This window comes from Urtica dioica, chromosome 3, assembly GCF_054948205.1.
Source record: "Urtica dioica subsp. dioica isolate 48M chromosome 3, U.dioica_male_clone48M_v1_H2, whole genome shotgun sequence".
NCBI classification, from domain to species: Eukaryota; Viridiplantae; Streptophyta; class Magnoliopsida; order Rosales; family Urticaceae; genus Urtica; species Urtica dioica.
The window spans coordinates 47,296,465-47,368,012 of record NC_142758.1 but is presented as its reverse complement, the minus strand read 5'-3'; the positions used below and the strand labels follow the sequence as shown (position 1 = coordinate 47,368,012).

Here is a 71,548-nt window from a genome sequence, read left to right as displayed (position 1 = left end):
CTGGTTAATTACTATAAATAAAGATCGTGTCACATTAGTGGTTTTTCTTTTACGTTTACTTTTACATTTTGTGTGAGAAAAAAAAAAAAAAAAAAAAAAAGATCGTGTCACATTAGTGGTTTTTCTTTTACGTTTACTTTTACATTTTGTGTGAGAAAAAAAAAAATCGCTACGTGAGTTTGTGCATTCATCTATGTCTTTTTATTCTCATTTATTTGTGACTGACAAAGATCGGATTTGTATATCGTGATTGTGTATTCACGGATCATTATTACAAGTGAAAAACATTTGGGTGAGTGTCTGATGTCTCAGTTGAAGTGTTTTTTTTTTTTTTTACAAACTTAATTAGCCAAACTTTTTCTATATAATTTCCGTTGGCAAATGTGTTTTTTTTTTTTTTTTGTCAGCTTGTTTTTGTTTTTTTTTTTCAAACTTTCTATAAAATTTTTGGGCATTTTGATAGATAAGAATTCCTAGCAATCGAATAATTGGCTAATATTACCATCTAAATTGGCGGAGCCAGGTGGAGAACAGGGGGCATATGCCCCCGAACTTTAAAGATTGTGTTTTTTATCCATATTTTATTTTTATTTTTAGCCTAAAGATTTTTTTCGTAGATGTCCCCTAAAAAGTTTTGTACATACCCTTGAATTTTTTAAAAAATTTATCCTGTGAGTTCAAATTCTGGCTCCGTCACTATCATCAGTGATCCAAATTTTAATACGATATTGATGACATGTTCGAGGATTAGACATGAACCGGAAGAGTTGAATATTTGAAAAAGAAAAAAGTTTTTTTTTTTAAACGGTCAAATGCTTCATGGCTTCTCTTATCAATATTATTCTAATGGTGTTAAATCCATCTATCTTTTGGTTTCCTATATAGCTATATGTATAGCCTATAGCTTGAAGTTTTGGAGACTAATCAATGGTCATATTCACTTTAGGGCAACAAAGAAATAATCGTACCCTAGCTCTTTACTTTTTCCTTAAAATGATAAGGATCCACCCAAGGAAAAATTGAGAGTAATAAAGATGACCCAGTTGGTGTGATGTGACAACGTTTGCTTTCTTAAACTTTATACAAAAATCAAATTAATAATGGATTTATTAGGAAAATAATTTATTTAAACGTTTGACATTATTAAATAGCCAACACGTTTAATAAATCTTAAGTAAATAGTTGCTTTCAGACGTAAATTTTATATAGATAATCACTTTCATATATCAAACGTTGACTATTTATTTAAGATTTACGTCTGAATACGGTTATATTTACCTAAGATTTACTAAACGTTTATTATTTAGCAATGTCAAACATTTAAGTGGACTATAATTGAGTTTCACGTTAATTTTTTCATATTACATGATGTGAGAGCCTATTTTGTAACATTAACACAACACATACCCGTGTGATTACTAAACGATAATTAGAGAAAGTTAATTAGAATCACATTTTGAACTGTTCTCAAGATTATTCCCCAACATATATAACACTGTGATGATAGTAATAATGAGTGTGAAACGAGAAACATGCTTGTGGTTTGAGCTTTAAATAGCACATAATTAATAAAAGGGTTAATGATGGCATAAATACTTAATGTTTGAACAAAACCTACTTATGTACCTAATCTTTTTTTTTACGGCAATAATACCGAACGTTAAGGTTTTGTGATTCAGTCACTACCTCCACCGTTAACTTTCAAAATGAACGGCCACGATTTGATTTTTGATATATTAACGTGGATTTTTATTATTTTTGTTATGATTTGTTTGTATTATTAATTCCAAATAAAAGGAAATACAAAATGTATTAACAATAACCTTAAACCTCAAACAAAATACCCAAAAAAATCGTATATTCTCTCAAAACCAGGTTTGAAGAGAAATCTTCAATACCCAAAATGTATTCATCCAACCAACAGAATCCATAAACAAAAAATAAATAAACGAAATTACGAAACCCCGGTTGGTTAAACTAACTACCGAGTGGAATCCGCGGCAATCACATGAGCTGGGTATAGCCCTTTAGAAGCGCCGAGTCGGCCACGACCGATCCCAGACTCTCTCTTCTTCGCTCCGGCGCCGCACAGCCTGTCGTCCTCTCTCGATCTCGACGTCCAACAATTCGTGGAATAAGCGGAGTTGGGCTCCCACGAGGAAGGCGAGAGACCCCAGTTCCCGCCGTTGAGCTGTCCGTTGCTCCCGCCAGCGACAAAGCTGTTGCTGCCGGACGATTCTTGGTCCTCTCCGACGGCATCCACAGTCGTTCCTCCTCCCCTTCTGACGGTGACGTACTCGTGGAAGCTCGGCTTGGTTAGGTCATCGCAGCCGATCTCCGACACCAAGAACGGGTCTTTGGGTCCTCCCAAGTTGTTGTAGGTCTTGCTGTACTGTTCCTCCGAGAAAGTAAAGGAAGAACCGTTGTTGTTGTTGTTGTTAAGGTCCGCCACGGCCTCGAGGATCGAGCAGGCTTTCAGATGAAATTGGGCATTTTACTTCTTTTCTTTTGCTTTTACAAAATTATAACGTATTTTTTTTCTAAAGTTATATACATTTTATTCTCTTTTTTTAATGCAAAATATGCAAACTAAACATAATGATGCCACGTGGACATCATTTTGAAAGTTAACAGTGGAGGTAGTGACGGAATCACAAAACCTTAACGTTCGGTATTATTGCCGTCGAAAAAAAAAATTAGGTACATAAGTATGGTTATGTTCAAACATTAAGTATTTATGCCACCATTAACTCTTAATAAAAATGCCAAAGGTACTACTAATCCATTGATCACAGCCATTTCTTTTTCCCCCGAGCTAGAGTTGAACTTAAGGATATATCAAATTGCCTCACTGTGACTGTGACCCACTTCATCAACTTATAGAAGATAATAATAAATAAGTTGATTTTTTAGCTGGACCGTCATTTTTTCATGCAATATCAGTTAATGTGAAAACATGCATATATCCTATTTTTTTTTTCAAGAGTATAGTACGTAGCACCACTCTTTAATAATTTGTTTTTGTTTCTGTTTTTGTCTTTGTTTTTTACACGCCTAGCTAATATTACCAAGGGATGAAATTAAATTATAAATTTAAAAGTTTTTCTGTAAGTTAGTGTGTATATATATATAATCGACCTTGGTCTCATCTCATCACAACGTTAAGGATATCAACCAAGTTTATCTTAGCCAATCGACCACTATACATACATACATATATATATATATATATATATATTGACTTTTCCCAACTTTATAAAAGGTACTATAAGATATGAACATAATCTGAAGAGAGAAAAGGTATCATACATATATAGTGGTCTGTTGGCTAAGATAAATTTGGTCGATATCTTTAACGCGTTGTGATGATATGAGATGAGACCAAGGTCGATTGATATATATATATATATATATCTATAACATAGATAATAAAGAGGAGGGGATTCTCAACTTTTACCCACACGCCGCCACGTGGCGTCGCCAGGCGGCGACACGTGGCGGCTTTTTTTTTTTTTTTTTTTTTTTTTTTACTGCCTTTTAGCTTTTATTTTTTTTTTTTTTTTTTTTTTTTTTCTTTTCTTTGCCTTTTCCGGTGGGTTTTTTTTTTTTTTTTCCTTTTTTTTTTTTTTTTTTCTTTTTTACCCTGCCAGCCTCCTCTTTTTTTTTCTTTTTTTTTTTCTTTTTTCTATTTTCTTTGCCTTTTCCGGTTTTTTTTTTTTTTTCCTTTTTGCCTTTGCCTTTTTGGGGTTTTTTTTTTTTTTTTCAATCTATTTTGTAAAAAAATTTTTATGTATATTGTTTTTTTCCTTCCTCTCTCATCAATATATTTTGTATAATTTTTTTAATTTTATAATCATAATTACTGATGCTATATTATACTATATCAATAACATACATTATTTTGAGTGTATATTAGTATATTGTTTTTTTTCTCCCTCTCTCATCAATATATTTTGTATAATTTTTCTTTATTTTATAATCATAATTACTGATGCTATATTATACTATATCAATAACATACATTATTTTGAGTGTATATTAATTTTATATTTTCTTTATTAGATTATCTTTCTTTTTCTCTTTGATATTTATTTCCCTTCACCTTATATGTGTCTCCATATTTCATTAGTTCGTTTTTTTTCGTTTTTTTTTGTTTTTTTCCAATCTATTTTGTTATTTTTTTATATATATTGTTTTTTTCCTCCCTCTCTCATCAATATATTTTGTGTAATTCTTTTTATGTATTTTATAATCATAATGTATGTTATATTATACTATATCAATAACATACATTATTTTGAGTGTATATAAGTTTTATATTTTCTTTATTAGATTATCTTTCTTTTTCTCTTTGATATTTATTTCCCTTCACCTTATATGTGTCTACATATTTCATTGGTTCGTTTTTTTTTTTTTTTTACCCAATCTATTTTGTATTTTTTTTATATATATTTTTTTTTTCCTCTCTCTCATCAATATATTTTGTGTACTTTTTTTATGTTATTTTATAATCATAATCAAGTCATAATTACTAATGCTATATTATAATATGGCCCCGTTTAACGTAGCTTTGTTTTTAAAAAAATTGATTTTATAAAAAACTTTTTTTTTTTAAATGACAAAGTGTTTGGTAAACTGTTTATAAAACAGTTGTTTCTGGTAACAAAAACTGATTTAGCGTTTGGTAAAATAAATATATTACAGTAAAAAAACTAAAATAGTAATGTTCTTGATAATAAATAATAATTATCGATATGCTTATTTATATACATATATATATATAAATAATATTTTTTACGATGATATTACAGTAATTTACATAGCAAACTTAAAAACACTTTTTTTAAAAGTTAAGAATCCTAGCTTTTCTTTTTTCAAAAAAAAAAAAAAAAAAGAATCCTAGCTTTTCTATCTCATGTACAAAATCTAAAAACGTTTTTGAAATTTTTTGTAAAAACAGTTTTGCCAATCACCGGATAAACAGTTTTGTTTTTCCTAAAAACAAAAACAAAGCTTTTTAATCCCAAACAAACGTAGCCTATATCAATAACATACATTCTTTTGAGTGTATGTTAGTTTTTGTTGTCAGTCCATTCCGGGTCGACGGCGCCCACGGGCGCCCGCGGGGTCCCATGGTCGAGGGGCCAAAGACCGGTCTCATGAGCTCGACCTCGGCCTTAGCTCGACCTCGACCTCATGAGTTCGGCCTCAGCCTCAGCTCGACCTCTGCCTCAGCTCGACCTCGGCCTCATGAGCTCGGCATCGGCCTCAGCTCGACCTCGGCCTCATGAGCTCGACCTCGGCCTCACGAGCTCGACTTCGGCCTCAGCTCGACCTCGGCCTCACGAGCTCGACATCGGCCTCACGAGCTCGACCTCGGCCTCAGCTCGACCTCGGCCTCTTGAGTTCCGCCTTGGCCTCATGAGCTCGACTTCGGTCTCATTAGCTCGGCCTCGGCCTCAGCTCGACCTCGGCCTCATGAGCTCGACCTCGGCCTTAGCTCGATCTCGGCCTCACGAGCTCGACCTCAGCCTCACGAGCTCGGCCTCATGAGCTCGACCTCGGCCTCAGCTCGACCTCGGCCTCATGAGTTCGGCCTCGGCCTCATGAGCTCGACTTCGGTCTCATGAGCTTGGCATCGGCCTCAGCTCGACCTCGGCCTCGGCCTCAGCTCGACCTCGGCCTTAGCTCGACCTCGGCCTCACGAGCTCGACATCGGCCTCACGAGCTCGACCTCAGCCATCCTATGCTATCCTCGGCCAAGCCTATGTTATCCTCGGCCACCCTATGCTATCCTCGGCCGAGCCTAGGCTATCCTCGGCCAATGGCCGAGCCTATGTTATCCTCGGCCAAGGGGCCCACCAATGACCCCTTGGTCGCCTATAAATACAAGAAGCTCACCCTCTTCAAAAGGTAACCCATTTTTGAGTCCCGAAGCACTGTAGAACTCATACTTCTCTCGTTTCACTCATCTTTGGCCTCTCACCCTCTAAATCCTCTATACTCCACCTCAATCCCACTAATGTTGAGCGTCGGAGAGGTAAACAGAGGCACCCCATCTGTTTTCCCTTCTTAGCTCACGGTTCTCTCATCTTTTCCAAGTGGGCCGACGAGCTCAAACACCACTGACAACTAAGGGAAGACTCGGGACACCGAGTCCGACACGCTCGAGTCGAGGCGAGACCACTTGGTCCGGCCTCGGGTCTAACCGCCTGCGACTCCTAAATCGTTGTCCGAAAAACAGCGACAACAGTTTTATATTTTCTTTATTAGTTTCTCTTTGATATTTATTTTCCTTCGCCTTATATGTGTCTCAATATTTCATTGGAAAGCGAACGCAAGTCTTATTTACCCATGAAAGTCTAATCAATGTACAAAATAAATTTTTTTCATTTTATTATTCGTTTATTATTTTTAAGAATTTTTTCTTAATTACCGGTTTCTTTGGTGTCCATTGTTTACAAATCTTGATAACACAAATTAACCTCTACAAATTTTACTTGTTATTATCATTATAATATGCTAAAATCATTCGCGCGTAGCGCGATGTTAAAAAACTAGTATATCTTAGACAACCGACCATATATATACACGTGGCATTCAAGTTTACCATTGCTTTTGATTATGTGGAAGCTGTAATCATTACATTAATCAAAGCAATTAATTTTCATGGTCCAGAACGAGATAATATAGGGGTGTGTATACATGTATTTAAATGCAACGTTGAATAATCGGTAAGTAGCTCTTTATATTTATCAGGCTTTGCCTTTCTTTCCAAACCTTTTGACTAAAATTTTGATGGCATATTTTTATAGATATAGAAGCTGACCAATATAACTCTCTCTCTCTCTCTCTCTCTGACCAATATATATAGTTAACGTTTCGTAAATCTTAAATAAATAACCACGTCTATATATTTACACGGGCAAATTGACGTAAAAATCTTACTATTTTATTTCAATTAAAGGGCAAACCACTAATGCCACATCATCTTTATAACTATTTAATTAAAATTTACAAAATGTTGGTTATATAGCAATTTCAAATATTTTAATTGGCTGATTATCTAATTTTTGTTATATATATATATATATAAATATATAGAGAGTTACATAGATATATAACTACAATGTACATTTTCTTTTCTTTTTTTTTCCAAAATAATTATGTAGCAAAAAATATTTCAGTTGAAAGTTGAGGTGGCCATATTTCTTTTGAATTTTTGGGCTTCATTGGCTTTTTATACTTATATCCAGCTGGACTTCTTCTATATATTAATTTCCATCTCTATGACTGAATAACTACCATGTAATATACATACATACATATATATACATACATACATATATATACATACATATATATATATATATAATCAGGGAATGTAAGAAATATTATTAACAAAAAGGGAAATGTAAGCAATAAAGAAAGGGTATAAAATTGTAATCATTATACCATCGATCGTTACAGCTATTGGTATCCAATTCCATTGATCAATTTCTATAATCTATAAAATATAATAAATCATAATCACAAAATCACTATTCATAGACTATTCATTCTATTTTTAACCTATTAGATCACGGCACGTCATAATCAATTATATTTTTGCTCATGCATTTCATTTCCTTCTATTTCGCTTTTCACCCCGACGGTCCAACCAAACCAATTCATATTTCAAACTCAAATATTTTCTATCAGGCGTTTTTTCATTTTCACTACCAAACCTCTTCCTCCTCCGCCAATTCCGCTTCTGCCAAGCCGCTTCCGCCGCGTCATTGACCTCTGTTCTGTCCTCGCTGGCGACGACGCTTCCTAAGAATCACGGCCGCCCGATTCCGCTCTCTTCGTCGTCGGCCTCCAGATTCGCTCATCCTCGCTGTGACCAAGGTCGATTTCATTTGCTTATAAGAACCTCCTCCGCCGAGTCTGCCTCTTCCAAGCCGTTTTCGCCCCGTCGCCGACCTCTGCTCTGTCCTCGCTGGCGACAACGCTTCAGAATAATCTCGGCCGCCCGATTCCGCCCTCTTCGTCGTCGGCCTCCAGATTCGCTTCTCCTTGCTTTGACCAGGTTCGATTTCATTTGCTTATAAGAAGGATTTAAGGATGATTCTTCTTCTAGATTTTAATTTCTTGCTCAAATGATGTTTGGTCTGATTTAGGTTTGTAAATTAGGGATTTTTTTTTATTGTTATTCCTAAGGTCTTAAATTGGAATCTGATTTGGGGATTTCGAAATTGTGCTTGTTTGGATTGATTTCGTTGGTGATTCATGATATATATATATATATATATATATATATATATATATAATATATATATATATATAATTGGATAATGGGGCATATGATATTCCTAATCCGTTGCTTTCGGAGTTGATTTTAGGTTTAGGCTTTTGAGTAAAGTTATCTCAATATCATAATTGTTAATAATGAACTTTATAGCCGAAATTTGCATAGTTTGTTATTGATATGGTCATCTGAATACCGCTTGTTGAAGTCCTTGGACCGCGCACGTATTTAGTACACACGACTATAATGAGTGTTCCATGTGGGAGAACAACTACTAGGGTATTATATATATATATATAACATTGTTTACATGCAAATTCTAAAGTCTTTATTTTAATATTAGTTGTAGCGAATAGAATAATAATTCACTTAATTAACATTGTGTTAGGAACTATAAGTTATTGTATTTAATTACGATAATACATTTGGATTATTAAAATAGAAACTTTTTCTATTTTCTTTTGTTTTAGTTTGTTTTTAGGTGGACTCAAATTGATTATATGATCACCAAAAACAACAAAATATTTTTCGCTGATAATTACACGTGACTATGTATGATCAGGTTGCCAACAATCATCGGAACGATTTCTTTTGGTTGCTAATAATTCAAAATATTGCCGCCTTAGAGCAATCGTTTAAATTATGGTGAGAGAGAGCTTTATATTGTATTTGTACCTGAAAATTATCAAAGATTAATTATTGTATAGGAAAAAAAAGGACTCATAAGTCATAATGTTCCCCTAGGTGCAAAACACAAAAATAAATATAGAAAATAAAAAACAATGTAGACCCTTAAATAATTAAAATTCATGCATCGTAACCAAACATACTCCATCACTTCTAAAATCGTTAAAATCAAACTCATTCAAAGAATATGGCAGAATTTGGGGTCCATTTGCTAGCGAGCAAAAAATTGTACTTGCTCTGAAAAATAGGCGACGCTAACGTGTTAAAATAATGCAAATAGATACATCCGATAAATAATAATACACATAGTTGTAATTAAAAATATTTGGCCTACCACTCTAATATCAACTTTTACCATTTCTGTGCCCACAAAGATACACCATATATATGATATATATGGCAAAGAGCAACATGTGAAGATTGTCCGGAGAAAATAGCCAGTGAATGGCTTTTTGGTCTCTCTTCGCTTTGATAATCCACTTGAAGAAGAACCCAAATGGCCAGTTGGTAAGGGAACACGTTGACAAAGCCATTGCAGCAGAAAAACAAAAGAAAAAGAAAAAAACAATAAACAATTAAACAAAAAAAAAAATGACCCCTTGATTGCCACCTGCCACACGTGTGGTATGGTCGTTTTTTTTTTTTTTTTTGATCGAAGTGGTATGGTCGTTCAATTGTACAAAATCATCTTGTCCAAAAATTTTGGGGGGGAGATTGACCAATATATAACCCATTTCTCATTCTTAAAAAAAAAATAATGATTTGGACATCTCTATTAGTAAATCTAATGTACAAATACATCTTTATCATCGGCTTTATATTTTCTAACATTCAGCCATATTTCTTTATTTTACACGCTAAAAACTCGTAACTTTCTCAATCAAGCTCATTTTTTTTCCCTCTCTCTATCTCTCTCTCTCTTTTTTCCTTTTTTTTTATTCCTCAAATGAGGTCTAGGTCTCTATTTATTGGCTTTAACTCATTCCTACAAACTCTGATATTGACTGTTAAATTAGTGGTAATTGCTGCAGTAGCCGTTATTTTTATTTTATGGCAAGAATAGCGTGTTTAAAATCTTTACTACAAAATAGTGTTTTTAAAGTTGCAAATAGTCATTTTTATTTATGTTTGCAGTTTTTTTTAATTTATTTATTGTTTTGGGCTATATTTAACTTTATATGTAAAATTAATGTTTAACATTTGAAGAAACTCTATTTTTGAAATATTTAGAATAGCTGCTATTTTATAAATATTGCACACAAAATTGGTATTTGCGTAATTGTCCATGAAACTGTTCATACCGTAATCCTGAGAGTTAAGATGAGACTAGTCCACTACTAAATTTGGGCTTTTATAGACCCAAATGCCATCAAACATCCCAATTATAACTCTCTCTCTCTCTCTCTCTCTCTCTCTCTCTCTCTCTCAGTGATCGCTCATGAGCTTACTCTTTCTTGTTCGATTTACACTTTTTTTTTCTTGTTGGGCAGCTGTGTAACGTACGAGATCATTTTTTTTTTTGGGCCAAAGTGATCTTAAAACATCTAATAAATAAGGAAAAAAATTCCTAAAATATCATTTTTTTTCTTTCTATTCCGATCAATATACACGTCCGCAAATTTAAAACCTACAGAATACAGTTCTACAGTTCATAACATTTTCTCACTTTCCACAAAAACACTAATTTGTCCGAAAATGCCACCGAGATGTCAACATTATTGACATCTATGTCAACAATGTTGACATCTCATAGTGAAGGAAAAAAATAGATGTCAACATTGTTGACATAGATGGTGGCATTTTGGGACAAATTAATGTTTTGGTGGAAAGTGGGAAAATGTTATGAAATTGATGGCAAATTGGGCAATTTCTCTAAATTTTAAGGATTAATTACATTTTTGCTCCATGAGTTATGGAACCTTTGACAAGTGGCGCTCGAAACTTTTAAAACTGCTTTTTCAACCTTTCATATCAAACTTAAATTGTTTTTTAGTCCTTCTGTAAAGTTTCCATAAAAAACTCCGTTAAATAGTCATGTGACTGTCACATGATAATTAAAACAAGGGAAATTTTAATAATACCCTCCCTCCATTATATATATATTTTTTAATAATTTTTATTTGTTTATTGGTTTTAATATGATAAAAAAACAAAAAAAAAATGTTGAAAAACAAGTTCTCTCTCCGTAAATATATACGTATATGTGCACACATACACATGTAAATACACACAAACATCTCTTCCGTTTTCCTTCTTCGTTCATGGACGCAGTGAAAGATTATCTATTTCACATGATTTAGTGAAAGATGATCTATTCTCATGTGAAGTGATTAAGTCTTGCTATCTATCAAGTTTGCATTTTTGGTACGAAGCTTCTCTTCATGGACGCAGAGAAGATGTTCGTTGGAATGCCTGATAGAACAATTTTTAATTGGACGCTGCGATTTGGTGCTTGTGTTTTGAACCATCAGATTTCTACTCGTCAAAGCTTTGGACTTCCAATGCAGAGATCAAGCCATTTCGCATAAACACCACGAACAAGGTTATCAGCAAATGCGCAAACTCATATAGATGATCTCTCTGACCTTGCCTTGCTCCTCCGCCAAAATCCCTCTCTTTACTCTCAAATCGTCTTTATCATCTCCACCGTCGATGTGTGAGGACCTCGAAAATCTTCCTCGCTTCGGCCACAGAGCCACATTTGGTCATTTTCGTCTATTTTCACGCCATTGACGGAAGGATTAAAAATGAAATATGATCTCACATAAAGGGACAATAATGCAGTTTTTAAAGTTTCAAGAGTCTTACTTCAGGGGACAAAAATGTAATTAATCCATATTTTAAAAAATAATTTGAGTTTGACAGATGATTTATTTTTCAAAGTAATAATTATATTGTATGTTACAAAAATAATTACTCTTGAAAGTTTTTTTCTACAAACGTAAAAATTTCTAAATAGACTGTTGATCTTTCTTATATCCCCTGTAGAAATAGAACTTATATAAAGTCATATCCAAGGTTTGACTAGTTTATTAAAAAAAAAAAAAAAGAGTACATCCACCCCGTTTAAAACTCCATTTCTTGCTTTTTCTTAAAGCATATGTTCCTTGCTCTGCCACATTTTTTCTTGGCAAGTAATAGTATTACTATTTTATATATATATAATGGAAAAAGATAGCATATAGAAAACCACACCTCACATGAGATGTTCTTGTAAAGGGGAGCAATATTATGGTCTTTAATTTAAATTTTTTATTTTAAAATATATAAAGCTTACACATCTTTTACGAGCTGTTTTAGCAAAAAAAAAAAAAAAAAAAACAAAAACAGTTTTAGCACTTTATTTTAGGGTTTGGTAAAGAGGAACCTAGATGCAATATTCCAATTATTCAATTACTTCTTATTGGTTTAACTTTTATTTATATGAAGAAAAAAGAATCATGCATAATAAATAAGCAAAACCTTGAAAAAAATAGCTATGTCAATGAGATATATTCGAACAAGAAATTTATTATAGGTGCATTTTTTTTATTAAGACAGATGGTTTTGCCATGTGCGACAGACTTACCAAACCCCAAAGAAATCCCAAAGAAATTTCAAATGTTATCATGAGTATTTTTTATTCGTATTCTTGTAGCTCGAGATAATTGAAATGTTATCATGAGTATTTTTTATTCGTATTCTTGTAGCTCGAGATAATTGAACTTAGATATTTTTGGTTCTATGTGTATCTAATCATTTAATGGCTCTTAATTAGATTATTAAACTTTCTTCCATTTATCTCCCATCTAAAAAGAAATTCATTAAGAGCTCTTATTTCTAATAAAAACCCATTTCCTCAGCAATTATCACTTAGTGATTTATAACACATATCATGATCAAGGGCGGAAGCACCTTAAACCTGGTCAATGCCCTCTTTGAACTTTTACAAATTATTTTTTTACTAATTTTAAAAATAAATAATTTTTTACTTTAATATTTTATATTTTAACCTAAAATTATATAATTTTTTCATATTTTTCTCTCTTGAATATTTTTTTTTACACACCCCTTATAAATTTATAACTTTTATCTTAAATTTTTTCATTTTTAGTTCAAAATTGTATAATTTTTTCATATTTACCTTTCTTAAATAATTTTTTTTTCTTACACATCATTTGAAAAATTTAGACAAAAATTTTTAATCAAATTTGCCCCCTTCTGGTTACATATTCTAGCTCCGTCACCGATAGTGATATGTAATCGAAAGCATTAGCGACAACTATATACATAAGCGATTATATCGGATTTGTGGGCCGGTTTCATAATTTAATTTTCATGGTTTATATTCCAAAGAAAAAAAAAACTTGAAAATTCAATTCCTAGTGTCTTTTTTTTAACAAATTTAACAGCTAGTTTAGTCATGATAATTGATATCTTCTTTTTATATCATTTTCGTGATTGATCAATTTATAGAAATGGATCGAAACTTATAGAGATAAAGTGGGTAAGCGATCTATGAAGAAAAAAAATTTGTTCTTCCATTTGCTTAACAATGAGATAGGTTTAACAAAAACAGCTATAATTAACTTTAAGTGAATACTTCTCACTTTTCCTTCTAAAAAAACCTTAGCCGCTCTCTTTCATTCCCAAAAAATTTACTACGATTTAAAATTTGATTGATATATTCTCGTTTGGAGCTTGAGACTCCAGTTTTTCTGTGTCTTCGTCGATTTCGTCAAGTTTTTCGTCATTCCCGCCACTACTAACCTATCTCCGTCGTGTACACCAGCATCAATCGAGCGTCTCTAATGAAAGGTGTTTTTATTGTTTTTAATTTTCTCTAGTTTTTATATTTCAATGATCTAGACATGAATCTAGCTTTTGTATCACCGGATCCTTGATCATAGTGGTTTTAATTTCAATTCTTTATTTGAACCTTAGATATGAGATATGGATCTGACAAGGTCCTACAGAACGCAATCGACAACATGTAGTAGTTCGTATTACCTGAAAGGACTGGTAATCCACTATTCAGGTTGTATTATTGTGATTGTGATTGTGTTTGTGATTCAGTTTTCACATTCTTTTTCACGAAGTTTTATATTTTTCGCTAAGATTAATTTTTTATTCAAAACCTTTTTAGCTTTTACCAATATATTTATCTGAGGAGCCTTTTTTTTAGTAAAAAGAAAAAATAGGTCAAAAACTAGAGACAAATGGATTATAATTTTAAAGATTTTTTTTTTATTTTATTATAAAAGATACTAAAAAAATCTAGAATGTATGATCCTACTAGGAATAAACAAAGATTCATGATGTTTTTCTTTCGCGTAAATGCTTAAACAAAAGATTAACGTATGGTGCAGGATTGGGATCTCCCAAGTGATATTCGCTTATCATATATTTGCGAGAGTGGGTTTAATATCTCGTGCGATATGACTCAAAAATTGCATTATTTCTATAAATATACTTCAAATACGGAAAAAAAAATCATCTTTAAACATTATTTTGCAAAGTAATTATTTTTGTTTTTATTTTATTAATGAATCCTTTGTATATGAATCCTAATTACAATTTTTTTTCTTAGTAATATATTAAATATGATTAGCTAATGATATATATATATATATATATATATATATATATATAATATTAGATGTTATTCATATTAATTTATTTGTTGGTAAAATACTTTGTGATTTACTTTTTTGCAGTTTATTCAGTAACACTTTACAACGGTACAAACTACTGGTAAAGTTAGTCACATACCACAATATACCAGCAAAAGCGGAGGTATAGTATAGTGCGATTATCCATATTTTAATGTTTAATTAACACTTAAATGTATGTCCATTGAAGTCAAGTCAATAAACCTTTACAAAAATGACGTTCTTTTATAAGTGGTAATGCGAGGGGCTTTAGCTCGTCTAATTTGGAGATATTAAATGTTGTCGGTCGTTTTCGAAAACATTAAATTTTGTGTGACTTATAAGAAATTGCATGTCAACGCGCAAATCAGGCCCACAAAAAAGCCAGATTCGAGCCCACAAAGGTAAAAGAATCCATCTAGATGAGCCCACAAAGAAAGGCAATAAAAAACAAAGAAAATGGCATAAATGCCCCTGGCACGCCGCGCCACGGCCTGGTGCGTCGCGCCCCGCGCCAACGAGAAAATAGGCGTGCACGGCTTTCTGCGCGCGCCTTGTCTTCGCCCAATCTGACTTTGAAGGCCTTTTTCAACCCTACAACCACTATAAATAGACCATTCACCCAGATGAAAAAGGTACACAATTCTCTCTCAGCACAATCACTCGATTCTAGAGTCGTAAAACGTTGCCGAAAACCCTTAGCATTTGTTTTCACTTTGATCGAGCTCGATTCTCTCAAATATTCTCAAAGAATAATGGTGCCCCCACCTCACTCATAGTAATCAGACTAATGTTGAGCGTCGGAGCGCGCGCTAGAGGCACCACATATGCGCCCCTCTGAGCTTATTTTATTTTTCTTCTTATTCTCAGATCTCCGCGATGAACAAAAAATGTTCTTGAGCTAGAGGAGCGACACTCGAGACCTTCGAGTTCCGCATACCTGGCTCGGGCGCGGCCACTTGGTCTGACCTTGGGTCGACCCGCCTGAAGTATTCAACGTTGTTCAATTTTCAGCGATAACATTAAAATATAACTAAGTCACCTAAACATACCAATTTTACTTCAACTAACTTTTGAAAAAATAATCTTTAAGCCGACGCGACAAGTAAGGTCAACTATTTTATACTTAATATATCTTTATTCATTGGAAAACTTGGGATGATTGTAGTGAGGATGATTTTCTCACTCTCTTCTATGTTTTAACTCTACCAAACTACAGTTTCTAAATACTTACGGAAAAATTTATCGTTTTGCTCTTATTTCGTTTACTTGTGCTTATGTTTTACCACTTTCCACCTCGCCTCTACGTTGTGGACTCGAGTCCACCATGTCATTCTCGTCGGTCTCTCCACCGCAGAGCTCTTGCCCAATTATGTTGCTCATTCCTTCAATGCCAGTAGTCATATTCGTTACTAGTTTCACTCATTTAGTTGGACGCCCGTCTCTATATTTTCCTTCATTCTCGGGCTCATTTGATGGATTAAAATGATGAACAGGGATGGAATTCTTGTGTTGCGGTTAAGCCCTTTCTCACTTTCCTTGTTCTTAAATATAACTGGTGTCGACTCCAACCCCCTTAGCATCTTGTGGGCATGTAATCGTAATTGCTTACATACTGTAGGTAGTTCTTCGTGCGTCATTCGAGCCACCCGTCCTTTGGAGCGTGGTTTCGTCGCTCTTCGTTGGCAAGTACATTTTTTTAGTTTATTTTTGGTATTTTAAAGTGTGTGTGTGTGTATATATATATATATATATATATATATATATATATATATATATATATATTGTTTATCATCATTTTAGTTTCTCATTTTGTGGTGTTGATTTGTTTTGTATCGGACGGATTAATTGCTTTCAATTATTTCGGTTTGGGTATTCTGTTAGGTTTTAGTCTATACGAATTAAAAGAATTATTTTTCATGATTATCGAATACGCTTGTCTGAATTCTTTTGAAAAATATTTTGAGTATAGTATTTTGAAAGAGTTTTATGTACGTTCAATTATTGACTCTTGATTATTAATGTGTACAATATGATTCTCTTTGTGTTAGTTAAGAAAAAAAATCACTTCCCTCAAAGTTAGATAAGAAGAAGTTTTGTTTGTTTTTTTATTTATAAAAAAACACGTATTTGAGGCTGCAATAGACGATTTCTTTTTTCCTTAATTAGTCGGTACGTGCCGAAGAAAATTTAAGTTTGGAATTAGTCGGTACATGCTATCACTGATTGGGTCATATTTTGACTTTTCTGTCAATCCTATTATTTGATATTTCCACCTTTGCACAAATTGCAACTATGTATGACCTAATCAATTCCACGCCATTAAAAAGAGTTTTGACGCGGAGTTGATTGATAATTTCTCCGACTTATGCCCCAAATTTAATAAAAGTGATACTTTGATCAGAAAAATATTATGTGCGTAGAATAGGAGTATTTTTATTCTTAAAAAAACAACATAGTAGCTAAATCTGTTTATAAGAGATCGACAATTATATATTTTATATTTGTATATATCTTAATAAAATTTGTTATATTTATTGTGTACATGACATACGCATTGTAAAATTAATTTGCTCACGATGTTTTATCCCTCCAAAACATGGAGCACATTACGTGTCTCTCAATAATTAGCCTTTTTGTGTCACTTTCCAACTTAAACACGTGTCTCTCAATAAAATATGATGAAATAGCATTTTAGAGAGAAAGAAAAATACAATAAATGACATTAGTAAATAGGAAGATAGAAGAACGACAATTGACAATCTGAATCAACGGTGTTTAGATAAATAAAAAAAACTGAAGGTTCGGAAGATTTTGAGGAGCCATGTGACAGGGTTTCTTGATAGATGGCGTGACATGGGTTGTACACGTCACTCGCGGACCCATCAAGTGGGACCCATTTTTCTTTTCTTCGTGATTAAATAATAAAACTCCACTTTGAGGTTGTTATTATTATGTCTCTTAGCTTACCTACGCGCTTTATTAACGGCAAAATATCATCTCTGATTATCGATTTAAACACGCATTTCATAGTGTCCACATAATTCGAAAGTCGGCTTATGGATGTGTCTTTTTCTTCAAATGTAAACACGAAAAGAAAATATAATTCATTTTGGACTAAGATAAGATAGAATATTTTAAATTACATATAAAACCAAATTACATTAGGCTAGAAAATTTTGACTTAAAATTTGTGAATTCATAAAAAAAAAATTAATAACTAATGTTACTTAGATTTATAAATTAAAAAACTGTTTAGATTATTTTTGATCAATGAAACTTTGATCATGAAATACATTTTGTTAAATCGAGAATTTACCTCAAAACAGTCTCTATAATTTGTGATGAAAAGGTCGATTTAAATTTGTAAATGGGCTTCAAACATCCATCACGAGATTGATTTTTTCTTTGATATATTATTAGAATAACTATGGCTAATTATGGAACAATATGATGGCTCTGGTCCTTATTATTAAATATTAAATAAGGATTTACAATAAAATTACATCATGAAGAACATAGGAGAAATGAGTAGAGAGCTTAAGGAAAATGGCAAGTGGAGTTCTCTTCTCTCTCCTCAAATTCTTCAAATGGAGGTCTCTATTTATAGACCTCAAGCGGAGTGGGTGAGCTTCGCTGATTTTGGGGGCACGTCGTTGTTGAATAGGTTATCTCATCTCAGCTTGTGACATGTATGTGACACGTTTCAAAATTGACGAAGCGGTTGAGAGTAGTGGTTGAATAGTCATCGATCTCCGACATTCCAATTGGAGCTTGTTGAAATAGTCTTTGGTGATGAGCTAAGTCGGAGAACTAAGCCAAAAATGGCTTATATCGTGGGTTGGGCCTCGAGATCATTCTTTGGGGAGGACGAAGTCCAACACCAACACATTTAATGAGCCAAATTTTCCCAAGCTAACTAATTTTTAGCACTATATCCAATTGTATACAAAGTACTACATACTTTTCAATAAAATTCAAATGCATAGAAGGGTTATTTTGTGACTGTGTGCTTTATGTTGTGGAAGTCACGGAATGGACAAGCTAATGACGACAAGAGTCTCTCTTCAGAGAGGATCTCTAACACAGAGTAAAATTGGCTCACATAGTTCCAAAGAGAAAAACGCAAAAAAAACAAAAAAAAATCAACGGATCGATATTTATAGGGTAATAAGGTGTGCTTTGCCGTCTCTGAACACGCTAAAACTCAATGTAGATACCTCAATCCTTACAAGTAGAGCTGGTAATGAGTATCAAAGTGGTTGTTCGGGACTCTCATGGAGAGCTGATTGGGGCTTTTTTTGTAGCACGGTGCATAATTGCTACGAATCATTCACGACTGAGTATATGTCACTTTGAGAAATGACTATCGTTTGCAAAGACCCATGAGTTTGAGGATAGCGATGGTGGAAAGCCATTGTCTTCTCACGGTCAAGGCGATAGCCACATCACCACCAGTAGCAATTCATTCGGTCATCCTAGATAGTTAATGACTGTTTGAGGAGATCGACGGTGAACTTTATTAATTCATTTTTTGCGAAGCAAACAATGTAGCCCACACATTAACCTAGGAAACTTTTCCAAAGTAATTGTCAATTTTTCGAGTATCCGTCTTGTACTCAACTTAAACATATTATTTTTTTTTTCTTCAAACAATATTGTTTTTATCATTTTTGATACGACAATATTGACTTTATTGACTTTATTTAAGTAAGAGTTCCATCAATTTGCATATCGGCATAACCAAAGGTGTGACACGTGTCACATAGATATAAACTAACAAGTAACAATCGTAAATTCGGCTGCACAAAGATATTTCCCAAGAATCAGCATCTTCTCTCCTCTCTCCGAAACGAGCACGCCCAGTTGTCTCGAGCCCAGTCAATGGGCCGCGTGGGACCCACGCCAGAACTAAGTCCCGCTTAACGACCACGCAAACTACCAAACTACCCCCAGCAACGCACCGTTTACGCGTCGAATAAACCGAAGGGCATTATCGTAAAATCCGCTCTAGGGGAAACTTAATCTGAGACGACACAGTCTCATAATAAGGAGGTTAAAAACGGCTCTTTCCTTTTTCTTTTATTTGCTGTCCTCTGTTTCTATAATAAAAATTATTATTTTTTTATTTCTCACTTCTCAAACGCAAAACAAACAAACAAAAAAAAGGAAAGGAAAAAAAAAACTTTCTCAGAGCAATCGATCGAGAAACTGAACCAACCAAACTGGTTTTTTTTTTTTATGCCCTACCTAAGATTGATTTTTATGTTCTAAATATAATATAATTGGCTTCGCTTTTCGAGGCTGAATAGTAGGGAGTGAATCTAGTGGCCGTTGATCGGACGGAGATTTCGGTGCTGAGGAACAACAAGACGTAGGAAGAACGGAGAATTAAAAAAAAAAAAAACTGATCTGAGAAATTCGATCTAGAGAGAGAGAGAGAGAGAATGTGGTGGATGATGGGCGATAATGGCGGGCATTATTGCTCCAAGAAGTCAGACGATATATGCGCTGATGTTTGTGGCCAGGTTTGAACTTTAGTCCTTTTTTTTTTTTTTGTTCTTCCGAAGTTTATTCTGTGATTACCGAAATCCATTGGCGATTTGATTTCGTGAGTTTTCACGGTTCAATTAAATGTTTCGTATTACGAGATCTAATTTCGATGGTGCTTGGCTGCAAAGATAATGCCGCTCGTTTTTTTTTAAACAAAACTTGGATCTCTGATTTTTTTTTTTTTTTTTGTATTTGTAAATCAGAATTAGGTTAGCTGTTAATCGAAGTTAGGTTTCTCTGTTCAAATTAGCGAGTGCTCTTTTGCAGGACTTCTCTTTTCATTTTGGATCGTAATATTCTGGATTGAATCGCTCTGTTTTCTTTTTCCCACCCTAATTCCATGTCTTACAGATTCATCATCATCATCATAATCATCTTCTTGCTCTGTGTATGTGTGTGTCTGTGTTATAAAGCAGGAATCGAAAGTGCTAAGCATGTCGAGAATCCGGTGCATTCTCCGCGGCATGGACGTGAAAGCCTACATCTTTCTCTTCGCTCTGATCCCGAGCTGCGTGTTCTTCATCTTCGTCCACGGCCAGAAGATCTCGTACTTTCTCAGACCCCTCTGGGAATCTCCCCCGAAGCCGTTCCACGACATCCCTCACTACTACCACGAGAACGTCTCGATGGAACACCTCTGCGGGCTCCACGGCTGGGGCGTCAGAGAGTACCCGAGAAGAGTCTACGACGCCGTGCTCTTCAGCAACGAGCTCGACATCTTGAACCTCCGGTGGAAAGAGCTTTACCCGTACGTGACACAGTTCGTCCTCCTCGAGTCGAACTCGACGTTCACCGGAATCCCCAAACCCCTCGTCTTCGCCGGCCACCGCGACCGGTTCAAGTTCGCCGAGCCGCGGCTCACCTACGGGACGGTCGGAGGACGGTTCAGGAAAAAAGAAAACCCCTTCGTCGAGGAAGCTTACCAGAGAGTCGCGCTGGACCAGCTCCTCCGGATCGCCGGAATCTCCGACGACGATCTCCTGATCATGTCCGACGTGGACGAGATTCCGAGCCGGCACACGATAAACCTCCTGAGGTGGTGCGACGACACGCCGGAGATTCTCCACCTCCGGCTGAAAAACTACCTGTACTCGTTCGAGTTCTTGCTCGACAATAACAGCTGGCGAGCCTCGGTGCATCGGTACAGGGAAGGGAAGACGAGGTACGCGCATTACAGGCAGACCGACGAGATCTTGGCCGACGCGGGTTGGCATTGCAGCTTCTGTTTTCGGCGGATCAGCGAGTTCGTGTTCAAGATGAAAGCTTACAGCCACTTCGACAGGGTGCGATTCTCGCACTACCTGAACCCGAAGCGGGTCCAGAAAGTGATCTGCAAAGGCGCGGACCTTTTCGATATGCTTCCCGAAGAGTACACGTTTAGAGAGATTATCGGGAAGATGGGTCCGATCCCGCATTCTTTCTCGGCCGTTCATCTTCCGGCGTTTCTGTTGGAGAACGCCGACGAGTACAAGTTCCTCTTGCCCGGGAACTGTATGAGAGAGAGCGAGTGACTCGAGTTTTTTTTCCTGTAAATGACTCTCTGTCTCTCTCTCTCTCTCGGTGTCGATGGTGATGACCGGTACGTCGCTGACACACACAGGCTGTACTTTTTTACGTTCAGCTAGAGAGGAAAATTCATTATCATTCTTTGGAAAAAAAAAAAAAAAAAAAAAACACTGGAGGTTTGTATGTACATAAAGAAAACTTTCGCTTTTTTTAACTTAAAATGTTTTGTGGAGATTGATTGTTCTTTGTTTAGGTGGGTAAAAATGTGGTTTCTTCTTCATATGCTTTGTGTTTGCGGTTCGTAGTCGCACTTACAACACCAACCACAAGAGAAACATCAATTATTACCCTTTTGCCTGGAAATTTTGTATTGATATTGAGACAAATTTCAGTCATATTTATGCATATGCACTTGGTTATTTGTTGAGGGTAGTTATTTGATTAATATACAGTGTCTTGGGAAGAAAATACTCGGCAGCGTCTCTCAAAACTCATTTTGAAATATATATAATAAAAAAAAACAAAAAAAAAACACTCTGATAATGTTTATGAAATTCTTTCCTTGGCTCAAAACATTGACCTTTTTCAAAATTAATCCATGGAATTTTTAAAAGATAGCCTGTGAGAGCAACACTGCCAATATTATATTCTCTAGAAATTTGTTTGGTGCCCACAACTGGCCGGCGTGCATGTTCTTTTGTCTGTCTACTCTGTAGTTTAAATGATGTAATTTGCGTTTCAATTTATTTTATTTTATTTTATAATTCTTATATAAAATATGAACTTGAAAAGATATATGTGTGTGTGGATGTTGGTAGAATGAATTTCAGTTCGGATTATGATACATTACTTTATATAGCTCATAAAAAAGTAATTGGGATTTTAAATTCAAAACCTTCCAAACAGGTGGGATTAATATATTTATTTCGGTGGGGCTAGACCATGTGTAAGAACGTGAAGAGAACTATATTTATGATAAGAGAACTACTTGTTTGTTGGTGGTTGAAAATTGATGCTTCTTTGGACAGCAAATTTTGATGCGTATATTCGCCAGTTTTTAGTTACTATCTTTTTTTTGGTCTTTTGGAATTGAAAGAGGAAAAAAGTAATGCCAACATTTTTCTTTTTGCTGGGAAGTAATGCAAACATTGAGTTTAAAGTAGTAATGGTATTGGATTTTAGATACTTTTGGAGAACGGTGAAAAGGAATTTTGATCAGTAAACGTTTTAATGAAACTCGTTCTTATATTGAAGAAAGTATAACACAAAGAAAAGATTACCTAAATCTTTTTTCTTTTCTGTCGTCTGAATTCACATGCATCTTGTTCTTCATTTAATTTCAGGAAACTGAGTTGATCACAGATTATCACCAGATTCACCACCAGGCAGCTTATAGATATAAATAAAATAAATTTATGGAGCAAGGAATGACAAATTAGTAATTTTGATCTGGTATAAATATGTTATTGGGGTAATTTCACAAATGGTGATATCCTGAATCCTCGAATTTTAAAACACTTCATAGATACCTCATTTTTTAAAGACGATTTTGCCGATATTTTTAATGAAACTGTAAACAACTAATAAAAAGTGAAAAAAACATACAAGTCTAATAAAATCGTAAAAAAATAAAAATAAATAAAAACGAGATTTTATTTTAAATAAAACAAGATATTCTCTAAATAAGAATGAAAAACGAGGTGTTCCCGATTTATTTTAATAAGACCGCTGGAGTAATTTCTACTATAGTACTATGTTCTAAAGGGAGTTACCCGGGTTTCCTGAGTGAATTTATCAACACTTGTAATGTTTAATTAGTATTTTACTATAGTAACTTGGACACATGTCAATAATACAAGATTAGTTTAAGTGTTTCTAAACTTTTTAATATTCACTTTTACCTGATTTAACAAATTATGCTAAACCCCACCACTATATGCGTTTAATAAAGAGTTTCAAATTAATTGAAACACAATTCACACTTCTGAAATATCTTCTAATCGTTCTGAACTGCGGGACTAGCTCAATGTAAGCATCGACCATATCAATTTTAGGGAGATGCTCTTGACGTTAAACTCAATCTGTACAATACCTCAATATTTCCTTTCATGACATATAAAATAAAAATAAAAAGTGAAAAAATTCGAACTTCTTTTCTTATATACGTTTTTTGTGTCATAAGCACTCCCAAACATAGGTGGTTTTGTACGTTCCATACTTTATGTTAATGAGATTTTTCGATTAACATTCACGAGACACGCGTCGGTGGTGCGAGCTTCTGACGTGTATCGATCTTAAGTTACGAGTGTCGTATTTCTTATGATTCAAAAAAGACTGTAACAAAGAGGTGGTGTCCCTTAAGGTTATGACCGTGATGGAGATCTTAGGAAATCGAATTGGGTGGTGTGATTAGCATTGCGATGTCCTTTCCTCGTCTCCATTTTCGTCGTCGTCGGGATTTGATCATCTTGAGCGACGAACCTTCTTTTTCCTTAGCTGAAAGAAAAGATACCAAGGGTGATATATAATAAAATGTTTCTTTTATATAGTGAAGAACATGAGAATCGAATTTGTCAAGTTCTTGAACACCACTTGAGAGGAAATGCAATTTGGCATATTTTTAGCCTTTGTGAAAAGAAATATGAGAGATAATATTTATTCTTCAATTCTAGAGAGAAATAAAGTAGATCTTTCCTCTTTGTGTTTTGAGGTGAGAGAGTTTCTCTTGATTATGAGAGAGGAAGTGTTTCTCACTTAACTCTAGAGAGAAAGAAAGAAGATTGTTTATTTTGTTGTGTATTTTTATAATCAATGTTGAAATATGTGGAGTAACTCTAGCATTATTTTGTGGGTACGTGTTGAGGAAATATGAGAGAGAGAGAGAGAGAAAGAAGTTGTAGTATTTTTCTCCTCCAATGATTGTTGTTCTCCTTCGTTCACCATATGTGTGGTATTTATAGGGAAACTTGGACCTTAAGTTGTCCAAAAGTGTGATTTCACATCTTCAAGGACCTTTTTTTCTGCTCAGCCTTCAGAGCCGCTTCGTGCCTCAGCCCTCAGAGCCATTTCGTGGCTCAGCTCTCGGATCCGAGAGCCGTTGTGTGGCTTAGCCTTCAGAGCCGTTTTGTGACTTAGCATTCAGAGCCGTTTGGGGCTCAGCATATTCAAAGTTGTTTGTGGCAAATCTTTCAGAGTTGTTTGTGTCGTTCTTCTTGAGCCTTTTACTTTTCATTTGGTTAAGAGTGTCGTTTTTTACTGGTGAAAAATGACGGTATAACATTATCACTGTAAGTCTTCCTAAGATCAATTACTCACTCTTCGTTATCTCGATTTTCTAACAACAAGATTGACTATGAAAACATCGAGTTTGAGACCTTCAACGTCGTGCTAGCCATGGCTCTTCCTTAGGCTGCTTGCTGAGGATGACTTTCACATTTAAAAAAAATCAAGGAGATTAAAATAAAAACAATTGGAGATGGGGGGAGAGAGTTCTTAATTGATTGAGAGAGTGTTCTTCGCTATTATTCTCTGATCATTTGTTAAATGCATAACGAATTCTAACTATCTTTTGCATAGTTGCCAACATGGTTATACTCGCTGAGTCAGCTAGCGAAGTACATACCAATACACATGATTAGCTCAAAACCAATTTTGATTTATCTGCGGTCTAGCCCTTTTCCTTTCGAAACTAGCATAAAAACGTTATTTGTTTTACTTTACGGGTTTTTTTTTTTTGCTTAACCAAATTTTTAATCGGTTAAATTGACAGCTTGAGTTATTAGGGTTTTGTTCCTATTTGTGTGAAAAATCAATTAAGTATGTATTCAAGTGAATGAAACAATTAACGATGAGAGCATTGAATGTCATATTTGCTTATAGTACAATAATAAAACATCGTGAATGGAAACAATTTATTTCTCTTCGAGAATAATTGGTGCAGGACTTGGTAGTTTTTTCATAAGATAAAAAAATTATGCCTTGAAACCCGATATCTTAGCCCATTACGAGGAGCTTGGTCCACAAGCCCGAGCAAGGCCTAATTAACAACGAATCTTGTGCGAAGAACGAGATTACATACACCGAGCTTGGGCTTAAATATATCGACTCATGAGTGTGAGCAATGGAGCAACTCAAAGAAAGAGTGGATCTCGCAAAAGACTTGATTCGTTCAAACAGACGTTACAAACCACTTTGCATGATCCAAATCGAGGATTACACGTGTCGCGAGTTGGCTAGAGAAAGACTAATTCTTTATGGTTGCATCTTTCGCAATACACAGAGCTCAGAGGACATTTCAGAGGTTCTAGTAAAAGAGTTACCCCAAGAAAAAAAGGTGAAATTCTGATTAGTTGCAAAGGCAAGATGTCGCACACAATGTGTTGACAATGTGTCCGACAACTTGCTTGAACACAGATATGGATAAACAACAAAACAGTGCAGTAAACAAAGTACACAAGATATGGTTACCCAGTTCGGTGAAACACACCTACATCTGGGGGCACGCTGCCAGTGGAAATGATTTTCACTATCTTGTAGTCAATAGTACACACAAGGTTTATATCTGATTACAATCAACAAATCAATAAAACCTAGAGACTATTACTACCAGTGATCACCTAGACAGGGACTCCCCCTGAATTTGAGCTCCGTCTCAATTCCACTCTTCGAGCAACCTCCTGGCTCGGATGACCTTCAGTCTTCAGCAGTACGTGAACCTTCAATCACGAGACACAAGAACCCAACTCTCACATACACTCAATCTGTGGAACAGTGTTTGAGAGAATACACCACTTAAAACCAAAACACACAGCCTCCCAGTCCGCCGGTCTTGCACGTCTAAGAGCTCTGAGTGTTTGATCAAAAGTGTCGAGGCTGCTAAGGGAGAGCGCATGGCTTTTATAGCAGCAGGACAATCCTGGAAGATATCTCGGGTTTCCTTACCCGGCCTCAAGCGAATATCACAGAATAAAAACTCCATCAAAGCGAATATCATGCAATGAAAACAGCAGCGAAAGATATCTTGCAATGAAGGCTCCAGCGAGGCAGATATCTTGTAATGAAGACAGCAGCGAGGCAATAACACAGCAATAAGTCACCAGCAAAGCAATCTGTCAAAACTGGAAACTTGCCGGAAATACTGTCTGCACACACGAGGAAAGATGTCAAACCAGAAGTGAAAACATAACACCCGACATCTTTCCATACCACTTGCACTAAAAAATAAAGCCAACAAAACAACGTATCAACAATCTCCCCCTTTGGCTATTTTTTAGGCAAGCACTTCCAGGACCAGTTCTCATACAAGCATCATGACCAGAGAGAGAGTCAAAATAAATGACCTCATGACACCTCTCCCCCTGATTGCCTAAAAAAGATACCAAAGGCAAGGATAGACCAACACAGAGGGAGGAACAACAGCCTGTAAAGGAAATGAGAACTAGGAAAACAACATATCATTCATCAGAAAGTACGAGAAAGCTGTCTTACAAAACATCCAAACGAAACACATTAGTCTGAGGCACACAGGAGCAGTAGCAAAAGATGTATTGAAAAGAGAATATTACAGACCAGAAAAGAAAAACCGGATCAACCAACAATATCCTGATCATTCTCAGAGACATAATCATCGTCTTCAGTTTCAGATTCTTCAGCGGCTTCAGAAACATGAGACCCAGCGGCTTGACCTGGCTGAGAAGAGGTAGCAGAGCTCGGGGCAGTAAGGTCCTTGATAAGAGATTCACACTTGATTTTCCTGGAGGAGAGAGTTTCGATGGTCTTTTCCAGAGTCTCAACTTCTTCAAGAAGTTCCTTCACCACTTTTCTCTGAACATCTTCTGTCATGGATCTCAAGTGAAGATTGCTCGCAGGGGCGTCAGATGTCTCGTTAGAAGGTCTGACAAGATCCTGAACATGTTTCCCTTCAAATAATTTAGGACTGAAGGTAAGAGCACCAGGACGTTTACCCACCACATCTGAACTCCTCAAGATGTTCTTGTTTTGATCAAGCAGGATCCCAGTGATAAGAGAGGGAAAGCCGATGGGAAGCTTTACTGCAAAAGACTTGGCATGTTTTGCCAAGTGATCAAAAACAAAATCACCAAAGTCAAATGAGGAGCGAGTACCTATCTGGAATATGAGCCGAGCGAGATCTGCCGTGATGCTAGACCCATGAGAGGAGGGAGCCCAATTGGCGATGCCAATGCGATACAGGACAGAATATTTGACAGTAAGCTCGGCTGAAGGCAAAGTTCCCTTTGAAGGCCAGATCTTGGTCTCGTTTCCAGTGATTTCTTGCACGATGATGTCCAGAGAAGGTACCCGATCAGCTGTGATGATCTTCCCACGACCGAAGAACTTGTTGATCACATCAGGAGAGATCTCAAAGCAGTGACCTCTGACAAAGACCTTCCTGAACTCTGGGTCTTCTGGAGAATCAAAGGAATGGGAAAGATTAACAACGAATTCCTTTACCAGCGCAGGATAGAACACCCCAATGCTAGTGACAGTCCTTAGCATCTCGGCGTCGTGAAAGAGCTCCATAATCGCATCAATTTTCTGCGCCTCAGGGGATAATTCCTTTTCAGGAAAAATGGCACGATGGTACACATATCTCCACTTGAGAACACCATCTTCTTTGTGGAAGGAGACATTATCCATGGGAGCAGCGGGGATATTCTTCGGGAGCTTTTGCCCTCCTACAGACCTCTTGTTTCCCAAACCAAGAGGGATAACAGATTCTTCTTCTTCAACCACCTGGTCCTCAACAACCGGAGACAAGGGAGTCTGAGCCGACTTCTTAACCCGTTTCTTAATCATGCCCATCTTTTCCTTTTTCTTTTTCTGGACCGGGATGAGGACAGCAGAAGTGCTTTCTTCCGGAGACTTCTTCTTCTTCCTCTTCTCCGACAGAAGAGTGGCTAAGCAAACATCATCATCTCTCTGAATCTTCTTCTTCAGAGATGCGAGAATGTCCTCTGCATCATCCTGAACATGATCTCCCTTCCTCTTTTGCCCCAGAGAAGATGTGGGCACATCTTTCGTGACATCTTTATTCAAGCCCATCATGCCTCCAATGGCATCCTCAGGAGTAGGCTCATGAACATCGGGAAGTGAATTCCTATCCCTAGAACTATCAACATGGATATTAGAAGCTTTAGGGTTACCTCGAACAATCTTGTGAGGACTCTCGATAGGGGATTCTCCAGAACGAACTTCTTCTTCAGGATCAGCTTTGTCTCGTGTCTTTTCTGTGGAGGAACTGCTGGAGCTTGCTTCTCCAGTGATGTCAGTGATGGAAAGAGCAGCTTTCTTGAGGATTGCGCTTCTGGCGGCGGAAAGAGATGGGTTCTTAGGAAGACCCGATGACCCAGCGCTCGCACCTCCGGCCTGACCATCGGCGCGTATGCTGGGTCTCAGACCTCGAACCCTAATCCCGTGCATGTTGCTTTCTGCGCCAGGTTTCTTTGTTGCGACATTTTTCTTCTTCATTGTGGCTTTCTCTGAGGGAGTGGTAGTACTGATCCCACTTCTTGTGCCAACCATTTTGAGTAAGATTTTTGGGAAACTGCCACACAGATAACTGACAAAAGGGGTAAGAAAGCAAATATGGGAAACAAAGCTTAAGAGCGCCGAAGAAGAATGGGAAATTTTGAAATTCAAGCAAGAAATAACTTCCCCTTCTTTCTCGGGAGAGTAACCGTCTGCATGAGTGAGAACATGGCATGGAGAAATACGACGTCGTGACATGTAGTGGGCCTTGATCGTTCTTAGGCCCAGAGAGACAACAATTGGCATTTTAGCCCGGCAAACCAGTCGGATGGGCCAACCAGATACATGGGCCCATGAGAGAAAAAACACAACAGTAATGTGAACAAGAATCAGCGAAGGATTAGCACATAAGTTAAGACCAAAAATCCTCCGAAAAACAGTAATTGCTATGGATCAATAACGCATAACCCAAGAGAAGATCTGAGATTTTCAAACCGGTTAGCATCCAAAGCCTTGGTGAAAATATCTGCAAGCTGTTTCTCGGTGTGAATGTATTCGAGTTTGATCTTCTTTTCTTCTACAAGATCTCGAATGAAATGATGTCTGATCTCAATGTGCTTGGTCTTACTGTGTTGAACTGGATTCTTTGAGATGTTGATCGTGCTAATGTTGTCGCAGAACAATGTCATGACATCTTGTCCAACATCATATTCAGCGAGCATCTGCTTCATCCAGAGGAGCTGAGTGCAACTACTCCCAGCAGCGATGTATTCAGCCTCAGCTGTGGACAAGGAAACACAGTTTTGCTTCTTGCTGAACCAGGAGATGAGATTGTTTCCAAGATAGAAACATCCACCAGAAGTACTCTTTCGATCAACCGTGCTACTTGCCCAGTCAGCATCACAGTATCCCACAAGCGTAGAAGAAGTATCATAGGTATACAGTAAGCCAAAGTTAGCAGTTCCTGAGATGTACCTTATGATTCGCTTAGCTTGAGCCAGATGACTAGCTTTGGGATTGGCTTGATAGCGCGCACATACACCTACTGAGTAGGCTATGTCTGGTCGGCTGGCAGTGAGGTAAAGAAGGCTGCCAATAATACTCATGTAGAGGCTTTGATCAACAGATTCTCCATGCTCATCCTTAGTGAGTTTGATGTGAGTAGCGGCAGGGGTCCGCTTGTGAGAAGATTTTTCCAGGCCAAACTTCTTCACTAAGTTTTTAGCATACTTACTTTGGGAAATGAAGATACCATCACTCATTTGTTTGATCTGAAAGCCCAGAAAGTAGTTTAATTCGCCGACCATACTCATCTCAAACTCTGACTGCATTTGTCGAACAAAAAGATCCACCATCTTGTTTGACATTCCTCCAAAGACGATGTCGTCAACATAGATCTGAGCTATCATGAGATTGTCATTCTCCTTTTTCACGAACAAAGTCTTGTCAACGCCACCTCGGGTATAACCATTCTGCACAAGAAATTGGGTCAGTCTCTCATACCACGCACGAGGAGCCTGCTTAAGGCCATAGAGAGCTTTTCTGAGTTTGTAGACATGATGTGGAGAGCTGGGATCTGTAAACCCTTTTGGTTGTGCTACATAGACTTCCTCATTCAGGTACCCATTGAGGAAAGCACTCTTAACATCCATCTGATAGAGCTTGAATTGCAGGTGACACGAGATGCCAAGTAGAAGTCTGATAGCTTCAAGTCTCGCAACCGGGGCAAAGGTTTCATCAAAGTCTACGCCTTCCACCTGTGAATAGCCCTGCGCCACAAGTCTAGCTTTGTTCCGAGTTATATTACCATGTTCATCAGATTTATTCTTAAAAATCCACTTAGTTCCTATGACATTCACATTGTCAGGTTTAGGAACCAGCTCCCAGACTTCGTTTCTTTCAAACTGACCAAGTTCTTCTTGCATAGCATTAACCCAGTATTCATCATCAATAGCCTCATTAACATTCTTAGGTTCAATCTTAGAGACAAAGCAGAGATTACCAATCATCTCCCGGTAGTTAACAGGAGGTTTTGGACGAGTCTTTATTCCTTCACTGATTTCGCCAATCACCTCATGAGCCGGATGATTTTTCTGAACTCTTCGGGAAGGAATTCTCTGTTTAGTCTCAGGAGATGATCCTTCATCTGGAACAATGTCGCTTACTTTGTCATCAGCATCAGTCCTGACATTTGGATTTCCAGTGGAGATGTCGTCCAAAGAGATTTCAGTGTCTGTCCTGACATCTGTGTTACTAGGAAAAACTTCATCCTCATCATTAGGACTGTTAGTAACATTATGGTCATCATTTATCACCACATTTATGGATTCCATCATAGTCTTAGTGCGTTTGTTAAAAACACGGTATGCACGACTATTTCTAGAATATCCAAGAAATATACATTCATCACTTTTCGGGTCAAATTTACGCTGAGGATCTCTGTCAGCAAGAATATAACAAACAGGACCAAAGACATGAAAGTATTTCACATTCGGCTTTCTCCCCCTCCATATTTCATAATGAGTGCTGGAAGTACCTGGACGAATAGTAACTCTATTGTGAATATGGCAGGCAGTATTGAGAGCTTCAGCCCAGAAATGTGGTGGAATATCCTTGGCCAACATCATCACTCTAGCCATCTCTTGGAGGGTTCGATTTTTCCTTTCAACAATTCCATTTTGTTGTGGTGTGATTGGAGCAGAGAACTCATGAGCTATCCTTTCTTCAGTACAAAACGTAGCAAAGCTCATGTTCTCAAATTCCCTCCCATGATCACTCCGGATTCTGATCACTTTGCCTATGCTCTCTCCTTTTTCTCTCTGAACCTTCTTACATAGAGCTTCAAAACAGCAAAAGTGTCAGATTTCTCACGAATAAAATCAACCCAAGTGTACCTGGAGTAGTCATCCACACAAACGAACACGTATCTCTTCCCTCCAAGGCTCTCGACCTGCATCGATCCCATCAGGTCCATGTGAAGAAGTTCCAGAACACGAGATGTGGTAAGATGTTGCACCATCTTGTGAGACGTCTTGACCTGTTTCCCAATCTGGCACTCACCACGAATTTTTCCTTCTACAATTTTCAGGTTTGGGACACCGATGATGGCTTTCTCAGAGACAATTTTCTGCATGCTTCTGAGATTTAGGTGACCAAGCTTTTGGTGCCACAGCTTGGTTTCGTCAACTTTGGTCAAGAGACAATTGCTGTTTGGTACGGGAGACCACAAATAGCAGTTGTCACGAGATCTGTTTCCTCGCATAAGTTCATTCTGTTCTTCATTAATCACTACACACTTATCACGAGTAAAGTTGACATGCAAATTCAGATCACAAAGCTGACTAATACTAATGAGATTAGCAGTAAGTCCTTCTACCAACAAAGCCTCAGTCAGACAAGACATACCAGGATAGTTTAATTTACCTTTACCCACAATTTTGGCTTTTACTCCATCTCCAAAGGTAACATGACAGTTGGAATAAGGTTTCACGTTGGTCAGGAAGGTGTGATCACCAGTCATGTGGCGAGAGCAACCACTGTCGAAATACCAATCATTCCCGGTGGATGCACTCAGAGATGTGTAGGCAATATTGGCACGATATGAGGCATTTTTCACTCTCCATTCCAGCCGAGTAGCAGGTTGTTGATGAGATGGGACATTCCTGTGGATGGACCTTTGCTGACGGATATTCCTCCCATACAACCGATAGCAAAAATGGCGGATATGTCCCTTCCTACCACAATAATGGCATACCCAACGAGGTCTATTGACAGGAGACCTGATTGATCCAAATTGATGATGTCGAGAAAGGTCATGAGACTTGTTGTTACCAGATGGTTGAGGCATGTTTCGCGACATCTGGCTAGTCTGCTTTTGAGGAACGAACGTAGTCTGGGAAGATGAAGCTCCATGAGTATATCCAAGCCCCTTCATGTTCTTCGCAGGCTTGCCGATGGTGAGGATTTTGTCAAGGCTGTCAGTCCCAGAGTTCAGCATCCTGACAGTTTTCGTCATGTGCTCGAGTTCGTCATTCAGCCGACTGACTTCCTTCTTCAGATCCACAATCGTCTCCAGGAGCCTTGCCTTATCTTCAGTCAGGGTAAGGATAAGAGCACTCTGTTTGTCTAGAATCTGGGATTCCTCAACCCATTTGGTATGCAAGGTATTGTATGCTTCATTCATAGCATCATCAGATAGTTCTTCATCTAGAACATATTTCTGAGAGCATTCACCGAATTCATTAGTAGACTCATGAGTATGGACAGAGGCAGTAAAGGCTACAAAGTTACTTATCTGATCTGAGTCGCTTTCTTCATCTTCTTCATCCGAAAGAGTAGCGTTGTATCCCTTTTTCTGTTTCTTGAGGAAGTTGGGACACTCCTTTTGAATATGACCAAAACCTTCACATTCGTGGCACTGGATGCCTTTGCCTTTCCCAGATTGTTCACCACTTTTACTATTCCTGTGAGGATAAGTGTTCTTCTGGAATCGTTGTTGGAAATTGTCCTTGACATCTTGTGGGACATATTTCCCATTCACCTGGTTGAGTCTTTTCATGACCCTACCATAGTTTTTTGCAAGCATAGCTATAGTATCGTCAATATCATTGTCAGAGTCTGAATATACCTGATCCCTTTGTTCATGAACAGAACTTTTGAGGGTCATTCCTCTTTGTTTCTTTTCCACCTTAGGAAGTGAGAGCTCAAACGTCATGAGAGATTCCATTAGTTCGTCGAACTTCAACGTCTTTAGGTCATGAACTTCCTCAATGGCCGTGATTTTCATTTTGAATCTAGAGCTCAAAGCTCTCATGGTTTTTCGAACAAGATCTTCATCAGTCATTGGTTTCCCGAGAGAATATGATTCATTGGCAAGGTCACGAATGCGAACGTTGAACTCAGCGACTGTTTCATCCTCGAGCATCGTGAGGGCTTCAAAATTGGTTGTGAGATATTGAAGCTTTTGTTCACGGACCTTTGTAGTTCCCTCATAGGCAACATCGAGGATTTCCCAGGCCTCTTTGGCAGTAGTGCAAGTATTTATCAACCTGAAGACATCTTTATCGACACCGTTAAATATAGCATTTAGAGCACGGGAGTTACCAAGGGCCGCCTCATCTTCAGTGGGGGTCCAGTCCTTTTCGGGTTTTGTGCCAGTACGGGCTCCTTTGTCATCAGTCGTCATAGGAGCTTCCCACCCGTGTATCACAGCTTTCCATGTTCGGCTATCAAGGGACTTCAAGAAAGCGGTCATGCGTGCCTTCCAATATCCATAGTTGGTTCCGTCGAATACTGGAGGGCGATTGACAGAACCTCCTTCTCGGGAACTATCCATAATAGGCAATCAGAAAAAATACAGGAAACCACCTAAGAGATCAATGTGCCTGCTCTGATACCAATTGAAATTCTGATTAGTTGCAAAGGCAAGATGTCGCACACAATGTGTTGACAATGTGTCCGACAACTTGCTTGAACACAGATATGGATAAACAACAAAACAGTGCAGTAAACAAAGTACACAAGATATGGTTACCCAGTTCGGTGAAACACACCTACATCTGGGGGCACGCTGCCAGTGGAAATGATTTTCACTATCTTGTAGTCAATAGTACACACAAGGTTTATATCTGATTACAATCAACAAATCAATAAAACCTAGAGACTATTACTACCAGTGATCACCTAGACAGGGACTCCCCCTGAATTTGAGCTCCGTCTCAATTCCACTCTTCGAGCAACCTCCTGGCTCGGATGACCTTCAGTCTTCAGCAGTACGTGAACCTTCAATCACGAGACACAAGAACCCAACTCTCACATACACTCAATCTGTGGAACAGTGTTTGAGAGAATACACCACTTAAAACCAAAACACACAGCCTCCCAGTCCGCCGGTCTTGCACGTCTAAGAGCTCTGAGTGTTTGATCAAAAGTGTCGAGGCTGCTAAGGGAGAGCGCATGGCTTTTATAGCAGCAGGACAATCCTGGAAGATATCTCGGGTTTCCTTACCCGGCCTCAAGCGAATATCACAGAATAAAAACTCCATCAAAGCGAATATCATGCAATGAAAACAGCAGCGAAAGATATCTTGCAATGAAGGCTCCAGCGAGGCAGATATCTTGTAATGAAGACAGCAGCGAGGCAATAACACAACAATAAGTCACCAGCAAAGCAATCTGTCAAAACTGGAAACTTGCCGGAAATACTGTCTGCACACACGAGGAAAGATGTCAAACCAGAAGTGAAAACATAACACCCGATATCTTTCCATACCAATTGCACTAAAAAATAAAGCCAACAAAACAACGTATCAACATAAGGGACCGATCTTCCTATTTTGATATTTTTCTATTATTTATTTACTCCGTATTCAAAACTTTCAAGATCAGACAGTGTATTTTTTTATTTATCATCAATAAAATTGTCTTCTCATTGATCTTCGTTTACTATAATATGCATACGCAATTATAATCATATATATTTTTTTTTTTTGTCGAATTGATCCTTCTAGAAGAGAATTTGAGGTTCATTGACAAATCTAATCGAATTTGCAACTCAAATATAGTGACTTTAAAGGTGTATTTTCGGCATCAAATACGGTATATAGGAGCTTCATTCAACAAAATAAAAATTAAATAAACTAACAGATTGTGACTTTTTTTTTTTTTTGGTTGAACATAGATTGTGACTAAAGCTTTGTATTGCTGAATATATATGCCAAACTAGGTCCTTAGATAAGCACAAAAGCTCATCAATTAAACAACCTCAAGCATATATCTTTAAAGGGCGGCGAATTAATGGATTTGGACCGAAAAACTTTATTTTTTGCACGTAAAAGATGCTTAATCATACATCAATGAAATTCAGAGATGCTAGTATAGTACTGCATATACCCCAAGTAGCGTATTGAAATCATATTTTTAAAATATTTACATTTATATAAGTGGTTCATAAGTCCTTAAGTCCCCAATAAAAATCATAGTGCTTCTCCTTTAAAATTATATTCATATTTTTCACATGCGACCCTTAAAAAGAAAGCATCAAATGCAATCTTATCTCTTAACTCTCATAAACGAATATTAAAATAAAATAAAAAATTTGCTAAGCTTCAAAAAAGCATTCAACAAGTGCTATATAATTCCATGGTCACCAAACCAAAGAAATCAATAATTAGAGCCAAACAAAGAAGAAAAAGAAGAAAAAAAATGTCAGGGGTTTGGAGAAATGAAGACCAACAATACCGATTCATTGTTTACAAAGCGGACTCATTTCCTAATTCCGAGAGGCTCACGAGAAGTCCTCTTCTCAGTCGCCCTAAACGCCACGTGGCGTTCAAGGATGTCATTGAGGAAGATAAAAGGTACGATAGCTATGAGCAAAAACCATTATGGAATAATAATAATTATATCAATAATAATAATAGTAAAAATCAAGAGAACGTTGACAAGGAAGCTGACGAGTTCATAAAGCACGAGCACAAGAAGTTCCAGTGGACTGCTGTTCAGAGCAACTCTTCTTCATTTTCTGGTTGAGATACAGAAAATTTGTATTTTTATTGATATATGGGCTGGCTAATCTCATATTTATTGTTTTTTATAAAAATTATACAGCTTTTAAATAATGTTCTTGAAAGCTTTTCTTTATAGGGCTTTTGAGTGTTTATCAAGCATAATATAATGTATATCATCACTAAATTAATACCATTGTGTAATACTGTTGAATAATTTCTATAAAGATAGTCTTTTTTTTTTTTTTTTTTTTTTTTGCGTGTGTGTGCATAAATTTAATTTATAAATACTATCTAGATTATAATTGTATGCGGGTGATCTTATGTCTCAAAAAAAAAAATGTTTAATAGGGAATATTTTTGCTTGTGAGTTTACACTCAGATAAAACGCTGGCTACGTCACTAATAATTTAGGGGTGAGACTTATACCAAGGATATATATTGATAGACTAGAATTTTATTTGATGATCAGTCAAAAAGTGTTCTAAAAAAAAATTGTTATGTTGGTGAGTAATTGAGCCTATAAAAGTCTTATCTTTCCCTAAAAAAAATTGAGCCTATTGTGATGAGATTTATGTATTAAAATAAACAGATCTGTGTTAAAAATTATTTTTTATATTCTATATAACAATTATTTATAATACGACCAAAAAGATATAATTTCTTAATGTTATGTAATATATGTCCGTTTGCCTTGCAAAAGCATTTTAAACTAGGAGAAACAATATAAACCAATGATTTCCTCATAATGATTTTCTCTAACAGATAGGAAATCTTAGGGCTAAAAAAACCACATAAAGAGTGTTAAAAGAAATCGATATTGTACAAGAATGTAGATTCAAATAAACAACACATAACAAACACTTAAACATTCTATTTCATGAATATGGACCATGTTATCTTTGATGTTTCTCTTTCTGTCTCTCCCTTCAACATAGACCATGGCATATTATTAAGAGAAAATTACATAATTAACCTAAAATAAGCGTCACTTTTTATATCTCACTCATATTTTCAAAACATTCAGCAGTAACCGTTTCTCTTTTATTCGGACAAAAATACCCCCATGTTTCAGAAATCTAGTCAACAGTTATTGAAATCTGGTTAACAAATATTAAAATTTGATTAATAATTATTGAAATCTGATTAACAGTTATTGAAATCTTGTTCAAAATATTGGTATATTAAAATCTAGTTAGCAGATATTGAAATTTGGTTAGCAGATATTGAAATCTGGCTAACGCTTATCAAAAATCTGGTTAACAGTTACTAAGGACAAAATGGATACTTAAAAAATTGAAACAGTTGTTTATGAAAACTAAAAGGTTCAGCGGCTAATATTGAAAAAATTACGAAAAAACTTATTTTCGGCTATTTCCACTATTATTAACTCTTTTTTATTAAAATAATTATAAAATAAAATAACGGCATGTCTTATTTTGATTGGAGTGATATAGAAAGAGACATATAATCTAGACTCCTATTTCATATAGATTTACGCATATAATTATTACGCCCCACAAATCAGAGGTGCTCTTCGACCTAGAAAAAAGGTTGAATGGAGATTTGTTCTTTTTCAGCACTTCGCGTGAGATCTCTTCAACATTATAGATTTATTTATTTATTCTTTTTCTATTTTTATGTGTTTCAATATCTAGATAGATATGGTTTTTGTATTATCACATCTTTGTTAGTTTTGTACTACCACATCTTTGTTTTCTGTGACTATATATCTATGATCACATCTGAATCTCATAAATGAGAGACATAATTTTTTTTTTTTTTTTTTTTTTTTTTTTTATATATATGAGCATGGATCTCAATTGAACAAATTAAAGGCCCGAAAATAAAGACCTTCGAGCAATTATGTTTGTAATTTCTTGAAATGGTTTCTTCTAATGACTCGGTTTACCTGAAAAATTGAAAAATTGAGAAACATATATTTTTTTCCTAGTATTTATGTTTGAGTAAGAAAAAAAAAACTTTTTCATGGGATATGATAACTCTGGTCAAATGGTGACTGTGGTTCGCTAGCACGAATCTTTAAGGCTACGTTGGTCTTTTACAACATAGTAAAATACTACTGATTGCCAAGTTTTTGAAAGACTTGGTAGCGAGGAGATATGCATCACGTTTCTCGAAGCCCATTTTTATGTCGCAAAGCTAATTCTTGCCAAATTTCGATGCTTCGTTGAAATTTTCATAGTAGATCGTAAGCAGGGTCGGCTTGACCTCTCTGCTTTAGACCTCACTAAATGAAGGCCTAAATCATATAGAAAAAAAGGCCTATTAACTTTATTTATTTTAGGCTCAAATAAATACGCTTTGGACCTCAAATAATTCTAGAGCCGGGCCGGATGGCAAGTAGTCTCTAGCAAGGCCACCAAACGAGCAATATGGTAAGACACGATCTCGCATCGCTCGCAAAGTTCCCAAGAGTTGAGTGAAAGTTTTTGTTCCACCATTACTTTTCTCCCCGAGTCGGAATCCAATCGCCGAATAGTCCGAGATCATATTACATGATAAATTTGCTTATAGCTCAATTCCATTTTTTTATTTACTTATGCAGGTTGCCCTTTTTTTATTTTCATCCATTATATAGTACATAACCATTTAAATATTTGTATCAGTTTTGGTCCATTCAATGATACTCGATTCCAAGTCCAAGTCTTACCCCTAAAGTCCAATTCAAACACTACGGGGAAAAAAAAAAAATTCAAATAAACAACAATGTCAAGCCTAGGGGACCTAAAAAAATGTTAAAATTCTACGAATTTCTGAAAGAATTTCGCTTAGGAGACCAATCTGCATAAACTTAGATAATATGTCAAATTATTATATGTGTCACGAAAGAATTCTGCAACATGGTCAAGACAATCCAATCTCATTATTTGGCTGTATGGCTTACAATTTTATTTATTTGCTTGGGATATATTAGATGATACGAAGTCTTTTTAATTCGTACCATGACATTAATCAGATCACTAAATTGTGGCACCCACATGTCTAATCATAACCAACTAGCCTTCATTAACTTTTATTTGTTATTATTTTTTGTATCATGTGGAATAGAATTCTATTCCGTTTCGCTTGATATCCATAACTGAAGTGGAAGTCTTACCTGTTTTTAATTTTTGTAAGAAAACAGATTATACTAAATTTTTGTTTATTCTTCCATTTTTCATTTGATGGAAATTATGCCACTCTCGCAACAAACCACTCTGTTTTAACTCCAATTTGTCTGAAAACAGAACAAATTCCTCGTTCAGTATATTTGATCTATGGATTATATCATATGCCTATTATAACAGATTGAAGCCAAAAAAATATGCCTATTATAGATATATAATTTTTATGGAGAAATCTTCATTCGCATCATACGTCATATATAAAGGAAGTTATAAAGTTACTTCGCTTTTACAGTAAAAAAAAAAAAAAAAAAAAATAGGGCTTATTTAGGTACACCTTTTTCACAATTTTTTCTTATGAAAAATCTGTTTAATTATTAATAATTTTCTTTATCTTTCTTATCATCTTTTAAAATTACCGTACTATTCGTAACATCTTTCTTGATTCTCTCTCACACACAGACACAGATAAAGAGATAAGTTATTATCTACGCTGGCAAATAATAAAAGCTGGGAAAAAAACTTAAAAAGAGAAACAAAATGAATCGTAGCAATCATATAGGTAATAAGTAATAACTAAACTAGCTAATTTGTAAATATTTAAATGAAAAAAAAAAGCGTACAACCAAGCCCTCTTCTTTCCTTGCTAAAAAGAAACCCTAGCTAGAAAAAAAAAGGTGACTGCTCTTTCAATGGTGCCAATGGCAATTCAGTGAATAGAGCGACAAAGAGGACACGTGGCACATTGCTTGTTGACGACGAACCACTTGTCCAAGCAAGTCTTGTGGAAGAAATGTCTGCACGACAACTCGCTCACTTCCTCTTCGGCCTCAAATCCACACAGACACACACAACACTCTGTCGTTGTCGTTTTTGCCGTATCATTGTCGTTTTCCCTGAAATAATGGCTGCTCGAGATTATCCTCCTCTTTCTCTCTGTTTCCTCTGAGGAGGCCGAGATTGAAAAAAGGATCGTGATAATGTAGTGAATCGCAGATCTAACCACGTCCTTCACGAGCCTCGCTGATAAAACGCTGTTCATGATTATCAGTGGTAAAGCTCCTTCGGCCGAGCTTGGAAAGCTTGAGATTCCCATTTTTTTTTTTTTTTTTGGTGTTATTTAGCTTTAGGCTTTTGGTTTTATTTTCGCAAAATATATACACATGGGCTGGCTTTCTGAACCCTGGTTAAGTTACTACACTTAACCATGGTAAGGGTTTGTGGAAGCGACACGTGTCGAGACGGGACACGTGTGACCAATGCGACCGAGTGAAGGAACGGAAAAGACTTCACATAAATTAATCAATTAAAAGGAGTGTAACGTATTGAGATGGACACGTGTCCACGAATTTGGGAGAGCCAATAGCTGAGTGATATGTGGCAAAAGGCATATAGAAGTTTCTTGATCTTTTGTTTTGACGCTAGATTTCTTTTGGGGGTGTTGAATTTGCCACGTGCTTATATTGGAAATCAAGCAAGTGTCATCACTCGTGTCTACTTGACTCGGTGAGGGATTAGATGATTGAAATTCTTTGACCACCCCAATTTAACAAACAAAATAGATGCGATATCAATAATTGATTTTCTTTATTTAATTTTTTGACGTGAAATAAGGAATTACTCTTCTAACTTTTATGGAAGAGGAGATTATACATAACATGACGTAGTACATGCGAATGCAATGCAACGCAACAAAATCCATGTGACTCGTGAACATGGCAGAGGTTATATATATATATATATATATATATATATATATATATATATATATATATATATATATATTACGTCTGTGTGCTTGTAGTGGAATGGAAAGTAGTCGTGTTGTTGAACTGATAATTTTTTTTTTTATTCAGCTATACTATATATAGTGAAACCAACTATGACAAATGCTAAATCTGCTTCGAACACCTTTTTTTTTATCTCTTTCTCTTTTTACCTTCACTTTTAGCACCAAGATTCCAAAAAAACACAACTTTCTTTCAAAGATAAGATTCTTTAAATTCTTTTACCAATGACTTAGAGCGGAGTATTAAATGTAGGCATTTAGAGTGAAGAAGATGTTTATTGTGTTTGAATCAAAATTCGCATCGTTATTGGAACTAATTGTTTTGTTTAACCGAAATTTCCAACAAGATCAAAATAGAACTTCTGTTTTAGTCCTACACACAATTAAAATTAAAAAAAAAAAAAAAATTGGAAACGACCCACATTTTCAAAAGAAAAAAAAAATCTAAAACCGGTATAGTATATTTCACAAAGGACCAATATATTTCGAATTAGCGCAGTCGACAAAGCCAGGCGGTTCAAAATTCGAATGGTCGAACTCAACACAATGGATACTATTTTCAAGTGACATTGTAGGTAGTGATTAGTGAATCTATGGTGATTCTCCGACTCCTCAACACACAACCGAAAAGGGAGACGAATATACACCATCAAAGACATTTACCACCTCAAGATCAATCACTACACATTCGATTCGTCGTCGCAACTAGAATCCGATCCTCTAATCATCACTTTAGTATCAACATACTTTGATTGAAAACTATAGGAAAAAAAAATGAAACTCCCATGGAATACTAATATGTATGATATTTATTATATATATATATATATATATATATAATAAATATCATATATATATATATAGTTTTGGAGGGAAGTAAAGCTTAATATTGAAAGGCAGGTACATGAACTCGGAAAAAGAAAAAATACAGTTGTAAATAGTGAAAGTAACCACTATGACAAATGTTATATCCGCATTTAGCATCTTTCTCCTCAATTTCTTCCACTCAGCGCGAAGATTCCACAAAAGGAACCATTTTTTTTATAAAGATAAGATTCTAGATTATTGTATAAAAAGTGAACATTATGAGATTCTACAAGGTTTATGTAAAGAGCTAAAAAAGAATAGGTAAAAAACACATGGGTATTTTAATGGGGGTTTGATTCCCACTATCTAACGAGTAATCTCATCTGAAGTCACACTCTCTTTCTCTCTCTCTCTTTCTTTCTTTTGTTGGCTGAAATAAGCTTTCTCTGCACTTGCAAAACGATTTTGAAACATCGTCCATTCTTTTCTACACCTCTCTCTCACCTGAAACATTCAAACCATAATCACACCTCGTTCCTTTTTTTTACCCCTCTATATATTGACATAAATTAACCACAATTTTTTTTTTTTTAACTTACTCCTTGCCATGGTGCCTTTCCATTGTATGATTCACCCTAATAAAAATCAGAAAACTCAATTTAGTTTTTTCGTTTCTACCGCAAAACCTAGAAGAATAAAGAAACGTCCTGATTTCGACAGATTTTATTTTACCTGGCTCCCGAGCGAAGGAGTGGATTGATGAAGAATCCACTGTGAATCTACCACTCCTATTTTCTCATGAGCAGGCTGCTTATAAAGAGTGTTACAATTAGTATAATCTCTAAAACCGAATAGAGCTTAAATAAATAAATAAAATTGAGGAGTGACTGGCTCACCTCTACACATTTTCTAAGGGCAAAGTCGAGTCCCCAACCGTGGACCAAGTCATTCTGTAGATGCCAAAGTACATGTAATCAATATTATGATTGGAGGCTCAGAGAATGAATTGCCCTATAAAATTTCTGACTGTTGATAAAAAAAGGGCTTCTGTAGATCAAGCCGTGTTTTTACCTGTATCATATGCCACACGCAGCGCCAGGCATCTCGAGAGAACACTGGAGCCATGATCTCCACAAAACTGAATAAAAAAATAAATAAAGTAAATGCGAATAGTAATAAGTTGAATTCTGTCATTAGTACGGTGAGAACCAAGTTTCTCTTTTCAATTCAAGGTTTCTTACGCTGCGCAGGGAGGTAATAGTGGATCGGTACACCAGCCCGCTTTCTCTTGTGTTATTCTGTAAACAAATCGAAGAGAGTTGGATTAAAAGATATTAAATGTGGATAGAAGTGATTTTTTTTACAGCGAGGTTCCGTTATTCTTACTTGTGCACTTCGCGATCACCTCGCCTCTTGGTCATCTGCCATGTTAGCCCTTTGTTTGGCTCTAAACCAGGCTGCGAAATCTCCAAACCGTGCTTTCTCACTTGTTTTATGTACCTGAAAACGGGGCACCGAAAGTTATATGCGTTCGTGAGTAAATTGATTATAACTATATTATGTGCAATGTAAACCAAAACCACTGATTGAAACTCACTCTTCAGCATTGAAATGCTGAACTCCAAGGTCTTCATCCCAGATGAATATATAGTCATACGGAGCCACGATGTCGGGATGTAAAAATCTCTTTGCGTACCACCTTGAAATAATTCAGTGCATTACGATTTTTTAGAATAATTTAAAGCAAACTGCGCGTCGGAATCAAGGTTAATTAGGAAAAAAAAATTAATTTTTTTACGAATCGGAAATTCTTACCATTTTGTTTGCTTGCGGACACTCACATGAATAGCACGCTTTGACCACTCAAACTCTTCCCATTCAGATGTTCGGCCATCATAGTGAAATAAAAGGAAGGTAAAGTTTTCTGAGAACTGTTGAAGAAGCATAGTTAGCACTTAATTTTTGCACAAAAGAAGCCATCTTGAGAGTGGAAAAATGGATAGAGGAAGTGATATTTACCTTTTTAACACATGCATCAATGTTGTGTCTTTGATCATACCCGACAGTGAAGGTGACAAGGTACTTGGGCGAACTAGTTAAATCCTGCAAACACCAAATATTAAGGCAAATCTAGCTTCACGTAACTGAATCTATTTACCAAATTGTATCAAATTTAAAGTTTAACACTGGCTTATTCTCTAGAAATGAAATTTGAAGCCAAAAATATGTATACAACTGAAATTAGAGTACCCACCTCACTCGGTTCACCCCAAAGTCTCCTTGGATAGAAATCTGATGTGGCTGCAACGATTCCAGGCGCCAATCTTTCTGCGCCTCTGGGATTTGATGTGACCCAAATCTTCAGGAGACACAAAAATGATAATAATAAAAAAATGATTCACAATTCCCAGAAATATTTGAAGACAACGTAGGATTTATCAGGAGTTTAAACCCATCCGTATAAGGAAAAAAACACTTGAGAATTAAAGCGTGTACCTTTGATGTATCATTCGGTGGTCGCTCTCGACCTGAACTGAAATTATTAGTAGTTGAGGAAGGCAAAGAAGATAATTGATCGGAGAGACCTAATCTGTTGTCCTTCGTGTATGAGACATCGATTGTAGGAAGAAGGCTGGTTGAAATATTCAGCTGGAAAATATAACGCACACATCTTTCAAGGAACAAAAAAAAATGGAAAACACGAATCGTGAACTAAATGAATATCAGAAATGTACCCTGGTTATTGATAACGACGGAAAGGAAACACCTATGAAGAAGCCCAACACTACTCCTAGAAAAGTCGTCACAATAAGCCTCATAGTCTCGTTTGGTTTTCTACTCGCTGGACTGCATCAAAAGAAAGTGAATTTGATTAGATCAACGCAATTCCGTTTATGAATTCCCAAAAAAAAAAAAAATTATCGAAAAAGAACACGAAGATACAAACCTGCGAGTAAGGATTCCCATATTACTTACAACTTCTTCGACTGTTTCCTCACCACAAATACAAATCAGCCTCGCGTCGAAGATTATAGCTCATCTTCAGTACTTAACAGACAAGCGAAGCAATGGAAGCGCTCTGAAATCGTTATCAATTTTTTAGTACACCAAAAACGCATATTTAAACCATCAAAATGAACAACAACAAAATTGCAGATTCTACACTCAAAACAACTACACATGAGCAGGTGATAGTGGTAATATAATTATTATTAATAATATGAAAGTCTTCTTCAAAATCACATAATCAAAGTTCAACTGATATAAAGGAATCCATGTGCAAACTTAGATAATCAATCAAACTATAAAACTACTAAGCTACGCACCCACGTGGTTAATCTCGAAGTAATACCTGAATGTCTACTAGTTCTCATTAATGAAGGCCAAACTTAGCAACGAACATGAATACAATACAAACAGCTGTGATTTTGCTTAATTTTGAAGATACGAAGTTAGATCAAACGAATAAAGATTTAATATTTTTTTCGAATATTGCAAAGAAGCCTTGGTAATACCGTGAATCTGAAAAATTATACTAGCGACTCAAGAAAAAAAAAATCAAGTATCATATATAAAATATGAAAGCATAAGAGCCTTAGCGTAGCTTTGATTCAACCCAAAGGAAAAATGTCAATGGTCAACAATCGCCTAACTTAAAATTCGAAAAATCAACTTTTTATCGACCTTCCTATTTTCTCCATATAGAAATTTCTCGGCATCCAAACAGAATTGAAAACCAGAGCGACAGAGAGAGAGAGAGAGTTCAAATAGATGGAGAAACAAACCTGAATGAGGATGATAAAGAACCGAATATTGAAACGGGAAACAAATTCCTGAATCGCCGGAGCAAGATCTGGCTCCAATGGAAACCTTCCGCGAAGCAGAGATTCACGAGGAAACTCACCCAAACATAAAAAAAGAAAGAAAAAACTTCGTGATCGTTTTTCTTTCCCCTAATAAGAGGAAAAAACGGCGTGAAAGGAAAATACAATTAAAAAAGAAAAACTAAAAACAAAAAGATTTGAAACGAAATTCTGATTAGCTCTCTCAGATTTCGTTTTCTGAATCGTTTTGCTATGAAAGTCAAATACAGAAAAATATGAAATCTTGGTCTTCTAAGTTGTCTGTGATTTGATAGTTGTGATTTTGAGAGCTTAAAGAGAGAAAATTTAGTCTTCTTCGGTGGAGGGAAATTTCATTTTTATGACTTCCTCTGCAAATTTTTGTTCATATTATTACTGCGTATATATGCGCGTGTGTTATATAACTTATTCTTATATTTACGAAATGTATTTTTTATTTTTAAAACAAAATTGGCACTGTATGATCAGCAATCTTGATTTATATGAGACTATTTTTGTTATTGAATTTTGATTTATTAGGGTAGCTTACACAGATATGATTTATTTTTATTTGTTTTGAGGGATAATGATAAATAAAAGTTTGAAAATTGAAACCAAGTACGTAATTTATTTCTTTTTATTGGCGAGAGAGACTATTCTTATTTTTAAATAAAAATATATATATTTATTTCCTACTTCATGTATTTCTCTCTGTTTCGAATGATATTTTACTCTTAAACTGTTTTTGACTAAATAATTCTCAAATTATTGTTTTACAAATTGTTAGTACTTTTTTTATTAGAAAATTATTATTTTCAAATAAAATCAAAACCTAATCAACTTAAAAATATATCTACAAACTTAAATATTATTTTTTTAATATAACTATCTTTAAAAATTTTACTCTTAACTATCTAAGATGATTTAACTTTTATTTAGTGTTTTTAAACAGTATAATGTCAATTGCGTTTGCTTGATATTGTTTTTACTTGACCTTTTTTTTTTTTTTTTTTGCTTGAATTGCGTAATAATTTATAAATTAAGAAAATAAATACATGAAGAGATATTGATTTTACAGGCTAGAATAAAATGAGATAGGTGACTTAGAATTCTTATTTCTTAAATTTATAATTTTCGTATTCAGCAGTTTTTTTTAACATTAGTTCAAGACATTTCATTAAATAAGGAGCGTACTATTAAAAAAAATACAAATATCAAAAATTTTCCAACATGGAAAAATAAGACATCAAGACAATAATGGTTCAAGACTAAAATCTTGTAAATCCACGTCGTATAAGAACTTTCTATGACTTGAAGATAAATCACACTAAAATTTGAGCAATTCAATAGCTATATCACTATATCCTCCAGGATTAATGCATAAACCGAAATGTTTGAGGACTATTAACCGTGGATAAAGAAATTCGAATGTCTGCACCGCTAAATGACTGACATAAAACTCGAACTAAAATTTCGAAAGATGATTAAATAATCTTAGAGGCGCGAAACCTACCCAAAAACAGTTGACAGTACTTCAAAGTTTAAAAACCTAACGCATATATAAAAAACGGTAAAGAACTAATTAAAAAAAATACAAGCTAGTAATTTTAACCCTAAAAACAACTAGAACCTTGAAAAGTAACTTTCCAGGAAAAAAAAAATCTACCCTAAACCCACAAAATCACATATGAGGAGCCCTTGCCCTAGAAGAAACATAAAAGCGAGACTTATGGGGAAGACAATTACCGTAGAGTACCCCCGAGAGACACTTAGGGTCCACATACATAGAGTTGTTGATTCACAGCGCCGAGGCAGTGATAATGTTGAGGGATGTCGATAAAAAAAATAAAAATAAAAAACCATATGAGTGAGAGGCTCATCCACGACTAATGGAGAGCGCCATGTGAGATCGGCAACGGGACAGGGTCATAGATTTGCAAACCCGGCATGAAGGAGCTTGAAGTTGAGGTCAATGAGACTCGCCAAAACAAAACAATCTCCTTTTCGGTGACGCCAAATATATATATAATTGCCAAAGTACACCTGAAGTGGTCGAAATTCCCCCGAGCGAGCATCATGAAGTAGGGTTTTTCACCAAAATCAATCAAAAAATCAGACCTGACCAATCTAAATAAATTAAACCAGACCAAACCAAATAGGATACAAATCATTAAAAGTCATCATCAGAAAATATCGCAAGGTAAAAATATCAAAAAAATTACATTATCTAATAAATATTTTGCGTGAAACTAAATGAACTCATTTTATGTTGCACAAATTATTTGCATAACGAAAAATGCAGATATTAGTTATATAAAGAAATCAAGAAAATTGACTCAATCTAAAATATGACAATACAAATTTATTTATTTATTGTGTCATTCTGAGTGTATTTGAACTATACTTTGTAGGTCAAAAATGGATTTAAATTAGATTGAAATTGGATTAATAGACTGCTGAAAATGAAAGAAATACGAAAATAAGTTGGGTGAATGAGACTGAGCGCGAAAACGAATGTGAGTATTAGCTATGTACATATTTTGCATTGTAATTTAGTCTTTTTAGTATTTTATTGTCTTGGCTATTTATTATTTATCCTTGAATATTTCATTATCACTTGGTTAAATTACAATAGCAAAACTTAGCCCCCATTTTCGGCTCTCTCCCATATGCTTTTTCTCTTTTTGTATGTTAAGAGTTGGAATAAGAAAAGTTAGAGGTAGTTTTGTAGGAAAAGAAAAAAATTTATAATATTTTTAATTTTGTGATAAATGTGTATATTCTATTAAATTATTTAGGAGTATATTTTATCATATTAATCATCGCAGTTCCCCTTGGTAATTTCGTATGAAACAATTGAGGCTTAAATAAATGTCTCAAATTAATTCCAGAAGTGCCATTCTCCATCAATTTTGTGAATCGTAAGTCAAAACGTAGTTTACACTTTGTATACACGTATTTAAATAATCTGTTGAAAAAGGTCGAACCTCTCGGCCTTAAAGATATTATTATATGAGCAACATGCTAATAAATAATATCTTAAAGAACTTGACTTCATGGAAAGAAATATTCAAAGAGAATTAATTAAAGACAATTACGTGAGGCAATGAAGAGAGTGAAGGGAACGGCACAGTGACTCAGATGGTCTAGGTGGTGATGAGAGTGATGATGACTCCGCCCAATACACTGCCCATTAGTCCTTTTTGTCTATGGTCCGTAACCATTGAACCTTATTTTTTTTTTTCATGCTTGTTGATGCTGTGTGCTTCAGCTGGAACCCTTTTACAGCTTATGTGTGTTTAACTTCAATTGCTTCTCTGATTGTTCAAGACTATGTTCAAACTCTGTTGTTTTTGGAATATCTTTTGATTGCTTCAGTTCTCTTGTATATGCTAAGACTGTTTGCTGTTTTTCCTCCCTCTGTCTTGATCGATCATTGTCTTTGGTATGTTTTGAGGCAATCAAGGGGAGAGGCGTCACGAGAGTAATTTATTTTGACATGAGGTCATTTATTTTGACACTCTTTTCTGGTCATGACGCTTGTTTGAGAACTGCTCTGGAAGTTCTTGCCTAAAAAATAGCCAAAGGGAGAGATTGTTGTTACGTTATAAGTTGGATTTATTTTTTAGTGCAAGTTGTATGGAAAGATGTCGGTCTTCATGCTCCAACTTCTGGTAAGACATCCTTCCTCCTGTGCGCAGACATTATTTCTGGCAAGTTTCGGATTTTACCAGATTGCCTCGCTGGTGACTTTATTACGTGATATTCTTGCGAGAATGGGTAAGGAAACCCTAGATACACTTCTAGGTTTGTACAGCTGCTAGAAAAGCCCTGCACTTTCCCCTTAGCAGCTTCGACGTTTTTTCAAAATACTTAGAACTCCTAGACGTGCAAGACCGACGGATTGGGAGGCTTTGTGTTTTGATAAGAGCGGTGTTATTCACCAAATACTATTCGAGAAGATTGAGTGTTTGAGTTCTGTGTTTACGTGATTGAAGACTCACGTGCTTTTGAAGACTGAAGTCACTGTCAAGCGCATGTGATACTATTGGCCAAAATTATATAATTCGGAATAAATTCTAAAGAGGCACGATGCTTGAACTCAAGAACTCTCAACCAAATGATGTGTGAGATTACCATTAGACTAAACTAGCTAATACGTATCTCTTGTATACTTTAAATAGAGAAATATATAGTTTTTTCTAATCATAAAAAGATAGAAAGTCATAAAAAAAAAAAATAACAACAATAATAAAGAGAGTGATAAGAATATATTAAGGGCCAACATACACACAGTAGATTGACCCGACAATGTTAATTAGCATTCAAATTTCCGTGACCTTGCTCATTTTTATTTATTTATTTTTTTAACAATATAGTAAACTCAGTATTGATACGTTGCTATTTGAAGTTTTAAACGTCAAGGACAACCCATAACTTAGCCACTCAAAGTCTAAACATTTCTATCTAAGTAGTAGGGCCAAACAAAATGGGTACAAAGAATGGTCAAGGTCAATAATCTATGATCAGAGTCTCTTGTGGGCTAAAGGTCAAAACCGTTAATTTGATGCAAAGAAATTTTTAAACAATTTCTCAAAGAAAAACTTACTTATGCCAAGATTCTAGGTATAATTGTCTCTAAAAACTAATCTATTCTAAAGAGAAAAATAATAGAGGATGTTGTGTGATTTGTGAGATTTCTAGAGTGGAATGAGTTATCAGAGCTTAACTTGCTTCCATCATCAAACTTGTATTTTATAGTGATGATTTTTTCATAATACTCAGACTGATCATTAGACCTACAATCTTGAGTTGTTTAAAGATATCATTGAGTTCATGACTTCAAAACTTCCTTTGATAGCTTCAAAACGGTTTTCTTTAGGGTTAACTATCTTGAACGTGGCTTCAATGTGTTATTTTTCTTTTACTATTCATTGAGTAGTCTTATTTTCGAGCTAGCTTCTCAAAGGATTTTGGGATTCCATTGTGAAAGATACATTTTTTTTATGAAGAACTCTTTAATTAAACAGAGTGGAATGTTAGGTTTTTGGTTGACCTAGATGAAGAAAATGTTGCAAAATATTCTATGCATTTATCAATTGAAATTAAGAGCAGCGCAAAATTTCTAAGCATTTATAAAAATGAAATAAAGAGCAAAAGAACTAATAACAATATGGATGGGAAGTTGGGATCAAGGATAAATTAGGCAGGCCTTTCACAAGTTGTATAGGGAGTTTGGTGTACGATCCTTTACCTAACAATTTTCCTTCACATTATTCTAACTCATGCTTTATCTACTCTACACGTGTCGTTTCTATTATGATGCAAGTTATAATAACTTATATAGATCTCATCTTACAGTAAAACATCATAAAAGTTTGAAACGCAAATGTAAGTTTTTAGCCTTTTTAAAATTAGAATTTGTGTTGTTAGCCCTTTTGAAACGAGAATTTGAGTTTTTATCCTTCATCAAATCATAATTTGAGTTTTTTCTTTGTTCGATTAATTTTTTATTTCTTTAAAATTTCCGATAGGTGTCGATAATTGACGGATATCAAAGGAGCAATGATATGCCACATTTATCCCTAAAAATATATTGTCATATTTATTAATGTAAAGTAAACAAAACATGACATTCACGTCCATATATTCTCCAAAATTCATTCTTCAGGTTAAAATGTGTTGGAAAGATTAAAGTATCGTCCAAAATAAGGATTAGAGCTGCAGCGAAAGTGCACAAAATTGAGTCTAAAAATAATTTTTTGGCACTCACAAACCTACAAAAGAGAATTTCTTGTTACATCAATCATTTTTTCGTTTGTCATATTTTTTTGTTGTTGTTAACTTATGTTGTAAATCTATTACCTGTCGTTTTTGCTTCTCCTAACACTTTTACTCAATTTTTGTCATTATATTTTTTCCGCTATCATGATATCTATCATGGATGGAAGCCCCTAAAATCTCAATTTGTTTATTATAATTTAATTAAAAAAAATATTTTACATTAAAAAAATAAGATAAACCGCCAGTAAATTAAAAAAATTATCAACCCCTTAATAATTGTCAAGCTCCGTCTTTGATATATGTATATTCGAGCATTATTGATAATAGCATATTTTTAATCAATGGTGTGTATATTTTAAAGAAAAACTTTTTTACATCTAATATTTGTGTAGTTTTAAGATTTGAATATATATGTATGTGTATATATATAAACATATAATTATATATACGTATTATTTTAATTATGCAACATTTTCCTTCAACTTGTAAATTTTCCATCGGCATGCTTTTTTTTTTTCGTTTTCCAAAACCATCAAAAAAATCAGGGTGATCACAATTCTACACAATGGTCCAAAGAAAAAAAGCTCAAAGTCGTTATACGAAATCCGTGGTGATTTTATTTATTGTTAAGAGTTTTGTGAGCCGAATGAATATGCTCGTATCTAAAAAAAAAATCTATGGTACGACAAATCTGAATTTTGCAACGGCGGCTCAGACCTCAACAATTTTAAATTTTTTGCATGACGGTTCATATACTCGGAGATTGTAACTTACTTTTTTACATCGTTAAACTTATCTCTTTTGACCATCTTTTTTATAATGTCTCTAGTTTTCAACATCAATTTGTGTGTTATCGATTTTGTATATTATATGCTTTATCGTCATCTACTCGTAACATTTATGTATCACAAAAATACAGATTCTTTTACAGTTTCTATACGTACAAACTCACGCATCTACTATATTGAAAAGAAAAAATATATATATATATAGATACACGGATATGACCAATTGACATCATAAAACCAAGCCAATACCAAAAGAACCATTTTTCTTTTACCTCTAAATATGCATTATATCCAAACCTTGCTATAGCATCTGATCAGAGGCATCGAAATCGGGCAGCGAAGCAAAGCAAGGAAGCCAGAGCTCGACCCGAGTGCCACCGGCTCCTAAGGTGGCGTCTTTGATTCGAGGCGAAACTATTCGAACGACACATCCGTAACTTTCGAGAATCTCCCGAGCAACGGTCAGTCCGGCCACAAAATTCCATGTCATGTTGTCTTCTACCATTTCTTCCAAGCACAGCTCTGCTCCGAATGGAGTGAGTGAATGCATCTGCGTCTGAACACAATAATCGAGCATAAACTTCGAGCCAACACCGTCGTCAAAATGAGAAGAAAAAAAAAATAACAAACATAGCCCTTGAGTTTGTTTTGGAAAAAAAAATATATATATATATATATATATATATATATATATATATATTCTCTGTTCCCATGCTTGTCAATATTATCATTATTGAAATCTATCCTCCTCGAATGAGGAGATGAATTCCAGTCACATGGAAGTTTCCTTCAGCCCATTTTTTTTTTTTTAACTCTTTTGTAAAATGTCATCAAGCCGTGAAATAATAAATCTTTTATTTCCCATAAATCTTGTGTGCGATTTGATTTGATGAACTTAGGGCTAAACACTAATGTTGAAGAAAAGGAGGACAAAATTTAGTTTTCTAGAAAACTCTAAACCCATGTCCAAAAGAGAAAAAGAAGAGTGAATATTATTTACCATGTAGTGCATATCGGGCCCGTCGTCATCGATAATGACCAAAGCACCGCCGGCCGGGGCGTTCATACACACGATCTCTACCTTCCCTTCGACCTGTGTCCGCAGCAACGCTCCCTCGATCAAGTTGCTGAGAGCCTGACGCAGAGCGGGTTCTTCTATTGCAACTCGCAGAGATTGACCCGAGTCGCTTAGTTTTATAAGCCGTTTTTGCTTACGGGCAAGTGGGACTATGGCACCGACCAGATCAGCAAGCACGCCGGAGACGTTGCACGGTCTTCCTGACGTTATTAACACAAAGTAAGGACGGACAGGGTAAAGAAGGTATAAATAAATATACTGTACCGCTAACTAATGTCTAATTGATCGGAAAAAATCGCCAAATTTTTGTTTTTCGCCAGATACAGACTAAATATAGATTTTTTTTTTTTTTTACTAGCGCAAATTGCCATATGCCATAAACAAAATTCTGACGAACAAGAAGTCCAAAATTTTGATGATGTTCCTAGGATTATTTTTTCAAAAACTCCTGCGAATCACGAGTTTATGTTTACTTATTATTACTTTTTTTTTCTTACAAAAACCGACACCTGAATGTAGGTTTTTTGGTTTCATAATTGAAAATCGCCAAAAAAAAGAAGCAACTGTAAAACCAATTTCCGACATCCAAAATCTGACAACATTCCAATGATATTTTTAAAATACAAAATTTCAGTAAAAACCCGGTAAGGTATCTGAAATTCCGATGAAATTTTCAAATCTCCATTATAAAATTCCCGTTTATATTTCCCCCAGCTCCTGATATCAGTAAAATGGAAACATTGGCCAGAGGCATTTTAAAACTTACCGCTAACAAAGCTACATCACTTAACAGTAAGAAATCGGCTTTACCTTATCTCATTTTGCCTTAAGGGAGCGAGTTGAGGAGGTGGCATCGGCAACTCGAGATCTCTGCCTGATGTGTTCACGGTGAATGAATCGCCTAGGGTTTCAATCTTATTGGTTGCACCATCCATTTTCTTCAGATTTTCCTCGTTGTGTCGAACTATATTAGCCTAAACCATAAGTTTTAAATATGAATTCTTCTCTCTTTTTCTTTCTTGTTTCAGCATCAGGAGGGATATCAGAAACAAGCGATCAATTAAGCTACACCAGACCGCCGAGTAAAAGTTTGCTTGCGGTCAAAGTCTTAAGTGAGATGAAAATTTACAAAGGGATTACAATTAGATCAGGATTGAACCAAAGATTTAGGGGGAGGAAATTACTTTTGTCACGTAAACAGCGTCCTGGAGTTGTTCAAGGGTATCCCTTATATGATCGCCTTGTATCAGTAAGTCCTCAGCAATGTCGTACGTGATCTACCAGATTATATTGTCAGAATATAAATCAAAGGAACAAACAAAGTACTAATTTTACATGAATAAGGTGTAACAAAAATCCCACTACTTACCTCACCTTTTCTCGTCTGACGGGACAACAGCCTGCTTAGAAGTCGAATACTGGAGACAGGACCACGGATCTAAAAGATAACAGCATTTGAATGAGAGATTATAATTATTTCTCAACTCGAAATGAACAAAGATTCAAGATATCATACCTGTTCAACTAGCTTATTCATCCTGATATTGTTCTGCCATGAGGATTGTTGCAATAACATTGCTTTCTGCAGAACAAGAAGCAGTGGTCAGTAATTCAGTTTTTTTTTTCTTTTTTTTTTATATTTACTTTTCCCATTTACAATTAGAATTGACTTTTCTCCTAAAATACCTGATCCATCACATAAGCCATAGCCAGAGACCGAGATATGTTGACAGCATTTGATCTCTGCTCCGGAGTCAATTTGGACATTCTCGGTTGAATACCCCACGAATTATCGTTGGATGTCAAAGGCAAAGCATCGGATTCCTCACTCGAATCACTCATTGGACTGTGCATTTCCATTCCCCGAAATTCAGCAACCAAGAAGCCAACCACAAATGGGTGTTTCACCATCGGGAACACCGCAGCGTTAGACTCCGCTATAAATTCCATCTTCCAAAAAAAACAACCTCAATTGAACAAGCAATAAACTAAAGCTAAAACGAAAAAAAAAAAGTATATTTGTAGGGACTCAAGTTTTCGGGTAAGAGTGACACATCAGCACAACCCAAATTTCAGATAAGATAAACATTAAGGACTAATGAAATGGCCAAAAATGTAATTTAATGTAACAAGAACTCCGACCTTAAATCTATATAAATAGCAACTTATCACAATAACATGTACGACTACCATTCATTTACTTGAACATATTGTAATCAAATTCTCTATAGAGAATCAATAATAAATAAATAAAAAGTAAGCCGAATACATTTTTATACGTTCGTTATTATCAAGTATCACGTAGTTCCATCTCTAAGTCAACTGGCTTGTCCCTCATTCTTTATACAATTTTCTTGTGCAATTCATAACTTGTCCCTCAAGATAATTGACTCTTTGACGAATGACTTATCATCTTGGACCAACTCCCAAAGAATTAGATCAATTACCCAGACTCGGAGGAGTGACCTATGAATGTATAAATTCCTCCGACTAGATAGAAATCAGCCAAAAGCATACCTGTTGATTGGAGAGTACAGCTTCTGCGGAGCGTAAACCAGCGGGGATACTGAAACTACCGACGAGTATCACAACATCGCTGACATTAACTCCGGGATAAGCCGTTACTCCGCGAAGCTCCAAACGGTCCATCACATAACTCCCAGCTGGTCTCACATACACCTACACCAAAATCATTCCATTTCTTTTCAAACGAATAGTTTTGACTCTCAAACAAGGAAAAGTTTGTAAGGAGAGAGAGAGAGAGTAATCACCGAGAGCGTAGCGTTTGGATCGACGATGCGACGAAAGAGGTCCAACTGCTCAACGCAGAGTCGCTGAAAGTCGGCGCTCGGAAGTACCATCCCGCTCTTCGGATCGGCCTCGATCCTCTGCGAGAACTCCACCGGAGAGGTCGAGGCGTGGCGGATCGCGGCGGCGACGGCGGAGGCAGAGGAAACCAGAGAGGTCTCCGGCGACGAGGTCTGAGCATCGCCGGAGACTTGGCGGAGAGCTCCGGGGTGTTGGACCGAGGAAGAGGCGTAGGGCGTGAAAGCCTGGCGCGATGGCTTGGGCGAGGCTTGGGCGAGCTTGCGAGGGAAGAGGAAGAAGGGAGAGAAATCGGAGGGGTTTTGGAGGTGGTGGTTTACGGTCAGGCTAGGGTTTGTTGCAGAGAGAATAAGCATTTGGGGATTCGATGCGTTGAAGACGAAGACGACGGTGGTGACGAAGCAGAGAATGAAAGATTGGACCGTTTATGCGGTTGTGGTCGTTTGAGAGGGACTGCGTTTAGTAAGTTCAGTGGATTAGTAGGTCCCACTTGTGAAATGATTAATACTACGACGTCGTTTAAGGAAACTTGATTGTCGTTTTAATGGTGGGACTCTGAGTTTTGAGCGAGGAAAATGGTTTTTTTTTTAAGGAAAGCAACATGATCAATTTTTTAATTATTTCATTGTGACTTAAAATTGTCAGAATAATTCATTTAACAAATAGATTAAAAATTGTTGATTGTAAAGGAGGATAAAACAAATTTTAAAGGTTTATCGGTTCTTATAATTCCACCTGTATACACATATAAGCCATTTAAAAAAAATAAAAAATAAAAAATAAAAAAACCCTCCTAAAATATCATTGGGGCGAGAGACACCATTGATACCATTGGGGCCGAGAGATCTAACTCCGGTCATCGTTAAATAAAAGTTTTGTTTTCTAAAATAACATTAATAACACTAAAGATCTCTATCATAATTGGTAAGAATATATATATATATATATATATATATATATATATATATATAAATATATCTATATATATTTGTGTGTAAAATAGTAAGGTAAAAAATGTAAGAGTCTTTTATTCATAAACAAAATACCTAAAATTTAAATACACTTACTAAAACACTAGAAAAATAAATCAATTAACAAGTTAGGCAATATCCAAATTGAATTTATTTTACTAATATTACTTTAGTTCTAACTTAATTTAAGAACTATCCATCATAATAGTTTATTTTTTTTTATGATTATGTCTAGATTTAGCATATTTTTTTAAGCAAACAAAAATCACCACTTTATTACTCAATTAAGTATTACTAATAACAAGTTCAAGAACTCATGAAGAAGCCAATCTTGAATACGACGACATGAACAAAAAAAATACGATGTTGCGCGACAAAGTACATTGTTCGGTTATCCAAATTAATAAAAATATTATATAAATCGGCCATCAAGAGATTACACTCCGCAATAAATAAGTAAAACGACGACGACATTATTTGATTCATAGCATGGACCTCCGTTTGGGCAACTCATCTACTTCTGCCATTAATGGACACATATTTGTTACATTAGAGCGTTATTTACAGTATAATCATAAAAACAAAATAAACAGAATGGTTAGTGGGGGAATTTTGTGGATCCCAGAATTGGCTCCAAGTAAATGTTCAAACTATTTGACCAGTAAAGTAATTCCCTTAACGGCTCTTTAGAGAGTCTTCCGAAAAACCCCAACACACACTCTTCACTCTCTCATAACCGTTATTCACAAACAACAATCCTTCTCTCCGTCTCTCGCGCAACAATGGCGACTCTGGTCGGAAAATCAACTTCAACTCTTTCCTCTTCTTCTTCTCTGAAGCGAAAACGACCACCGAGTCTCGACATACCAAACGTCCTACGGGAGATTCAGGCCACCGCCGGCGATTCCGGTCCCCGAAGCAGCAGCGCCGTCGTCGACGACCACGCCGCCGGAGTCGGCGTATTCTCGCGCAGAGGAAAGAAGAGGTTCATGGAAGACGCGCACAGGATCGTCTCTCTCTCTCCCAGCGATTCCCACAGAGTAAGGTTTTTTCGATTTCGCCCAAGTTTTTACATTTCGGAATTTGGTATCGTTTCTTTTAAGACCTAATTTTTTGTCATGTTTCTGTAGACATTCTTCGGGGTGTTCGATGGACACGGAGGTAAAATGGCTGCGAATTTTGCTTCTGAGAATTTGCACAAAAACGTTGTCGAAGTGATGAAGAATTGTGCAGAAATTGAAGAGGCTGTTAGGGCTGGGTATTTGAAAACCAATCAGGATTTCTTGGACCAGGTAAAATTTCCTTCGTTACGACCAAATTCTGCTCTTCTGATCCTGATTTTTAGGTATTTAATTTCTGCATTGGACGTGATTGGCTTCTTTAGCACCTATAAAATAGAAGTTCACATACAGAACCAAAGTAAGTTATCATCGAGAATGTATGCTTTGATACCATTTACTGAGAACATTTGTTGCTGAATAACTGACATGAATATTATCAGATAATAGAACTGAGTTATGCTTCATTCATAATTGCTAAATATGCACTTTTTTTCCTATAACGCGAGCTAAATTGTTAGGTTAATTAGGTAATTAATTTCCGTTACGGAACATATATAGGGTTTACGAAGCGGAACGTGCTGCGTAACGGCTGTGATCGAAGGGCCAAAGATTGCGGTCTCAAACGTGGGAGATTGCAGGGCAGTCTTGTGCAGAGACGGAGTGGCTGAACCGCTCACGAGAGATCACAGAGCCGAAGATAAACACGAGCAAAAAATAATCGAAGACAAGGTCTTTCTTTTTACTATTATGTATATATATACATTTTTTGTTCCTTTTTATGCAATTAGGAGAGATCTAGAGAGACTGGTTGTTCTGATTTTTGTTTTTAGGGAGGGTATGTGGAGATTCACCGAGGAGCTTGGAGGGTTCACGGGGTTCTGGCAGTTTCTAGAAGCATCGGAGACGCTCATCTCAAGGACTGGGTCTCGGCCGAGCCCGAAACTAAGGTCTTGTCGCTGAGCCCGGATATGGAGTTTCTCGTTTTGGCCTCTGATGGGCTGTGGGAACAGGTGGGAATTTGGAAAGCAATAATTACTTGTTGATCTCTTTGAATAAACATGATTAATAAATAACCAAATCGAATAGTACTTTACTAGAGGTGCCGCGGAAACTTATGTTGTTAGATTTCGCATTTTAGGTCCACCTTTTTTTTCATGATTTTATTCTAATTTGCAATACATAATAATATGCCACCCATGAAGTTTTTATTTCATTTTTGCCCCCACCACCTGATTTGAAGTTATGGCTCGATTCGCAGCCGTACTCGACGTACAATACCTAGCCTTACGCAGATTAAATGTACAACAACTCGGTAAAAATTAATGGTATAAAATGCTTACGAATCTCATTCATAAATTGAAATAAAAAATAATCGGGTATTCGAGAGATACGTAACAGCTAAGACTTAAATGATTATTTTCAATGTTTTAAGTATATATGCACTAGCAAGTCTTCCTTGTACTAATTCTGTCCTTGAACGGTTAAAACAACTATTCTATTGCCTAGAGAGTCCTATCAGAAGGGCTTGCCTTTTTGAAGGTATAATTGAGGTGATTCGCGGTTATACAGCTATTCTATACACAAATCTGAAACTGTAAGGGCCTCGGATTTCTCAGCTTTTGACATGTTTGACCTTTTTTCAGGTTGGTAACCAAGAAGCCGTTGACACTGTCAAACGTTTCTGTTTGCCTCAGAAAAACTCGGAACCCTCTTCGGGACAGTGTCTGAAACCGAATAATGGCTGTGTGAACGCGAGTCCTTCATCGAAGCTACGAAGAGTCTCTCTGGCCAAGAAGACGAGCTTTAACAATATCCACGCAGAGAGCGAGAACGAAAGACCAAGTCCCTCAAAGCTACGCATAGTGTCTCCGGTGAAGCGAGTCAACACGGAGATTGAAGAAGAATCTTCGATGAAGGAAAATATCGGGTTTCCTATCAGTAACTCTGTGGGACTCGTCGAAGAAAGCCCTATTCCCTCAAAGCAACGCCGAGTGTCTTTGGTCAAGCGAGTCAGCACGAAAACCGAAGAAGAATCTCCGATGAAGGAAAATATTGGATTTTCTGATGATAACTCTGAGGGATTCGTTGAGGAAAGCCCTCGTCCCTCGAAGCTACGCAGACTATCTCTGTTCAAGCGAGTCAACATGGAGATTGAAGAAGAATCTTCGATGAAGGAAAATATCGGGAGTCGTAATAATGATAATTCCGAGGGGCTCGTCGCCGCTTGTAAAGAGCTCGCGGACCTCGCTGTCAAGAGAGGCGGTCTCGATGACATCACTGTGATGGTTATTGATCTGAAGCAGTATTTCATGCACAAGAACTAAGAGACCTATCTCATTGTTGCTTGCTACACAAGAAAGGAGGAAAAACCAGATTTCCTAAAGTAATTCTTCTGATCAGTGTCTTGATGTAAATGCATTACTGTACTCTATATGTTACAAAAATAGATATGAATTTCTAAAGGCTGATAAATTTTAGATTGATTTCATACTCAACATCCAAGAGGTTTTCTCCAAAAGTTAAGGAAATGAAAAATCAGGTTTTCTTTTTTCCTAAATTAATTATTCTCGGTGTAATAATAATATCCATTTCTATGCCTTGTTGATTTTATTTCACTTAGTACATCATATTGATTACAAACCTTTACATCTAATAAAATAAAATAAAACCCTACATGTCTTCTACTTATTCTTTTATATTTGAATATTACTAGTCTATGAATGGACGATAGAAAGTTAGAGAATGCTTTATTGTTTATCTTTTAAACAATCGAAATGACAATCAATCAATGATATGTAAACAAAAATCCTTAACTGGCAGTCCTCGATTGCATGAACATTGAGATTATAATTAGATGGAAAAAAAAAATGCCAGCTATAAAGGAAGGTTCTTTTGGCCCATATCATGTAAATATGTGAAGGAAGAACATCCAGATCAGAAATGTTAGTAGCTCCAAATACAAAAATCTATATTAACATATAGTCATTCAGAATGTATACTTCTTATAGCTTAGCTATATATGGATATGGTTCAAATTAATTTCAAAGGCATTGCCACTATTAGCAACCACCTCAAGACTTGTATTATTAAGTTTGGTTTTAGCGTGACATGAAAACGTCAATAATTAAAAGTACCATGTACCAATCTCAGCATCCACAAATTTTTTGTGATTAAAAAAAAAAAAAAAAAAAAAGCTTCAACAATTAATTTTTTTCCCTTTTTTTTTCCCAAACTGTTCTACCATATTTACCCCTTTCTTGGGGCGTGGTGGATGTACACACTACACACACATAAATAAGTTTGAAACTGTGATGAAAAATATAAATTAATTTGTTTGCTTTTTACCATGCATGCAAATTAATTTAAAAAAAATGAAAAAATATACTAAAATTACATGTGCTTCGAATCAAGAGAGAGAGTCCAAAAAGTTGATGGAACTTGTACATCAATAAATAAATTTACCTTCATTGAACCAAAGCCACTTCATCAAATCAAGAGCGCTAAAAACGTCGAACATAAAGATATAAAAAAAAATTAAAAAAATAAATAAAGATCGTCCCTTTTAACTAAGTTTGAACACTCTCTCTTTCTCAAAACAAAACAAACAGACAAACACCCATTTCATATATCATCCGATATCAATTTTTCGACCACCATGCACGACTCGATCGCAATCCCGGCGTGTTTCTCCTCCGGCGATCGTCCGTCTCCGACCTCCGATGATCCTTCCGCCGCCGCGATCCGGTCCGGCCAGAGCGTGCTCATGTCCGTGTACCGCGCGGAAATCGCCGGAAAAAGCCGCGTCGTGACCGTCACGTGGTGCAAAAACCTCCTCCTCCGAGGGCTCTCCGTCTCGATCCAATCCCCGGAAGAAAACGACAACGACAAAGAATTCCAGTCATCGGAGCAGCGAATCAACCGTCGACGAGAGCTCAGGATCGAGCTAAACCCTTGGTGCTTCTGGCGAAACAGGCATGGACGGAGCTACACATTGTTCTCTCTTTTTTTTAGCCTAATTTAATAAAATTATCTGATATTTTCTTATATGCCCCTATTATGATTGTTTATTCTTATATGCCCCTAAAAAGCCCAAAGAGCCGGCTAACGAGTAACGACCACAGGCTAAAAATATTATCAATATTTTATATTTTCCACCCAAAAGTTATACGAATTTTCGAACTATTTTCTTATAATTTTACACCTTACTCTATGAAATTAAGTTGTGTCTATTATTATTATTATTTTTTTTTTTATCAAATAAGCCCATTGTCACTGCCAACAGGCACGGAGAAAAACGGCTGATCCTCGACGGCGACGGAGATCACGACGGAGAATCGGCGGTGAGAGTCGTGTGGGACCTCAGATCGGCGAAGTTCTCCGGCGAGACCGAGCCTCGGTCCGGCTACTTCGTCGCCGTAGTCTCCGGCGAAGAGGTGGCTCTCGTCGTCGGAGACCTGAAGAAAGAAGCCTATCGCCGGACCAGAAATCCGCCGTCGCTTCTCGACCCAGTCCTGGTCTCGAGAAGAGAGCACTTGTTCGGGAAAAACAGGTTCTCGACGAGAGTGAAGCTCCTCCGAGAGATCAAAGCGACGTCCCACGAGATCTCGATCGGGTTCGAGTCGGGAGGTTCGGAGCCGGAGCTGGAGGTTCGGGTCGATGGTGACGTGGCACTCCAGGTGAAGCGGCTCCACTGGAAGTTCAGAGGCAACGAAGTGGTTTCCGTTGGGAAAAACGGCGGGTTTAGGGTTCAGGTTTTCTGGGACGTTCACGACTGGCTGTTTGCTTCGGGGACAAGGCACGGTATGTTCATATTCAGTCCCGTTTCTGATCATTCTTCTTCTTCTTCCTCTTCGCCTTGTCATCAATGTAACGGTAATGATGACGATGAATGTTGTGACTACTTGTCAAGATTTTCCTTTTTCCTCTATGCTTGGAAAGTTGAATAAATAATAATAATAATTAATTAAGTATATGGTTAGGGTTCGTTGGTTTAAAATAGGTGTTATGGCTAAATAGTTAATTCAAATTAATTGATTTGTAAAATAGTAAAGGTTTGTCTAAAATTATTAAAATAGCTCAAATATTAATGTGTATTTATCAGCTTTCAATAAATAAAAAAAAAAAAAAAAATTCCTTATGATTCAAGTGATAATTTGTTTATATAAATTGTCATAAAATGTTGACTATTTTTATCTAAAATTTGAAACTGCGACTGTTTTATTAATAACTAATTTTAAATGACTATTTTATTTAATTTTTCTTTAAATATTTGTTAATATCTCACTTCTAAATATTAAATTAAATATTACATTTATATGAGATGTGGTGTTAATTAATTAAGGAAAATCTAGAGAAATATCATCCAAGGAGAGACTTTTGGAGTGTGGTCAATATGGAACACATATAGGTATTATTTATATGAACATGATATGACAAGCCAGATGGTACTGTGAATAATGATGACTCATTGATGAGTGTATATCTGTAGCCAAGTATTCTTCTCTCTGACCCATTACCAATTCAAACTTTTTCATAATTGCTCTATCATGTTTCTCATGTCGTTTACTCTTTATTCTATTCATTTTTTATTCTCTTCACATTTCTACCTTCTTTTTTTTTTCTTCTTCTTCTTCTTCTTCTTCTTCATATTTTTCTTCCCTACTCAAGTCCTAGTTTTAATATTATCAATGTAGTGCTTGGTTGTTTGCTTTTTTTTTTTTTTTCCTTTTTTTTAGGTAGTGCTTGTTTGCTTTTCAGTTTGGACTTTGAAATATATAGTTGAATAATGTAATAGATGATATATTTTGCTGCTTTTAAAATGTGTGTATGTAATTATTATTTACTATTCATATCAAGCCATAACGTACGTAACATGTATTTATTTGATTGGATCTGGAATTATTCTAACATATTTGGTAAGTTTGAATTTTAATGCTACTTCTTTTTTTCCTTTTACGTGCATGGGGATTTTCCGATATTTTGTGCTTTGTTTAATCTATTTTGCTATGGTGACTAATATCATCACAATTCACAAACTTGCATTCTCGGAAGTCGATAGAAGTTAATATATGATGCTATTTTTACTTTTTTTTTTCAATGATCAACTTTAATATTGACTTGGCGGCAAAGATGGGAACTTGGAACTTGTGCTTTTAAATTTTAACATATTAGGAATTTTTGTTATTGGGATTATAATCCCACCTATCCCAATTATTGTCGTCTATAGAGGGACGGGCAATAAAAAAAAAAAAAGTTACTTTTACTTGAGTAAGAATGAAACAAAGCTTTAGAGTATAAATGCATCCAACAATATTACCTTTTGAGAGAATATACGCAAATTATATTCCCATGCAGTGAAAGCCACGTTGCTGAAAAATTATCCTTCTGTCTTATTTTGATCTCTTAAAATCATGATAAAAATCAAAGTTCAAAATTAATCTAAATAGAATTCATCGACATCTATGAAAATATAAAGTGATGTATACAAGAGAAAAAAAAACTACAAAAGATCTATAAGGTAAATAATGAACTATTTGAAAGTTGGAATTGGTGAGTATTATATTGGATTTTTTACATTATTAACTTTTTTTAATCAAATTAACCAAAATTGTTTTCTTCATATCTATCGCTAAATTTATCGTAAAATTTCGTTTGCTTATGATAAGATTATCACGAAATTCCTGATAAATTTAATAATAATTGTGAATAAATAATTTTAATGAATTTTGATAGTAAAAAAATCCAAAATAATAATAATAATAATAATAATAATAATAATAATAATAATAATACGTGTAGAAACATGGATGTAACATCTTTTTGTTGATAACTTTTCACCTCCTAGCCCTATCAGTGGTACTCATCGATCTCTCTTGCATTACATGTTACTACTTATTAAAAGGTATAACGTGTCACTTTTTGCAGTCTTTTGAAAAATGAAAAAGGAAGAATAAAAAAAAAAAGACATACCGGGACATTACGACACGTCATTTTTAGGGACATGGTGAGTTGATCCAGTCGAATATCCACTTTGCTAGCAACATTGGTGAACCGTTAAATATAATCGGTCCAAATTAACACTGACCGTTGGATATCGCCGACGTGATTTCACGATCCCACAACACCACAAGCTAAAAGGGCCTATCCAAATCCCTCCGTCCATGATCACCGGTAATGTGAGAGCTTGGTCTAAAAAAATTAATAACTGTAGTAAAAAAAAAAAAAAAAAAAAAAAAAAAAAAAAAAAAAACCTAAGTGCTCATGTATTGTTTGGAAAAACAAATCTGAAAAGAACTAGTAAAATAGTTGTGTCCATATATTGCTTGGACTCGTTAAGTGGGTCAAGTGCGTCGATTTGGGCCGATATGACAAGAAAGCGGTCCAAGATGCACGGAAGACAACCCATTAAGCCCATATTGTATTGTGTACCTATGGATGATAGGCTAAAGTTTTTTTTTTTTTTAGTTGAAAATTCTCTTTTAACACACAAAACTAGCTTCGGCCATACAAAATATTCCTAGATCTAGCCATAAGAAGAATGCTTAGTTATAAAAGAAAGAGAAGGGTAGCCGGATAATTCAAATCGGAGCAATTAGATCGTTTTATCCTTTAAAAAAAAGTATAAGTAAATTAATTACTTGAAATTAATGGACAGAGACCGGTAGCTCGTTCAAACACAGTCCTGCAATGAAAATGAGAAGTAGAAGATTGACAAAGCAAATTAACAAAGGAGGCAAGTGTCTATACTGACGAAAAATTATTATCCCGTCTAGAACTCCCTTTGACCCCTTCGACAATGTCTTTCGCAATTTCGGAATTGAGTTAGAGAGGCTGCCATAACAAGCATAAGCTCGAAACCTTAGCCACCCTCGACATCTCGAGACACTCTACATCACACTTACTAAACTAAATCCCTCACAAACAATTTATTTTTTTAAAGGAGGGGCAGCGTAAAGATTACTATCTCATCCAACGAAACTCATAACCACCATAAAAGGTGGACTACCACACACTAAACATAACTACCACACATGCCAACCTAAAACAACTTCTCAGTCCAAACAAAGCAAACTGAAAAGAAAGAAAAAACACAAATCAAACGACGACAAGGCGAGCCGAGACGAGGAACCATGCACACGTACGTCAATGAAGGAAACCACCAGAAAAACGTTGCTCTCGTCACTATGTCACGCAAACAAACGCCTTCCCCTCGAGTCAAAAACGTGCCAACGACGTCCGGAGCCCAGCGGCGGTTATGTTACTAGGGTTTTTTTTTTAAGAGAAAACTAACAAGGAGAGAGAAAATCATCCGAAAATGCAAGTTGAATAGGGTTTTTCTATGGATGATAAAATTGGTCATACTATACCGAGAAACTTGAGAAAACGTACGGGAACGACTATTGCCTTTAATTTCATTCGTAACAAATTTAGAAATAAGAAAGGGCGTAGAATTCAACGTTTATTTTCCGAAACGATCTCGACGAGGAAGAATGAAACATGATGAACTTTTCATCTGATTTTCTAATTCATGTGATTTTATGTTATTTAAATTTCACACACATTTCTTTCATTCTTTTTTGTATTTAATATAACATTTCTTGAATTTTGAAGAAACTTAAAAAATTAAAAATATATATATATATATATATATATATATATATATATATATATATATATTACTTCTTAGAAAGAAAAAATATATAAAACATAACTAAACAAGACATAATGTGAGGCTCAGTTCAGTCACGCATGCAAACGATATTGGTGCCTGAAAAACGAACCTTCGGGGAGTTGAAAATAAGCGGAGATTCGGGTGAGCTACAAATGTGATTAGTAGTCCAAGACGTGTGGACATTTTTAGATATGACTAGCTATAAATGTGACTAGTAATACATCTCATTTCTCGAAGACTTGGATGTTCCATATTGAATATGCAAAAAAATTATCATTTTTAGGGGGCATTTATGATCTAATGAGTTTGAAACCCCGACCTCCCTTTAGATGTGGTGTAGAATTATTAGGAACCACTTAGCAAATTAGTAATTAGAACTCCATTTTTCGATATTGGAAAAAGTTAATGCATAGGAAACCAAGAAGAAGAAAAAAATTGATACTCTTAAATTAAAAAGAAGCAAATACAAGTAGCCAAAACGTGAATAAAAATCTTTGCTAATAGTCTCAGTGGCAAGCCATTCTCAGTGGAAGTGGTGGGTCAGAAAATGAGCCATCTACAATCTGGTTAAATACAAGTTTATTAGCTGCCTCAGTGTAGTGATACCCATCCCAATTGATCCAAGCCTTAGGATTTTTACATGCCTTTCCCACCAAAACCTCTTTACCATTCACTACGGCTTTCGATCCACACCCGGTTCGAACGTCATAGTTGTACTTTTCCCCGTGCCCGCAACACGCGCTCAATGGGTGCTCAAACCCTATAATTATTTAATAAATTAATTTATTTATCAATTTCCTAGAAAAATGTAGTTTTTATCAATCACGGAATGTTATATTATTTGATGATGTCGGGTAGTAATACATATTTTTTACGTACCGTGCTTTTTCGCTTGACTGATGAGGGAGTACTTAACGGAATACACGTCCACATAGGTGATTGAAGCCAACGGTAAGTTTTTCCGCAAATCGACCACAACTTCTTTTAATCCGCGATTGAAATATTGCGATACTTCATTGAAAGGAATAGCGCACCCGGATTTGTCCATTTGGGTGGTAGGGACGGGCAAGCGTTGCAATACATACGGTAGACATCCAAGTGGACCCGTATTGTGTACCCAAAAGAACCTTCCTCCTTGGCCATATACATTCTTATAAAAAAAAATATTTCTAATTAGAGCATCTCATTTATAAATTCGATTAATTTCGTAAATTTTTTAAATTTTAGCTTTGAATTCAATTTTCTCAAATATAGATATCCGGATAATCTTAATAAAAATGAAATAATATGTTTGAGCTATCGTACCTCGATGGTGTTTTTAAACTGAGTTAGTAACTCGGGAATGTATGCTTTGACTTCGGAGGTGGTCATGTTCAAGAAATAACCCGACGTCAAGTCATTTTGACCAATGTCAAACATGTACAAAGCGCGAGAGAAATCTTCTTCTTTTGGTAAAATCTTCGCGAAATATCCGTCTAGACAATGTCAAATTATTTATAAATTTTAGGCACAAAATGTAGGACTAGTTAGAGTTGAGAGACGAAATGGAATTTAAACATGTTATACCGCTTTGGCGAGCGATTTGAGACCGGCGATGAAAATAATAAAACTCGTTGAATTGGACATCCAAGGAGACGGGGCTATAACCGGTCTGAAAAAAAGTTGTGTTTTGACGCCTAATTGTTGATCCCGCCGTGGCAAAGTTGGCACCGTATGTAAAATTGCTTCCAACCGAATCAAGGTAAGCGCTTAGATATGGTAATCCTAGCCTCTCAGCTGAAAATTCATAACATGTCAAAAGTAAGTATTATATAAAAGAAAATTGTCACTTGTTCTTCAACTTAATTAGTGGGAAAAAAAATAGTTCAAAATATAAGTCAAAACAAATTAATAATTTGACAACACGTGGCAGTTTAATTATGCGAGTTCTCTAAATTTACAATACGGTTGAATGTATATGTTAGATGATGTGTCAGTTGGGTAGATTTAGTAATTTGATATTATATAATAAATCAATATATAAGTGGCATAATATATCATTTGTAATGATATAATTGTTTTTACTCACAATTTATTTACTATCTAGATATAATCATAAAAGGAATCAAACTCTCTCTCTCTCTCTCTCTCTCTCTCTCTCTCTCGTCCTATTTTTAAATTGACATAAGGACCTGCTCAAAAAAAAAAAAAATTGACATAAGGACCAACTTTGGATTTTGAGGTCATGCATTTTATTGGTGTTGCGAGTCTATCAATTCAAAACAATATGAAGCACTGTACCAAAAGTGGGACCATCTTATCAAGTACCACGTCACTCAACTACAATTGTAACCAAATAGATATACACACATTTTTCGATCAAAAAAAATATAATACACACATTTCATATGTAAAGTAAACTAGATGAAGATGAATTATATATAAAATAACCCTATAAAATTATTAAGCATGTGTTTACATCTGACATTTCTAGTTCTTACAAAAAACAAAAACAAAAAAATCCGCTGCTTTTCTGAAAGTAATACTAAATTAATAATGCTAATTAGAAAGCTGCTCGTTTCACTCGATTTTTAAAATCTTAATATTATTATTCAAAGCCCTATCATTGATTGTGGTAATGAAATAGAGATTACCTATGAAATCAATGACGAGACGGCCGTCGCAGTATCGGCCGGCGGGGCTGTGGAAAAAGGACTCACCGTGCGGCGGAGGAGCCTGTCCGAACACCGCCGAAAGTCCGCCGGTGTCGGAGTTTGAGTCGCCGAAGTTAAATATCGCCGGGAATTCACATCCGCCGCTGGTTTTGTTCCCCAAAACCAAGCTCGCTGGAGAGAGCGAAGCGGCGACAAGAATGGAGAAGAAATACGTGAAGCAATGTTTTGGCTCGCCCATCTAGAAAAATGTGTGTTCTTGAGAGAGAGAGAGAGAAGAGAGAGAGAGAGAGAGAGAGAGAGAGAGAGAGAGACTATACTAGTACTAGCACATTTTGTTTTTAAGTTTAAGATGTGATTTGTATCAAAAACAAAATAAGAATAAGTATTCCCACAAAAAAAAAAGAAGTTATTCTATCAATTTAGTATTATTCACTTCCATAGTATAGTGTATTGCTTTGAAATAAGAAATTTGTTAAAGTCACATGAAATTTGAAGCAGATAATTCGAGAATTAATTTTTATTTTTATTTTTGGAGATAAAAATCATTTGATAAATAAAATCTTCAAATAATTGGCTGCATAGCCATCTTAAACACTAGCAATTTGGTTTTATCCAACCTTTCGTTAATTTCAAATAAAATAGCCATATTGCTTACGTGGCAGCTTATTAATTTAATCAGTTTTACATTTTTGCCCTTACGCTATTTTAATTAGGCAATTTTTTTTTTTAAATTTCGAATCAAAATTGAAACCGAATAGGGAAGTTTTCAAATTTGAAATTTGAATTTTCCAGCAGATTTTGAAAGTTCTCAGCCCATTTATTGTTATGTATTTAGAAGTTTTCAGCGTTGACTTTAGGTAATTAGTTTCTATTTTCGTGGCAATTCATTATGGATAAAATCTGTAAATATATTCTTCATTTATTGATATTATTTTGTCTTTCATATATTCATAATTTCCAGAATTTTCGTGCCCAAAATATTTCCAGAATTTTTTTCAGTTTATTTACACGAATATACTGTAACTATGCTTTATATTTAAAGTGAATATACTGTAAATATGCTTTGTATTTACAATGAATATACTGTAAATATGCTTCGTATTTACACGAATATACTGTAAATATGTTTTCTATTTACACGAACATACTATTAATGTGAGCAACAACAAAAAAAAACTGTTCTTCGCGGAGTCCATGATTCCGATCGGGACCTTTGGACGCAGATCGCGGAGAGGAGGACGAAGTGAGAGGCGCCGGAGTTTTTCCCGGCGACGAGGCTGTTCTTCGTGGTGTGAAAGGACAAAACTGAAAGAAAATAAAGAGAAAAAGGTTTATTTGTAAATTTGGAAGATAAGCATTACCATTGCCACGTCATCAATGTACTAGAGACTTCATCTCCTTCATTGAGTAATACCCTTGCCGAGTCCTTCATACGCACGCGAACCGGGAGAAAAAAAAAAGAGAAGGAAGGAAGAAAGAAAAGAAAAGAA

General features: G+C 35.7%; 6 protein-coding genes across 7 annotated transcripts; 2 read left to right on the top strand and 4 right to left on the bottom strand.

The window, feature by feature from the left end:
* Nucleotides 1–19,678: 19,678 nt before the first annotated feature.
* LOC149403255 (uncharacterized) lies at nt 19,679–22,111 on the top strand. Its single transcript, XM_089609109.1, has 2 exons — nt 19,679–20,135; nt 20,577–22,111. The coding sequence occupies exons 1-2, from the start codon at nt 20,055–20,057 to the stop codon at nt 21,669–21,671; spliced, it is 1,176 nt and encodes a 391-aa protein (XP_089465235.1). The 5' UTR covers nt 19,679–20,054; the 3' UTR covers nt 21,672–22,111.
* An 18,205-nt stretch (nt 22,112–40,316) lies between these two features.
* On the bottom strand, nt 40,317–40,919 carry LOC149403254 (RING/U-box superfamily protein). Its single transcript, XM_089609744.1, has one exon. It carries the CDS (start codon nt 40,881–40,883, stop codon nt 40,497–40,499), a length of 387 nt encoding a protein of 128 aa, XP_089465870.1. The 5' UTR covers nt 40,884–40,919; the 3' UTR covers nt 40,317–40,496.
* Nucleotides 40,920–42,463: 1,544 nt separating this feature from the next.
* Nucleotides 42,464–46,633, bottom strand: LOC149403253 (uncharacterized). The gene is made up of 15 exons (XM_089609168.1): nt 46,169–46,633; nt 45,331–45,462; nt 45,119–45,230; nt 44,880–45,032; nt 44,638–44,742; nt 44,403–44,486; nt 44,199–44,314; nt 43,981–44,082; nt 43,770–43,883; nt 43,625–43,681; nt 43,455–43,521; nt 43,280–43,333; nt 43,116–43,190; nt 42,983–43,018; nt 42,464–42,887 (listed from the first exon to the last, which is right to left on the bottom strand). Exons 2-15 carry the CDS (start codon nt 45,348–45,350, stop codon nt 42,750–42,752), a joined length of 1,233 nt encoding a protein of 410 aa, XP_089465294.1. The 5' UTR covers nt 45,351–45,462; nt 46,169–46,633; the 3' UTR covers nt 42,464–42,749.
* A 6,250-nt stretch (nt 46,634–52,883) lies between these two features.
* Nucleotides 52,884–57,132, bottom strand: CSK (chloroplast sensor kinase). 2 transcript variants are annotated; one of them, XM_089609974.1, is made up of 9 exons: nt 56,647–57,132; nt 56,393–56,554; nt 55,562–55,825; nt 55,392–55,457; nt 55,245–55,313; nt 55,060–55,152; nt 54,686–54,849; nt 53,798–54,071; nt 52,884–53,353 (listed from the first exon to the last, which is right to left on the bottom strand). In XM_089609974.1, exons 1-9 carry the CDS (start codon nt 57,055–57,057, stop codon nt 53,099–53,101), a joined length of 1,758 nt encoding a protein of 585 aa, XP_089466100.1. In that variant the 5' UTR covers nt 57,058–57,132; the 3' UTR covers nt 52,884–53,098. The 2 variants fall into 2 exon arrangements, 1 of the variants encoding a protein (XP_089466100.1); XR_016296180.1 differs by having other exon boundaries at nt 53,104–53,353; nt 53,798–54,075.
* Nucleotides 57,133–58,383: 1,251 nt separating this feature from the next.
* LOC149403251 (uncharacterized) lies at nt 58,384–63,805 on the top strand. The gene is made up of 8 exons (XM_089608662.1): nt 58,384–58,712; nt 58,803–58,964; nt 59,292–59,462; nt 59,564–59,743; nt 60,377–61,054; nt 61,134–61,156; nt 62,286–62,705; nt 63,016–63,805. Exons 1-8 carry the CDS (start codon nt 58,455–58,457, stop codon nt 63,677–63,679), a joined length of 2,556 nt encoding a protein of 851 aa, XP_089464788.1. The 5' UTR covers nt 58,384–58,454; the 3' UTR covers nt 63,680–63,805.
* Nucleotides 63,806–67,829: 4,024 nt separating this feature from the next.
* On the bottom strand, nt 67,830–70,345 carry LOC149403250 (GDSL esterase/lipase At3g26430-like). Its single transcript, XM_089609992.1, has 5 exons — nt 70,038–70,345; nt 68,971–69,180; nt 68,710–68,879; nt 68,284–68,554; nt 67,830–68,164 (listed from the first exon to the last, which is right to left on the bottom strand). The coding sequence occupies exons 1-5, from the start codon at nt 70,294–70,296 to the stop codon at nt 67,911–67,913; spliced, it is 1,164 nt and encodes a 387-aa protein (XP_089466118.1). The 5' UTR covers nt 70,297–70,345; the 3' UTR covers nt 67,830–67,910.
* Nucleotides 70,346–71,548: the final 1,203 nt, after the last annotated feature.

Excerpts from the sequence above, each read along its gene's own strand:
- LOC149403255 (XM_089609109.1), top strand. The coding sequence starts at position 20,055 with ATGTGGTGGATGATGGGCGATAATGGCGGGCATTATTGCTCCAAGAAG. Across the intron at positions 20,136-20,576 it reads GCGCTGATGTTTGTGGCCAG|GAATCGAAAGTGCTAAGCAT; the intron begins GTTTGAACTTTA and ends GTTATAAAGCAG.
- LOC149403250 (XM_089609992.1), bottom strand. The coding sequence starts at position 70,296 with ATGGGCGAGCCAAAACATTGCTTCACGTATTTCTTCTCCATTCTTGTC. Across the intron at positions 68,880-68,970 it reads TCAAATCGCTCGCCAAAGCG|ACGGATATTTCGCGAAGATT; the intron begins GTATAACATGTT and ends GACATTGTCTAG. Across the intron at positions 68,555-68,709 it reads AGTTTAAAAACACCATCGAG|AATGTATATGGCCAAGGAGG; the intron begins GTACGATAGCTC and ends TTTTTTTATAAG.
- LOC149403253 (XM_089609168.1), bottom strand. The coding sequence starts at position 45,350 with ATGGGAATCCTTACTCGCAG. Across the intron at positions 44,743-44,879 it reads CACCGAATGATACATCAAAG|ATTTGGGTCACATCAAATCC; the intron begins GTACACGCTTTA and ends TGTCTCCTGAAG. Across the intron at positions 44,487-44,637 it reads TTTGGGGTGAACCGAGTGAG|GATTTAACTAGTTCGCCCAA; the intron begins GTGGGTACTCTA and ends TGGTGTTTGCAG.
- CSK (XM_089609974.1), bottom strand. The coding sequence starts at position 57,057 with ATGCTTATTCTCTCTGCAACAAACCCTAGCCTGACCGTAAACCACCAC. Across the intron at positions 56,555-56,646 it reads ATCCAAACGCTACGCTCTCG|GTGTATGTGAGACCAGCTGG; the intron begins GTGATTACTCTC and ends ATTTTGGTGTAG. Across the intron at positions 54,850-55,059 it reads ACGCTGTTTACGTGACAAAA|GCTAATATAGTTCGACACAA; the intron begins GTAATTTCCTCC and ends CTTATGGTTTAG.
- LOC149403251 (XM_089608662.1), top strand. The coding sequence starts at position 58,455 with ATGGCGACTCTGGTCGGAAAATCAACTTCAACTCTTTCCTCTTCTTCT. Across the intron at positions 58,965-59,291 it reads ATCAGGATTTCTTGGACCAG|GGTTTACGAAGCGGAACGTG; the intron begins GTAAAATTTCCT and ends GAACATATATAG. Across the intron at positions 59,463-59,563 it reads AAAAAATAATCGAAGACAAG|GGAGGGTATGTGGAGATTCA; the intron begins GTCTTTCTTTTT and ends TTTTGTTTTTAG.
- LOC149403254 (XM_089609744.1), bottom strand. The coding sequence starts at position 40,883 with ATGGGAATCTCAAGCTTTCCAAGCTCGGCCGAAGGAGCTTTACCACTG.